General features: G+C 32.8%; 8 protein-coding genes across 10 annotated transcripts; 2 read left to right on the top strand and 6 right to left on the bottom strand.

The window, feature by feature from the left end:
* Positions 1-1,411: 1,411 nt before the first annotated feature.
* On the bottom strand, positions 1,412-3,407 carry LOC131617765 (ER membrane protein complex subunit 8/9 homolog). Of its 2 annotated transcripts, XM_058889018.1 has the most exons (5): positions 3,081-3,407; positions 2,723-2,869; positions 2,577-2,636; positions 1,816-1,982; positions 1,412-1,731 (listed from the first exon to the last, which is right to left on the bottom strand). In XM_058889018.1, exons 1-5 carry the CDS (start codon positions 3,288-3,290, stop codon positions 1,701-1,703), a joined length of 615 nt encoding a protein of 204 aa, XP_058745001.1. In that variant the 5' UTR covers positions 3,291-3,407; the 3' UTR covers positions 1,412-1,700. The 2 variants fall into 2 exon arrangements, with proteins under 2 accessions (XP_058745001.1, XP_058745002.1); XM_058889019.1 differs by lacking the exon at positions 1,412-1,731 and having other exon boundaries at positions 1,822-1,971; positions 3,081-3,406.
* A 4,672-nt stretch (positions 3,408-8,079) lies between these two features.
* On the top strand, positions 8,080-15,336 carry LOC131615692 (GBF-interacting protein 1-like). The gene is made up of 9 exons (XM_058886841.1): positions 8,080-8,336; positions 8,881-8,924; positions 9,542-9,641; positions 10,097-10,226; positions 10,657-11,300; positions 11,838-12,087; positions 12,766-13,063; positions 13,985-14,419; positions 14,636-15,336. Exons 1-9 carry the CDS (start codon positions 8,162-8,164, stop codon positions 14,924-14,926), a joined length of 2,367 nt encoding a protein of 788 aa, XP_058742824.1. The 5' UTR covers positions 8,080-8,161; the 3' UTR covers positions 14,927-15,336.
* Positions 15,337-15,909: 573 nt separating this feature from the next.
* LOC131615693 (nucleotide-sugar uncharacterized transporter 2) lies at positions 15,910-18,288 on the bottom strand. The gene is made up of 7 exons (XM_058886842.1): positions 17,799-18,288; positions 17,529-17,680; positions 17,222-17,430; positions 17,010-17,103; positions 16,714-16,880; positions 16,460-16,630; positions 15,910-16,376 (listed from the first exon to the last, which is right to left on the bottom strand). Exons 1-7 carry the CDS (start codon positions 17,872-17,874, stop codon positions 16,088-16,090), a joined length of 1,158 nt encoding a protein of 385 aa, XP_058742825.1. The 5' UTR covers positions 17,875-18,288; the 3' UTR covers positions 15,910-16,087.
* Positions 18,289-18,475: 187 nt separating this feature from the next.
* On the bottom strand, positions 18,476-21,835 carry LOC131615691 (receptor-like protein 7). Of its 2 annotated transcripts, XM_058886840.1 has the most exons (2): positions 20,942-21,835; positions 18,476-19,846 (listed from the first exon to the last, which is right to left on the bottom strand). In XM_058886840.1, exons 1-2 carry the CDS (start codon positions 21,762-21,764, stop codon positions 18,660-18,662), a joined length of 2,010 nt encoding a protein of 669 aa, XP_058742823.1. In that variant the 5' UTR covers positions 21,765-21,835; the 3' UTR covers positions 18,476-18,659. The 2 variants fall into 2 exon arrangements, with proteins under 2 accessions (XP_058742823.1, XP_058742822.1); XM_058886839.1 differs by having other exon boundaries at positions 18,476-21,835.
* Positions 21,836-38,103: 16,268 nt separating this feature from the next.
* On the bottom strand, positions 38,104-38,904 carry LOC131619640 (receptor-like protein 33). The gene has a single exon (XM_058890715.1). It carries the CDS (start codon positions 38,902-38,904, stop codon positions 38,104-38,106), a length of 801 nt encoding a protein of 266 aa, XP_058746698.1.
* A 6,681-nt stretch (positions 38,905-45,585) lies between these two features.
* LOC131617764 (receptor like protein 22-like) lies at positions 45,586-48,700 on the top strand. Its single transcript, XM_058889017.1, has 2 exons — positions 45,586-46,465; positions 46,610-48,700. Exons 1-2 carry the CDS (start codon positions 45,586-45,588, stop codon positions 48,697-48,699), a joined length of 2,970 nt encoding a protein of 989 aa, XP_058745000.1. The 3' UTR covers position 48,700.
* A 6,768-nt stretch (positions 48,701-55,468) lies between these two features.
* On the bottom strand, positions 55,469-58,847 carry LOC131617763 (receptor like protein 27-like). Its single transcript, XM_058889016.1, has one exon. The coding sequence runs from the start codon at positions 58,775-58,777 to the stop codon at positions 55,601-55,603; it is 3,177 nt and encodes a 1,058-aa protein (XP_058744999.1). The 5' UTR covers positions 58,778-58,847; the 3' UTR covers positions 55,469-55,600.
* Positions 58,848-66,405: 7,558 nt separating this feature from the next.
* Positions 66,406-69,977, bottom strand: LOC131619639 (receptor-like protein 54). Its single transcript, XM_058890714.1, has 2 exons — positions 69,863-69,977; positions 66,406-69,410 (listed from the first exon to the last, which is right to left on the bottom strand). The coding sequence occupies exons 1-2, from the start codon at positions 69,975-69,977 to the stop codon at positions 66,607-66,609; spliced, it is 2,919 nt and encodes a 972-aa protein (XP_058746697.1). The 3' UTR covers positions 66,406-66,606.
* Positions 69,978-71,745: the final 1,768 nt, after the last annotated feature.

Below are 71,745 nucleotides of genomic sequence, written 5' to 3'. Positions count from 1 at the left end.
TGTTCTTGCAGTTATTCTACCAGAGCTCCCAAAGTATTTGAGATTCGTTTCTGGTGCAATGGAGAGCTCCTAGAGAATCCGCTTCTATCCCTATTTTAGACAAACATCTGATCGCCACATTTTCCAACGTTATCATAATAAAGATAAGCTCGTCATGCAACACATTTTATCTCCTAAATTAATCAAAAAAAGCACCTAAGAACTCACCCTGATGATCTCTTGCAATAGCTCCACCTGCAGCTAAGTTGTCCCGAACTGAGCCATCCATGTTAATTTTTGTCCACTCTAGAATTTTCTTTTGCCAAATGACAGTAATAATTCTAGGGGCCTTTCTGTATCTCCCCTCAATCAGCAGTTTGTCCAAAATATTCAGATAAAACCAAGAGCAATAAAGATGACCCTTGGTTTTCCTTAGAAAATAGAACACCCCTACATAAGAAAATGGGATATGGCCTTGTTTAAAATCTAACCAAATTTAGATAGTACCGACTTTATGCATCGTCATTGCTCCAACATAAAACTTAATCTGCTCTCTGTTGATGACATGCCAAAAAGTTGTACCATTTTCATTGAAAAAAATTAGGATGCACTGAATACCTCTCTTATTAACCTGACATAATAACATGATGTCATCCTCGTCCAACACAATGTGTTGGGTGAACCATCCTTCAGGTGTGCCTACCAAAGATCTTTGGTTACTAATGATTTTTGAAGCAATTTTATCCAATCTCTCCACTAAGATTATGGTGATAATTTTGAATAGAAAATTAACTTAGTGCAATAGGTCTGAGTTTTTAGACTCCTATAAATTTATCTTCTTAATTTCCTCATTGAGAGACTCCTGTATCAAAATGATACTCCATATAATTGGGTATAAGTTGCAAGATGAAACACTCTCTACTAGCTTCAGAAAGAGCTTTTACCATTTCATGAGTTAGTTTTGGCTAGACACAATCTTTGATTAATTTTAAAAATGCTTTTTTAATCCCAGCAGTCATGGAAAGAAGGTCTAAGTAATTGCTTGTTTGATTAGTTAGGGAGTTCATGTTGAAAAACACCACATTTCAAAATTATCTTCTCATGCAAAAAAAAAAAAAAAATTTCATATTTTATCTTAAATTATTTGTGCTTGATCATTAATATAACAGGAAAGTAACAATCTATTAACTATTGAAATTTAATTTTTTTAATAAATTATTCATATGAATAACTCAACTTTGAAATACTCCTAGAGATAACTTGATCCCTCAGAGTAAAAATATTTATTTGCAAACAAACTGCACAATTTTATAACTAGATATTCTCATTCACTTGCATCCAACCAACCTTACTCAAACATGAAAGGACCATATTGTTCATAGACTTCTGAAAGTGACAGTATTTTGGATTATTTTTTCATATCTGCCTCCTTTTAAAATAGAAAATTGCTTCTTAAAAGAGTGCACATTACAACCATAAAGCCATTGGATTGAACTAAATTGTTTCTTCAAAATAACAATGTCTCAAGCAATGCAAGAAAACTCAAATACAATATACCTACAGAAAGGTGAGGAAAAAATTCAATAAACAAGGTTTCGGATGTCAAAATCTCTATTCCCTAATTGTTCGTCATGAATATCTGGCATATGCGCGATAATATGCCTAAACATAATCCACTTGCAAAGTAAATTGGATACAAATGGAGACAACATGGGCCGAGATCAGTTGAAGAGCCCCGGGTTTAGCCAATCCCTGAAAACAAAGTCGGTGTCAGTTATAGCCGCAGACACAAAAATATAGGAGAAGGCAGAATGGTGGTTGGGCAAAAGAACCTACTTGCTTATGTCATCAAGGTGATCGTCAAAATCTACAATGTCACGCCATTTCTCAGATGAAATATAATCCAATAAAATTAGATTCGCGGAAGGCTCCTTGAGAGAGAATCGGTTGTTCGCATCTGATTGAACCAACTTCCAGTTCTTAGATGCGTCCCTAACATAAAGCTAAACCATAAGAAAAAAGACAAGATATGTTAATGCAACCAACAAAAAGATGGCTCTACATCATATCGTAAAAGCCATACTTATACAACATGTAGCTAACGAGATTTTCTTTAATCAACCAAAAATAAGAAAGGAAAACATGCTTTCTGGATGCACAATGAATTTCATAGCAAGAAACAAATGGCACGGACAAAACCTATAGTAGATTGCAATTGCAAGATGCTACAAAAAAAATGGCCCACACATTGTCAAATGCAAAAGGGGACTGAAAGATAAACATATTCTAATTGAAAGAAAGGATTCTTAAGTCTGCACAGGATAAATCCTCGAGGACGTCTAGATATCCGACAATTCTAGATAAAATACACCCCTAAATACGACTCTGATCCACCCTAAATTTTATATTTACCATGAAAACAAATGTTGAGAACATAGCTAGCTTTGCAACATAGTTGTTTATTGATTTTAACTGTCATATACGATAACTAAACATCATCAAGAGAACCCCAAATAAAGTTCATAAATCAGCTATAAAATGTAAACCAATTAGAGGCTTATATGAATGAGGTTTCCATTACTAATAACATCACTAACCTGCATTACAGCACCACTACTCTTGCTCTTTTTCAAAGCCTCAAGCTTCTTGTTATCTAACTGCAAAGAATAAAAAACCAACAAAAAATGAAAAACAAAAACTACATAATTCAAAACCAAGATCAACCAAAAATCACATCACATACCAATAGAATAGCAGCTTGTGGAAAGTAACGAGAGATATGATCACCAATATTCTTCGCCACACCGCCAAGTTCAAATTCATCAGACCTCTCATTGGCATGAAAGTAACCAACTATGTTTAACCCTTTAGCAGAAAAATATTCATCTATCTACATCACACAAAAAAAAGTAGTAATCAGAAAACTGTGCAGAATCTAAAATCTAAATTAACAAAAACTGAATCAACTGATAAACCCGTAAGAAATTAAGATCAACCCAGTTGATTAATTCGTATTTTAATTAAGAAAGTGTATATTTTTATGAATTATTTGACAGATTAAAAATTTGGGGAAAAAAATATAAACCCTAGGAGAGAGGTACCAGAATTAGAGAGATCTCTAATTGAGGAAGAAGAGGGATTTGAGAATGGAAGAGAGGAACGGCATCGGTGATCTCGACGGTGGCGTTGGAAGGGGAGATGCGGCCGATCAAGACGCCGTTGACGGCAGATGTGGGGTGTTTGAGGGAGTGGAGAACAAGTTTGATGTAAGCGTTTTGTGAAACCTCGTACTTCAAATCGGTGCTTCCCATGTTTTTGATGAGAGTGAGGATTCACTGGGAAAAAAACACAAAACAGTTACACGAACGTTGTTGAGTTTCTTATGTTTGGACTTGGATGTTGGTTTTGGTGTTCTTAACTTGTGAAAGGGTTGTAACGACGTCGTTTTGTTGTATTGTAAAGTCAAAGGTAAATCACGCATGAGTCGTGATTTTTTATTTATTTATTTGTGGTTTGGGTCACTACTTATGGGCTCAATAAGACAAATGTGAGAGGAATCTTTCTCCCACCCCGAAATTGAACCTGACACCCCATGACTTTTTATAATGACAAAATTTTCCTTCATATTATTTATCTTTCAAATTTTTATATTCCATCCAAAATTCTCTTTGTAAAAATTAAAAGAAGCTAAAAAACCGATTGTTATTTTAAAAATTTTGGTACAAATTTTTTTTTGAAGTTGGCATTTTACGATTTCTTATCGGACATTTAAAAATTCGATATGAGGTTTTACTGAATTTTTTTTCAAATATTCGGAAATTCCTTGAAGTTTTGCTGGATTTTTGGCGAATACTCAAAAATATTATACAATTATATCGGTTTTTTTTTAATTTAAAAAATTCCTTGAACTATTACCGGATTTTTATGAAACATTCGTAATTTTTGAAGTTTTATTGATTTTTTAAAAAGTCCATAATCTACAAAGTTTTTAACGTTGTTATTACCATAGATTTCAAAAAAATCGAAAAATATTATTGTATACCGAAATTTTTTAAAGAGTCCGGTATATCGAATTTTTGGGATACACCTAAAAATCTGATAGTTCTGTATGCTTCAATTGTGCGGTCCTGATTGTGATGGTTCCCATGTGGATTTTACTCAGCATGCTTCAAGTGTGCGGTCCTTATTTTACATAAATGATTCTTTTTTACATAATTGTGTGGTCCTAATTTATGATATCTCACACATTAATAATTTATTTTGTATATGTTGTAAATGTCAGATATTTCTCTCTCGAGTTGGCATTTTGGCATGGTCATTGTCCGTTGGTAAACAACATGGTATTGTTGTTGTTACTATTCGTTCTGATACCACAAATGAGATGAGATAGAGGAAGGATAAATTGATTATGGATTGTGAGAGAGGATGAAATTACAAGAACAATGTTGTGTATGCAGTGAATTATACTATGAAAGCGAAATGTCCATTTATACTGAGATTTGATCCAAGTGGAAGCCATTGGAAGATAACAGTCAGGTGTGGGTTTCACAATCATATGCCAGCTAAGAACTTAAATGGGAATGACGTATTAGGTCATTTTAAAGACCATGAAAAAAGTTTGTAAATGACATGATCAAATACAATATGGCTTCCAAATACATAGTTACTACTTTGAAAGATAGAGAACAAAAAAATCTAGCGTTACTCGGGTTTACAAGGTTAGGTTACATACAATGCGAGCAAGAGAGGTATGTTAACTAAAATGCAACATTTGTTGAGTCTTATTCATTAAGATAAATACATGTATTGGACAAGAAACAGAGACTCTTCCAAGTTTATTGCACATATCTTTTGGACGCACCTTGATTCAGTGAAGTTGTTGAAGATGTTTCATCTTGTGTTAATTTTTTTGTGCACATATAAAACAAATAGGTACTTTTTATGCCAAATGCTTTTATTTTAATTTAATTATTTTGGAAGTTGTCAGGGGTTGTTGATTATTTAATATACATACATAACAAATGGTATCAATTACCACTATTTGAGATTATTGGTGTTAAATCTATGAAGTTGACATTTTCAGTTGGTTTTGCATATTTGGAACACGAAAGGGAGAAAAACATCATGTGGGCACTAGAAAAGCTAAAAGAGTTGTTCGCTTATGAGAAGTTGCTACCAAATGATTTAGTTACTGACCGTATAACTGGCGTTGGTGAATGTTGTGGAGGTTGTGTTTGCAAACTCAACTCATTTGCTGTGTTTGTTCCATATTTTAAACAATGTTAGAATGAAGTATAAGGAGTGTGTTGAATCATGGATATATGTAACACCATTATATATTAAAAAACGGGGACTAATTTTGTGGTACACCTAAAGAATTTTGAGGTTGTATGTACTTATATTCCAATATTTGTTAAGTATGTGCACGAAACTTGGTTAAAACCCTATAATGAAAGATATGTTACTGCTTGAACTAATAGAGTCACTCATAAAGGGAACACAAGAACCAATAGGTACATTGATGTGATTATGAATATAGTTATAGTACTAATTATCAAATAATGACATTTTGTTCCATTTATGATTTTAGGGTTGAGTCTGCACACTGGAGACTAAAAAATATGCTGACAAGTAGTATGAGAGATTTATGTAGAAGTTGGATGTTGTTAACACCATGTTGAAGCTGCAATTAGGTTCAATTAGAGTGTCATTTTAGAAAAAATGTATGCAACATTGAGCATCAATGTAACACTTTATTTTACTCCAGATGGCACAACATTGTTTCAAGATAATGTATACAACACATTTGAAAGGATTTTAAAAGGATAAAATCGATTGGTTGCGGAAAAACAACATGTGGTTGCTTCATTAAAATAACACGTGGATTGCCTTGTGTGTGTGAACTTGCAGGTTATCAAATACAATGAGAGCATATTGTGTTAAAATTGATACATATGTTTTGGAATAAATTATTCATTGAAGAGCATGAGGTCACTTAAGAAGAAAGTGAAAAATATTTTGATACACCAGATATTATAGGCCAGAGGGCGATGAAGAAAAAAAATCTGGGAATTAACTTGATCATCTTGATCATAACTTCAAATGAAGACATTACATCACAGTATTGTCATCATAAAAACCATCAAAATCATGTAATTAATATAGAAATTTGCACCTACAAGCACATAAATTCACATAAGCAACTACGAGGCTGAGAAAGATAGAGACCAACAAAATGACACAAAGTACGAAGAGGAATAATGACAATTGTCTTAAGGTTAATAAACATTTTTTTTAGTTTTTCTATTAAACAAAAAGAAATATGTGGTTAAGGAGATTTTTTATTTTCTATCAATTTATATATTTTAACTTCTAGTATCTATCCTAAAATTTATTCAGCTTTTAATTGATAATCATGAACCATCCTCGTTTTAACCCTTATAAAAAATAAGTACAACCTCTTCGATTTTTAGGAACTTCTATCTTAAATTCAAATCGATTCGTCAATTTTTCACAAATTTTGTTATATGAATAGTATAATCAGTTCGAATCAATGTTTTAAAATTCTGACCGGTCATCGACCCGATTAAACTATGGGGTCATTAGATTACTGGTCAGACCGCATGATTTCTAATCCAGTTTATATAAATTAAAATAATATTCATGAAATAAATTCTTGACATAAATTTCATAACTATAAAACTTACAAAAAAAATTCTATAAATTTATTCATGCAAAAAAGTTGAATAATAATCTTAAATAAAATTTAAAATTTCAAACATAATAATTTATTGATGCTCATAAATTAACAAAAGTGAGAAAAATAATTTTATAATATGATAAAATATCATAAACTAATGCAGAACATAAACAAATATTATGTTTTATATAAATAATTTAAAATAAAATATAGATTAGAAAAATAAAAATTTATAAATAAAAAAAATATTATAATTAAAGTGACTTTTACTTAAAAATACTACTAAGTTCATAGTGAAAATAATGTGAAAATTTAATTCCATCTTTATTTAATAACATTTTTTTTCTTAATACAGAAAATAATGTAAAAATATAATTTATTTTTTATTAGTAACATGCTTTTTTTCAAAACTTTTTGACTTATTATTTTGTAGAATTAATTTTTTAATTTGTTAAATTTAGAGTGAAGATCCATTTTAGTTCCTCACAAAAATTACACGACTTAAATTAGTCTCTCACAAATTAGTGAAAATGTATTAGAGTGAAGTGCTGTAATTATATCATTATATGATATATAAATCTCCTCTCTTTTACAAAATTAACCATAAAAAAAAATCACGTGTTCTAATTAGTTTTTGAAAGATTACATGTTCCACAAAGTTTTATTTTTGTAATTCTAACATTATTTAGTTATGATAAATAAATAACTAAAATAATTATAAATAGGGAAATGCTAACGAGTGCCCTCAAGACAATGGTTAAGACTTTAAAAATAGTAAATTTATCTCGGTAATCTGCATATTTAATGCCTCGAAAATTGAAATGTTAAATTTTTTATAAAATATTTTCTTTTTTTAGAATGCTTAACCATTGCCCTGAGGGCACTGGTTAACCAGACCCTTATAAATATTAACAAAATCAGATTTAAATTCCGGACTCCAATTAAGAAAAAGAATTAAGAGATCAAAATTATAATTAAATTAAAAAATAAACATGAAAAGCAATCTGTCGGATCAAGAAAATCACCGATTCACTAGGCTAATAAGTGAACCGACCTGGTTATATTGGTTTTCACCGGATCAATTATAATTATCGTCAGATGACCTTAACAAACCGCTCTACCCTTCCGTTCATGGTCTAATCGATCCGACCGAACGAAACAATACAAATTTTAAAACACTGAATCAAATCCATTAGTCTATTTAATTCACGGTTCAACCGGTTCAATAATTGAGATTAAGCCGATTTTAAAACATTGATTTCGGCAAGAACAAAAATTGTAACCCTAATTTCAATTAAAAAAGAAAAAAATTAAAACATAAAAAAAAAAACATAATTTAGTTGTATATTTGAGATTTATGATATGATATGGTATATAGTATATACCGAACGTGAATGTTTTCTCTCTCTTGTAAAAACACAGAGGCAGCAGTAGTGTCCCTCCCTCTCTCTCTCTCTCTCTCTCTCGTGTTTCATAGAAAGAATGAGCGGCGGCGGTGGTGGCGGGTCTAGGGTTCCGATCCCCAACAATGTACGGAGTACCATCATTGACATCAGAGAGATCACCGGAAAACAGCACACCGACGATGAAATCTATGCCGTCCTTAAAGAATGTTCCATGGATCCCAATGAGACCGCTCAGAAGCTTCTCTATTTAGGTTTCTCTTCCCCTTCCAATACTCTTCGATTTCTCACTATCTGCTTTTGCTTTTCAATTATTCAGCATGTATTTGTTGCAAGTTTGAAACTTTACTTCACTATCCTTTGTAGGGTTTAGTTGTTATTGTTGCTCATGTTTCTCAAATAATGTCTGAATTGAAGCATTATGCGCCACATACTCACAGGGTTTTAAAAAACGGCCGCGGGCACGAAAGCCTTATAATTTCGGTCAGGTCAGTACAGTCGTCGCAACATTGATTGCGGTTGTCGCGACATTGATTGTGGTTGTCGCGATACTCTTTGCGGTCGTCGTGATACTGATTGCGGCCGTTGTTGTGTGAAATAACTATAATTTGTTCTTTAGCATAAAAACGGTGATAACAGTATTGCTGATACCGTTTTGTCGCAGCGGTTTTCGTGGTCGCGGATCCTCTTTTAAAGCCCTGTGTACTCATTTATAATTTGTGTTTATGGCATCGGAGATATTTTGAGTTTGTTTTTTATTTTTATGGGTTTGTTGAATTATTGATTTTTTGGTTGCAGATACTTTTCATGAGGTAAGAAGGAGGCGCGACCGGAAGAAAGAAGTAAGATTTTGTTTCTTTGCCTTTGTATATAGTTTACTTCTGTTTTACTGTTGTTTTCTGTGCGATATAATGTAGTTGGTGTGTAGGTTTGTAATTGCATTAGAAAGTTAGGTTACTGAATCGGATTGATTTCTTACCTAAATAATAGTCAGGTGGCCTCTTTTTTGTGTTAATGAGTAGATCAGTTGGAGTGATGGAATCTTTTAGTTGTTTAATCCTTAATTGAAGTTTAGCGATTTTGTTCATTGTTGTAACCTGCTGGGTAACCTCTTGTTGTATCATTAGCTCACTTGAGCTGCCATTGTGTCATATTTATGAACAGAGTGATTTGGAGACTATGTTTAAGTTATATAAAAATTCTCATTTTCCTTGACTGTTTGAGTGTGTGTGGTTGCAATAGGTTTTTTATTTCTGCCATTTAGGGTGGACTGTCTAATCGTACTGTATCACTTGCAAACTGTAAAAGACCTGTTTTGTGTTTTGCAGTGGGTTTTATACGGGTTATTTAACATACATTTCGTGTGTGTTTTTGTGATTGCACAAGTTTAGTTGTTACCATAGTTTTCTCTAATATATTTATTAGGTTGATTGATTTGATTATAACTTGACCACTGTAGGTATTGAGCAGCAGGGTTTCTGAGGAGTCTAGATCAAGGCAACGTGGACAGGGGAGGGGGGCACGGGGAGCTTCAGGAGGCTATTCCTCAAACTTTTTTGGTACAATTTTCATCCTTTTCTTAAAGGCTTGGTAGTTGGATTTTTTTGTTTTGTTTTCCTCTGCTTCGTTTATGACGATTCCTTCCCACTTAAGGTCATCTAGAAACCATCTGTCCGTAAAATACTTTTGGAATGCAATACTAGTTAGTTGTGTTATTTTTTAATTATTTTGTACACTAGGTGGTTCTTTCCTTCTAATTTCTAAAACAATTTATGAGATATTTTACCTAAGCCCTGCAAATTATGCCTCTGTTTTGTTTTGCATGAACTCTATTATACCCTTTTTTTTAATTAACCAGGATGAAATAGAGTAGCACTCTGCCCCCCCTTTTATATTATGGCGCTACTGCAGTTATCTTTTGCATAACACAGATATCTGTCCTATGCATCATGAAATTTCCTGCTACTTTATTTGCTCATTATCTGTTACATTTCCTTGCAAAATCTCTTGTTAGATGGTGGTGGCGGGAGGAACTTTGCTAATCGAAGGGAAAATGGTGTCCATCATATTGCAGAGAGAACTAATGCTTCCTCTACACAGTCAGATTTACAGAAGATAACTAATACACCACCTCAAGCCTCAAGGTTGTAATTTATATATATATATATATATATATATATATATATATATATATATATATATATATAAACTTGTTTTTCTTACTATTTTATAGTGGAAAGAAAAGGTTTATTTTCTTGTAAAGAAAGGCAATACACAGAAAGAAGTGAACGAATTAAAGAAAAAAAGTATGGTGATAATTGATGTCCCTATTGTATTTTGTTTGTTTGCATCTAAAATTATAACCAAATGTTATTTTGATTTTGGTAAAAATCATTGTATTGGGTGAGCCTTTTACAAAACTTGTCATTAGCACTCTTTATTGTATCATATCCTAATGTTTAATAACTGCAATATTGAAGTAATTTCCTACTTGATTTCTGATTTACTGATAGTTTATTTGAAAAGCGGCTTGCATGAGCAAATTGATAATATCTCATGATTCTTCAATTGCAGGGGTTCAGCTGTTGCACCCCATAATGCTGCAAATCCATCCAATGGGAAGTCTGGTCATGGTTCTTCTAACCAATCTCTCACAGGTAGTGTAGTGAGTGTCCCTAAAACCAGTTCAGCTGCTAATGACACTGTCAATCAAGAAAATGTCCAACCTCAAGCTGTTGTTGCAACCATTTCCCTTAACGAAACCGTCGGCTCAATTACAAGAACTGACCAAAGTAAATCTTCAAGTTCCGACCAAGGAAAATCTTCAAGTTCTGACCAAGGAAAATCTCTATCAAGTTCTGACCAAGGAAAATCTCTATCAAGTTCTGATCAACATCCAATTTCTATATCTGGGGTTTATTCCTCTTCAGATTCCATGCTTGCACCATCTATCGCCCAGAATCCTGGCGTTGGTGGTGCCATCAGTAGGGAAGTAGGGTGTGACTTGATATCTGCTGGGCCAAATCATGTTAAAGGAAACAAACTCGAAGAAGCTGGTGATTTATCAGCATCTGAGAAAGAAAAGTCCCGGTCAATGATTTCAACAAGCAACCCAAATGCCTTACAGAAGTCAAAAGAAGTTGAAAGTAACCAGTTATCTGAGCCCTTGCAACTCTCATCCTCTTTATCATTGAATAGCTCTTTGAGACCACCTCAAGGTAAAGTTCTTATTCTATATTTGTTAATCTTATAACAGAATTGTTTGACAAATCCTGTTTCCATCTACGCCCTTTCCGGTATAGGTGGTAACCCTGAATTTTTTAATCCAATCCAAACAATTTTACTAGATGGATACTGTCATGGTTTTCACAATTATTGGAGGGAAGTATTAACCCTCAAGCGATTAACTGAACTGAAGTAAAGCCCACGTGGTCTAGAAAAAAGGTGGGGGGGAAACCTTTGAAACCTTTTATGAAGAATGAAGATATTTTAACTTTTAAGGGAAAATCAGCCTGATTGTGCCTATATTATAATTTAAACATTAACTGTCACCCGTGTTTTGGTTGTTTCTCCAATTAGTTAACTCTCAGATTTAATGGGCTGAAATAATCCCGCATTTTAAGAAATCATACAGTTAAAGTCCTGAGTCACCAAAAATTCTGTTATTTATAAGTTATTTTCTGCTCACTTATTTTTGTTGTATCTCTAATAGTATACTTTTATAATATAATAATGCCCTTTCGGCGTGTTTGCAGATGTTTCTGAAACAGCCAATGTCACAGAAGTCTCAGCTTCAGAAGCTCATGTGCAATCAACTGAGTTGAGGCCACATGTTACTTTTCCAAACCATTTCCAAGTGCCCGAGGCTTTGAAAAGCGGTCTGACATTTGGAAGCTTTGATAATTTTGGTACAAGTGAAAGATCTTATAATGTAACTGGTTGTGAGAATAGTACCTCTTCCACTCCTGAAACTTCTCCAGGGAATGATGAAGCTGCTACTTCTAGGTTTGTATTTTATAGGATTTCTTTATGTTTTTTTCTTTTCATAGCAAATTAAAGATCTATCATATTTTTTTCTTTCCGTAATGCCTTTTAATTTGTATAAAAATGATAGTTGGGTTTACTTAGATTTGTTATCTTACATTAAGCCTCTTCATTGAGGGTTGTTTGAGACGGGAGTAGAGAGGAGAGGGGTTTGATGGGAAGGGAAGGGGGGAAGGGAGGTCAGTGTTTGTACTAGCGAGCATTTGGGAAGAGAGTGATGTGGAAGACTTGAGGCGAATGATTTTTCTTTGTTTGTTTGAGAGTATTGTAAAAAATGGAAATGATTTGTTTCTTAATGCTCTCCATAACCCTCCAAATTTAACCCCCCTGCAAGGAGTAACTATTCTCCCTACCCTGCCATTTTCATCATCTCTTTCCCCTCAAACCATACCCTCCCCTTCTGATCCCAAACAAACCCCAAGAATAACTATAATAAACCTTAAAGTTGGTGCTATAAAGGTGTATAAGTTCTCTTTTTAGGTTGTAGTATTTTACCTCTTTCAAGACCGAGTCGAGGTTGTTGTTCCTTAAATGAATTGTTTCATTGCATTAATTTATTGATCTTATTACCAAAAAGGTATTTCTTGTTGGCGAGCTACTGTAATCTATGTTTTGATGGTATTTCTTGTTTTGATGTAGCAACCAAAGTGTGCCATTGATTGAGCATGGAGGTCATGTTGATTATGCACATTCTTCATCTTATCTAGTTAAAACGACACTGGCTTCAGATGGCATTTCTATAACTGATAATGATTCAAAGATTGAGCAGCCAAAGCAGGAGGTATTGTTAACTCCCGAGGGCCATCCGATTCTGACTGTTCAAAGTGCTCAAAACTATGGTTTGAATTTAATGTCTACCATGTTAGGGACTCAGCAAGTTCAATTTGACGGTAGTGAGCTTCAGGCCCAAGAAACATCACACTTACCTTCATTTGTTGTAAGTTCCTCTATGCTGCATTATTTTTTAAGATTTTCATTGACTTTATATTTACCTATGTTTTTTAATACCATCTTTTTGGTTTGGTGTTCTGGTATTGGCTTGTATCTTAAGGTTGGAAATGTTGTAAACTTTTCGCTCAAATTAATTTGTTTAATATTTGTAATTTTTTAAATATTATATTTATATCTATGTTTTTCTTTATGCTAATAGCTAATTGCTCTGAGTTGATTTCCCGAAATTCTATGATTGAATACTCAGCAACAAAATGAAAGTATCTTGAAAAGAAATGGTGTCATTCTATCTGGTCATTCTTGCGCTTATATATTATGAAATTAAGTATATATAATGCCATTGGTACTGTTTGCAGGTTCAATTCTAATTCTATTATTCAGTATTTTTTTTTTTGACAGGCATTGGATGTGTCATGTCTAAACTACACATCTTTGACCATGTCTAGCTAACTCCATGCTTAGATTTCAAACACTAAGTTTATTCGCACTTTGTTTTCTTATGTAGAAATTTAGACATAAAGTTAGCTTCTGGTCAATGAAAAGGCATGTAATAGTGCCAATTGGTCCATGAAAAAGATTGCAAGGAAAACAAATTTCTTATGAAGAATAAAATTAAATTTATCTTTGCATTTGTTTTGTTTATCAATGAAAAGGAATGTCAATTTGTTACAAAGTATGGAAGTTGTAAGAAAATTGAATTGCAAATAATAAACTTAAGATTAGAAACCAATTGGTTCTATTATGTTTGTAACACAAACTTAAGCTTATCTTTGCGTTTTGTTTTCTTCAGAAGAAATTCTTACGTTTTTTATTTATCTGATTTCCGTATTGGTAATTATGAATGCATTTATTTATTTTATACACATTTATATCCCCTAATATCTCTGCCATTCTTTCAACATCGTAGACTGCAAGTTCTCAGGCGGTGTCCCCCAGCCCAACCCCACCTCTACAGAGCAATATACCTCCACAGCCGGTTTCTTATTTTAGGCCACCATACCCAGCTAACTTCTTCCCATATGGCCCCTATTACCCCCCAATTTACTTGTCTCCGATGCATCAATTTCTAAGCCACAATGGTTTCCCTCAGCAGCCATCAGCTGGCAACATGTATCTACCAGCCGCCACTGCAGCTTCTGGAGTCAAATTCCCTCTACCACAATTTAAGACTGGAGCAAACACAGGAAATATGGCTCATATTGGAATTCCTTCTGGATCATTAATGTCTCCACCTGTTGGGTATGCTCCTACTCCAACAGTGAATACTGGAAGCTCCGCCGGAAATGAAAATCCTGCAGTGTCTCAGTTGAAAGAAAACCAGATCTATACAACTGCACAACTGGTTGGTTTTACTCATTGCTGCTTTTTATTTTCTTTCCCATCCATGCCTATTTGTTTATAAAATAAATTAAAGAATGTTGCATAATTACAGTGCTATGGGGGCTCTTTGGCTTCAACAGTATCAAATATTATTGAAATACTTGGATTTTTTGTAGCTACTAATCTAGATTGTTTTCTCTCTCTCTCTCTCTCTCTCTCTCTTTTTTTTTTGCTGCAGAGTGAAGGTTCTGCTGTGTGGATACATGCACCAGGCCAAGATATATCCGGTTTGCAACTTAATTCTCTATATAACCTTGCCCACCAGGGACAGCATCTCACCTTCCCCCAGACACAGGCTGCTCCCGGAGCATTTCCTGGTATCTATCAACCAGGGCAGACTGTAGCTTCACCTTCTACCCTCTTGCAGCAGTCTCAAGCCATTGCTGGGCCTGTTGAAAATGTAGGCCCTCCTCCCGGATCTTATCAGCAGCCTTCACCCGCACAGATCAGTTGGAATTCTAATTTTTAGGATGGAAAACATTTTCTTGATACCATAATTTTCAAATGCAAAATGTTCTCAAATCCACGAAGAATGAATATTGGCCTGATCTGAAGTGTAAATAACAAATGCGGCCAAAAAATGAGAAAAGAAAGTTAGTAAATGTTGTTGATGCTGATGGTTTTAGTTGCAGGTTTTTGGTTTTATTTATATTTTTAGAGGCTTCAGGTTATTCATGCCTCACATGTTCTTTTGCCCCTTAGAAACATGTAGTTGTTGCTATAAGGACCTTAGTAATAGTTCAATAGAGTTGGTGAGATTTTTCAATTTTTCCGTTCTCAATTCTCACCTGTATACTACATTTTGATAGCTTAAGACATTGGATTATACTGTCATAATATATGGTTATTGATTATGCAGCATCTATTTTTATTCAGCAACACCTTTCCTTTGTATGTGGGAGCTCTCATTATCTAATTGAGGAGTCCCTGTGGATATGTTTATTTGTCTGGTTTCTTTTCATTGCAAGTTCCAAGTTTCTAATGTCTTTGAAGCATTGATATGAAAATGTGGTTTTAGAAAACCCTGCAATATACCAGTAACTATGAATGACATTTTTTTATTGTATTTACTCTGTTTCAACTCCATGAATTACATCTAATGTTGGGAGTTGGGACAGTCATATCGACAGCATTTTGGAAGCTTGTATAATTTAGTGCTCCACGGACTTCAGATTTTAAAGTGTAAAAGCACAATGAGATGCTTATAATCAACAATGAGAACATAATTAGAAAACAATTTTGTTTTGAAAACAAGTCTTCAATATTCCTTTTGTATTAAATGTAATTAAAGTCTTTGGTGAATAATTTTTGGAGTCAGGTTGCCAACTCTTGAATATGCGCATTGAGCTCTCAATTGCTTCATAATTATTTAACGATGAAGTAGTTCATGATTTTTCAAATTTAGGGCGCGTAATATAGCTCTTGAACATTCATATACCAGAGTCTAATATAGGAGTCCACAATGAAACTTTGAGAAAATGTCACTTCAAATGATCTTACTGTTTGATTTGTCTATACAAAAACATTGCTGCAAAATGGAATTGGACCTGAATTGCCTAACTAAAGAATGTAAAACAAATGTATGAATAATTTGGTTGTGGTATTCACTCACTGTCATAGATTATATGACTCACACAACAATGTTATTGTTGGTAATATTTACACTCAAATCTTTGTTTTCTTCATTAGCTGGTTTCTGTTTTGGTGTAGGCGCATTATGCTTTGGAAGCTGCTTGGTTGCATTTTCCTGCGACTCATGCAAATTATATGTCGTGTAAACCGACATTCCAGTGAGAGCAATAACCGCTCCGCCAATGCTAATAATCCCGGGATCAGAATCGAATAACAGATAACCTCCCAACAAAATGACACAAGTCTTAAACTGTCCTAAAACAACATGAGTTGTAGCAGAAGTCGCCCTACATCAGAAATAAAACTATCTGTCAAAAACAGCGCATCGCTATTTCTTTCTATTAAAATTTGAAAGCGGAAAAACTCTCACCCCAATGCCAATGCACCCGACCACTGTAAGAGAAAACCAAGAAGAGCGGATATCATAATTGCAGACGAGCTGTTTACATCCCACTTGAACGATAACACTCCTGGTGGATCAATCCAAGGCATCAAAGCTCCTAGGAAGAAGACTGTGATAGGTGTAGTCTTCCACATCAATCTACAACAAAAAATTCTCCAGTCTAGTTATTGAAAACTTAATTCTTAGAGACGCGAAATTGGATAGTGTCTGCTAGTACTTACGCCAAAGCCGTCCAGTTTCCTTGCTGCTGTAAAGTAGACCATAAAATTTTATTTATTGCACTTGGGATTATCCATATAACTGCAACTATAGCACCAAATAAATTGAACTCTAAATCGGATACAGTTGCAACTGCTACACCTGCTGATACAGCAGCCAAAGCCAAAACCTGTATCATTGCATTCCAATGCATGATTAGTACATAAACAAATAAAGGGTTGAATGGAGTAGTTGTTTTTTCAGATATATGAAATAATTTATAAAAGAAAGAAAAAAAAGGCGAAAAACTTATTATGACCTTTTTAAAAGAAATGGTTTTCTTAAAAAATATGAACTCTGCTAGAACAATTGTTGGAGTAACAGCAATCTTGGCCATTTGGTAGAAACCAACACTGCATGAACCGAACTGTCAGAAAACAGAAAAGGAAATTCCGAATCTTTTACACAGAAGAAACTAAAGAACTCTGATGCAGTTTCGGCTAATAAGCATGTTAGAGCAAGATCATGAACCTGTTATACTTGAGGCTTGTGTTTGCAAGACCGGATGCAAAAGCCATAACAGCACCAAGTGCAAATATAGAAGAGAATGGAGTTGATTTAGATGGAGGAGACACTGGAAGCACCGATATCGTTTTGAATATTGCAAGCAGAACCCATGCGGTGACGTAGTGAACAAATGTGAGAAAAATTGGGAAGTTAAAACCAATTCTTCCCATCACCTATCAACAACAAAGTTATAAAATGCAGCATAAGAAATATTTCATAATGATGATAAGTTACACGCGACGTAAGAGGAAGAATGGTTCTGATTTCTGACCAATTTGTTAGCCATGATGATGCCAACAGCAACCATGAAGTTGAACGATAATGCGACCACCGGTCCACAGTATCTTTGTTGTTGTCGCTTGGCTCCTTCCGATGTCCGGAGCTCATTGTACAGAGAAGATCTTAGTTCTTCCAGTGCTTTACCTGACCATTTTTAACCATCATAACAACAACGCAATATGTGATTCAATCATGATGAAACTCAACGAATTTCAAAAGCAAATAACAGAAAATCAAGAATTCATGAATATGAAAAAAGAACCTGTTTCGCCCGCATCACTGTCTTTTCTTTTGATGAATTTGCGTCCATTTCCAAACAGTGAATCCAACCACCCCATAACAATCAAGTTTATTCATGGACACGGATCACATATTAAATCTAAATGCTTTATTTGTTAGACACCTTTTTGTAAAACACAATTCTGTAACAATTACTCACAAAAACAGAATTGAAAAAGTAAAAGTCTCATATAAATATGAATTAAAAGAGCATGTAGCTTACGATACAATCAATATTTTGATATACTTAAAAAAAGCAGAAAAAAAGAAAAGGAAAAAGAGATGTTAAGTGGATTTAATTTGATTTGTGTCCCCTACAAGAGAATATTACATTTGATCTGAACAAAGTAGTAAGATTCTTAGTAACATTTGTTTGTTGTATGATAGAAAATTGATTTACGGAGAAGTTAAGGCAACAACATCATCATCCATGGAATATTGTTATAAGAAACAGTCAAAAGAGACATGTGTAACAACCACCTTCATTTCCTCTTTTACTTGAAATTATATCAATTGGTCATCACTATATTTGAAACAAAAGTTTCATATTATTTTATTATTATAAAAAAACATAAAAGTTTCATCATCACACCAACTTGTTGGTAGCATTGTAAATTAAATTACACTTTTTCTTTTAATTCAAATTCCAATTTATTTGGTAAACTCAAATTAAATAAATACAAAACACATAACAACTTTAACAAGAACACCTCAACAACAACAACAACAAGAATGGAAAGTTTACAACACAAAATTAAACTAGCTGATCAAACAAGAATGATCAAGCTTATTTTAAACTGAATTAAAAACTGACACAGTAGAAAAAATAAACACAAGAATAAAACTATGACATTTGTATCATCTGATTCATGGTTGAACCATTGGTCCTCCTCACTCTTGTTCTTCTTCTTCTCACTCTTCTCTTTGGCTGGCCACCAAATATCATCACAAGCCATCTTGGCCTTCCAATTAAAAACATGCAATATCCAAGGCCTATTCCAAACACAAATCCACATCCATATCCAATTGCCACTGGTTTCCATCCAAATCTAAATTTCTCTTCATTCCAAAGCTTGTTGGGTGAAGCTGGTGGAGATTGTTGTTCGGGTCCACATTTCTTTGACAAGGGTAATCCACATAACTCAGAGTTTCCTTCATACGAATCATTTGAAAATGTGTTGAACTGTTTTCCTTGAGGTATTTCTCCTACAAGATGGTTATTGGAAAGATTCAAAACTTCAAGGCTGTTTAGATTTGTGAATTTGGCAGGAATCATACCGATCAACATATTTGAGGAGAGATCCAACCATTCCAAGTTTGTCAAGTTTCCCATGGATTGTGGAATGTGACCTACGAGTCTGTTATGAGAAAGATTTAGTCCCATGAGAGAATGAAGCTCTCCAATATCATTTGGAATCTCTCCTTCAAACATGTTTCTTGACAAATCAATACTTACAAGCATTTTTGGAATTTTTACCATTGGCATATTGATTCCTTTCAATGTCACTGACATGGAATAATAGTAATTCGAACGTACATCTATTTCCGCACTTTCATGGGTATCATATATTGCTGATTCTATATATTCGAAAGTGCCATCCTCAATAATTCGATCAACATTTTTCATGGTTTCAAACTGTTCAATATAGGCTTTTGGTAGAGGACCGCTAAAAGTATTTCCTGAGATATCAAAAATAATTAAACTTGGAAAAGAATTGTTGATCTTTAGATTAGAAATGGGACCATGCAACTTATTGTCTCGCAAAACCAACACTTTTAAATCTTGAAGACTTTGAAGCCAGTCAGGAAATTTATCTTCTAGTTTGTTGTTGCCGATATTTAAAACTTCCAGATTTTGGCATTGGGACAAAGTTTCAGGCAAACGGCCTTCTAAACGGTTGCCAAAGAGATTCAGAGTAAAAAGTTTACCGTCCTTTGAAAATTTATTTGCCAAAGTGCCATGAAATTTGTTCATTTGTAGATCCAAAACTTGAAGACGCGATGAACTAACAAGACATTGTGGAATGGTACCTGTCAATTTGTTGTGTGCAAGATTGAGAAATTTTAGTGAACTCATGTTGCAAATTGAGGCAGAAAGTTCACCTTGTAGTAAGTTTAAACTAAGATCAAGGGAACCGAGCTGGTAACTACTTGTTGAGATATGATCTATTGATGTGAACATGTTTTGAGAGAGGATCAAAATTCCATCTTCAGCAATTGTTGCAAGTAACCAATTGGGCACTCTTCCAGTAAATCTGTTGTTGGACATATCAAGAGAAGACAAAGTTGGGTCTTTTCCTATGAATTTGGGAAGTTTATTCAAATTCAAAGAAGACAATTCTAATTTGATTAGTTGAGGAAAGTGGTAACTAATGTTGGTTTCAATGTTCAGTGATAATTGGGTATTATATGAAAGAGACAAAGAAAGCAAATGTTGAAGTTTAGAAAAGTGTTGAAAATCAACAACACCACTCAAGTTGTTTGATGATAGACATAATATGGTTAGGTTTGAAAGGTTGAAGATTGATTTTGGAATATTGCCTTCAAGTTTATTGTCGCATAGATAAAGTTTTTCTAACGAATACGATGAGATTGCACTGATATACCCTGTAAATCGATTGTTTGTTAGAGAAAACTTTTTCAAACAAGGCAAAGAAAACAAGGAGGAAGGAATTGTTCCATTTAACAAGTTGTTATCTAAAACCAAATGAGTTAGTTTTTGAAACCCTGAAATTTTTTTTATTAGGGGACCCACTAATTTATTATCTGAACAATCCAATGTGAGAAGTTGATTCAAGTTAAATAATGAAGAAGGAATTGTTCCTTCTAAATTGTTTGAACTTAAATCCAGATGTTGCAGTTTGGTCATCCCACCAAACACATCTGGAATCTGACCCTTAAATGAATTGGATGAAAGGTCTAAGCTAATGAGATGTTGAAGGTTTGAAAGTGATATTGGAAGCTCACCAGTGAATTCATTTTCAGAGAGATGGAGAGAAATTAGAGATGGAAGAGTCAAAAGTAAGGAGGAGATTGAACCGTTAAGGGAGTTAAAGTTGAGATGTAGAGAAGTTAGTTGCGTGAGGTTAGAAAATGATGGAGGAATGGGTCCTTCGAAATCATTACCTGAAAAATCCAAAATTCTAAGGAAGTTACTACTGCAACTCAATTCTGGAACTTGATGGCCTTCAAGTTGGTTATTTTCTGACATGTATAGTTGTTGAATACTTGGTAAGCACAAATTACATTTTTTGAAGGATCCTCTTAATCCTGTGTTTCTAAGATTAAGAGTAACCAAAGAGGAAGAAAGGTTGAAGAGCAAATCAATGGAGTTTAATTTTATTGAAGACATGTCAGTTTCATCTAGAAATAATTCCTTTAAATTTGTTGCATTTTGCACAAGTCTCTTCAAAGTGCTCTCTTTCCAAACTAACTCAAAATTTTGAGATAGATGAAGTGATATTAATTTAGAAAGGTGTGAGATTTGAGGAGGAACTTTACCTTGAAAGGAAGAATAAGAATTAGAAGAAGACAAATCAAGATGTGTAAGACTCGTAAACCCCCCAAATTTAGAATGAAAATGGGTGTCATAGAACTGATTGTGAGAAAGGTTGAGTGTTTGGAGATGAGGAAGATGGAAAAGAGTACTGTTGGGTTGTAATGTGCCTGTAAGGCCTTCACAACCAAGGTTGAGGCCAATCACGTGACCAGAGACAGTGTCACAAGTCACCCCATGCCATGAACAACAATCACTTCCATTTTTCCATGTGTTTGTTTTCATAAGAGTTTCATCACACCAAGGGAGAGTAGATATTGTAAATGAGGACTTGAACTGAAGCAAGGCAGAATTCTCATGATGATGACATAAGAAATTGAAAGAAGGAGAAGAAGAAGAGAAGGATGGAAAATGGAAGAGAAAAACATGTAAACACAAAAGCAACCACCCCATTGTATGATTAATTCAGCTTTGTGGAAACTTTTGTGGTTTTTTTGAAAGAAAGGAAACTGAGAGAAAATAAAGTGTGGATGAAAATGGAAAGGAAGGTAACATAAATATTTATAGCCAAAATTAAAATACAATATATCTCAAATTTAATTTTGGTTCTATGGCTGGAAAATGTCTATCCACATAAATTATATTTGGACTAGTCAAATAAAATTAAATAAATAACATACTTAAATTTAACTCTTTATTTAATTAATGACCCGTTGCTGATCATAATAAAATGTTAAGGGACGTATATTATATAGTTCTACTCCCAATATGTTGATGGAAATGTGATAATTATTACAAAAAATATTATAAAATAACGTAAAATTATATAGGCTTAATTGTAACTTTGGTCCTCCATTTTAAAAACCACTATTTTAGTCCCTTTTTAAGTTTTCATGTGAATTTTGGTCCCCCATCAAATCTGATGCCTATTTTCAGCGACATGTTGCTTTTTTTGTTGAGTTGGCATGTAATATTTATTCCACTTAATTTTAATCCATTAAACATTATGACTATATTTACCATTTAATTTAAATAGAATAGAATTAAATATTTTATCAATTAAAAAATTCCGTCATGTTTTACCAACATTATTGTGAAAACAAGAGGAACAAAAGTATTACAAGATCCACGAAGAACCCAATACCCAATATGAACCCTAACGGATAAAACCCATCACCCACAAAGAACAATCCATCACCCACGAAGAACACAAGCACAAGCACACGATAAACCCAGCTTTCAGCGATTTAGTTTCTGAGTTGATTGGTATGGCAAACCCAAGCTACGTTTCGAGGTAAGTAAATCGATCATTTGTTCTGTGCGATTTGTAATGTTAGATCGTTTTTTGTGCGATTTGTTGTGGTTGTTGTGCTCCCAAGTTTGTATTTCCAATTTATTGCGTTTCTGCGATTTGTTTGTGGTCCCTGAAATTTCTTTCTGAAATTGTTGTGGTCCTTAATTTCTGCGAAACTGTAATGTGGTCCCTAATTTCTTTCTGAAATTGTTGTGGTCATAATTTCTGCAAAACTGTAATGTAATGTGGTCCCTAAATTGTTGTGAATATGTAATGTGTTCATTGTTTATTCTGAAATCTATTTCTGGACATGTTTTCACTATGTTTGGCATTGGAAAGCAACACTTCAGAAGGTTGTTGCTCTATCAACCACTGAAGCAGAGTATATTGCCCTAACTGAAGCTGTGAAAGAAGCATTGTGGCTTGAAGGTTTTGCGAAGGAGCTGAAACTTCAAGGTTGAGGTATCACTATTAAATGTGATAGTTAAAGTGCAATACACCTGTCGAAGAACTCATCATATCATGAGCGAACTAAGCACATTGATGTGAGGCTGCATTTCATCAGAGAAGTAATCGAGTGTGGAGAAGTCCAAGTGCTGAAGATTTCGACTGAGGATAATGTTGCTGATATGATCACCATGTCATTGCCGAGTTGCAAGTTTTTCCACTGTATGCAGTTGATAAAGCTGCATGAAGAAAGCTAGTTTGTTCTCTTGATGTTGTAGAGTTAGGTCCAAGGTGGAGAGATTTGTGAGATATTGGATCAAACTCTAGTATGGTCAAAGGGTAGCTTCTTGATTTCAAGAGGATTAAGCATGAAGTCGAAGGTTGTTCACATGTTGGTGTCGAAGATGCTAGGGTTGTTAGCATGTTAAATTAGGTTTTAGTGTTTAAACCCTAATTTGTTAAGTTAGCTTGTTTATTAAGTTAGCTTGTGTAATGGGTCTTGTGGAAAAAGCCAATTAGTTAGTATGTTAGGTTTTATTATAAATAACATACTAGTCTCTCATCATTGCACGCTGCAAATCCTAATTTAGGGTGAGAGATGTTATTTGTTATTCTTGTAAACTTGTAATCTTGTTTTCTAAGAGAAAGTGAAAGAATAGCAGTTATAACCAATTCATGTGTTCTTCTTCTTCCTTATTCTTTATTCTTTCCTTGTTTTATACTTTGTTCTTGGCATTTAATTCACAACATATTCTATATATAAAAGAGCATAAAATGATAGATAAGACGCAAGCATTTCATAAAACATATATTGATATAAGCTGGTTTTAAAAAATAACTTAATTTGCAGATTCTAAGTATCTATGTCAATTTAAATGAATGTATTTTAAGTGAGGGTTAGTGAAACAAATAATCTACATAGAATATAATAAACTCATCATAATATTCTTGCTCTTAGAACATTGATAAAAAATTACAACAACATACAAAAGCAGTTATCAACTCCAAAATTGAAGAAAAAACTACGCCCGTTTTCAAATAACAACCAGAGAATAACACTATATGAAAATTGTTACAACACATAATATACCCTAAACTAACTCAGGCCCCAGTACAACCATAAAATTTACTCAAGAGAGAAAGACACCACATCTCAACCCAAAACCTTGAGGTGTTATCTAAATGAGCCATCTCTCTTATAAATCCAACATTATACCCATTCATAGACAATGTGAGACTTTAATTACTCACACTTGCACCTAACATTGTGACTGAGTGGAAATGTTAGGAGATTCACACTTGTGGGGGAGATGTGGGAGACTCCCCAACATCATATTTAATAATAATAATAATAATATATCTTTTATTTTGATAATGGTGGAGAGATAAAAAAAGATTCACACATAATCTCCACTATTTATTTTAAAATCTAATGGTTTAGATTCATTCTCATATTCTCATATAAAGAAGACATTTATAAAAATAGCATTCTCACTTCATATGTCTTTTATATATATGACATATGAAGTGAGAATGCTATTTTTATGTGAGAATCGTAGAAATAATTATTAACCATTGAATTAAACATAAATGGTTGAGATTAAAAATTTTAAATGTTATTCGCTTTCATCATTTATGAAAAAGTCAAATGAAAAATAAATGATAAAAAGAAATTAAAAATCATAGTTTTTCCCTTTTAATTCATACTCCCTCCGTTCCTTTATAATTGTCACTTTTGTGGAAAAAATTTGTTTCTTTTTAAGTGTCACATTTCAAAATTCAAGAAAGTATTTTTGTTGTTTTGTCAAAATTACCCCTAATCATTATGATAGAGAGAGAAAAAGTTAAATAAAGTGTTAAAAAGTTTAGGGTATTATTGAAAAAAGAATAATCATTACTTAAAAAGTAGCAATAATCATTGGTTGTCTTGGTATGTGAAAAAACTTAAAAAGTGACAATTATAAAGAAACGGAGGGAGTATATTTTTTAATTGCTTAATTAAATAGAAACAAAAGCTTACTTATTTTCTTCCCCGTCAACAACGTTATAAAGGTGGTCCACCAAAGTGCTATTTCTATTTTGAAATTGAAGTCATTGTCTTGATTGGAACTACGCAGACAAAGTAACAGTTATGGACCATGTACTTTTTGTCGTTATCTAAATTAGAAACTTACTCATAATTTAAAGAACACGGCTATAACTGAAATATAAATAGATTTTAGTGTTGACTATAAAATTGTTGTCAGAATTGACTTAAAAGTCATCATTCTTGTCTTAAATAAAAAAAAATTGTTGATTATTTTAAAATAATTTTTTTAAATTGTAAGTATTAATCACAAAAATTCTTTAAAAAAATTAATTTCTTTTTAACATAACATAAAATTAATTATAAGGAATAATACAATTTTATTTAATCTTAAAAGTATTTTTTAGAAGGGTTATAAACAAACTCACAATTCAGCATATTAAATTTGTATAACCTTCAATTTAATCGGTCAGTAAATTAAATTTGTATAACCTTCAATTTAATCGGTCAAACTTATACGGACCCAAATTTAACAAAGTTAAAAAATGTAGTTCAAAATCTGTGCGGTAGGGGTGTGCATCGGTTCGGGCCCAAACCTCCCAACGGAAGCAATCCTCGGATTAGACTTAGAGGCCCAATTTCGACCGGGTTATTATTCAGATGTCTCGGATTTGGGTTAGGTCGGGTTCCTGGGTCGGTTAGCTGCGGGTGCAATTTTTTAAACGGGCTTATTGAATTTTCAAGACCAAATCCAAAATAATCACTTTAACTGTTTTATTTCTTAAATTTTATGGATTGCACAATTGCACTAGTTCAGAATACAAGACTCAAGCCCAATTAAAAATCATTTCAATCTCGTAATAAAAACTAATTGCTTGCAATAGCATAAAATTCATTACAACTTTATAATTATAATTAATTGCAATAGCATCATGTTCAGTGACATAAAATTCTGTAGCAACAAAGTTCAAAATACAATTTTTATAAATAAACTTGACAAGCTACATAATAACATAACTGTTAGGGGCAATTCGGAGGATCAATGAGGGATTATTTGGGACATATTTTGTGAGAGACACACCACATCTCCACCTAAAACCTTAAAGTGATATGTGTGTGGGTTCTCTCACTTATAAAGTCTTCATTCTTCCCTTTTTTAATTCACTTGTATTTGTTGACTTTCTTCAACTACAAGTTAGCCGGTCCCTTTCTCGAAGCATTTTTACTTCGGGACACACTTTGTGAGAGACACACCACATCTCCACCTAAAACCTTAAGGTGATTGGTGTGTGGGTTCTCTCACTTATAAAGTGTTCATTCTTCCCTTTTCTAACCAATGTGGGACTTCTTCCTCACACTTGATTCTCAACAACAACCAACATCACTTCCAATTCTTATCCATCATCACAACTTCCATTTCTAGCACCCAATCAGCACAACTTCAGTTGAAACAAAAGTTTATTTGCATAAAATTGAAACATGGAACTAATTCAGTAACAATTTTAAACACTAAGTTTGTTTATTCGGAACAAAAGTTTAAAACATAATTTTTCATAGTCAAGTATCTCAAATTGCTTTCATACTTAAATTTACTTTCTAACATCAGTTTAAAACCACTTGCATTCAGTTCTGTAATCAATTTTTTTGCGGCGAGAAATTCTTATAACCACTTGCTTTGGTGTAAACTTCCACATAAGCATCTGTTGCTGGGTACTAGGATGAGTGAAAGCCAAAGAAAATTCAGTGGCTATTCAAAAACAATTATATTATCATTAAATTTAAGAAAATTTCTTTAGCCACCTCCCTATGGGGGTCACCCCCAGCGAAAATCCCAAAATACCCCTGCTTCAGAAATGAACTTTCGAAGCGCTTTTTTTTTTTAAAAATTTCCATAATTCGGAAGTGCATCTCCGAAAACACCTCCTGGGGGGTGTCTTCGGAGATGAACTTCCGAAAAGCATATTCAAACAGAAAAACCAGTAAGCAGCGGCAATAGAGTTAGCCAGAAGAGAAGGCAGAGTTGAGGAACATCTCATCTTCATGCTCAATATGTAGATTCTTGGATTCCATTAGAAAATCAATTTCTTCGCTTTTAAATTTCAGAAAGAAACCGAATGTGATTAGTTCAGCGAGTGCAGGAACATGATCATGATTCTCGCGTAAAACGCCTTCAGATATTGCTTCAGAGAAATTTGAAGCATGTTTCATTTCATCGCCGCGAACACTATCCATCTTCTGGATTATAAACATAGAACTTTGACTTTCCCAGCGCACCCCTTTGTTTGATTTTTTTGTAATGACGTCCCCTGATGATAATGATAAACTATAGCTTACATTGATTGGCTCCTTTGTCTCGCGGAAACTCAAGTTGACAAGACTTTGAACAGATTCATGTCTCTTACTTTGTTCCATTTTCAGGCTACAACATGCAAGAAAACCAAGAATAAGCTTAACCAACCCCCTTAAGTTGAGAATATTATTTGGATCAACATGCTCGAGTTCAACATCATCATTCACAACAGATGATTCTTCTTTGGATAGTGACTCAGAGATATTTCTAGCACCAACTTTTCTGTAAATATCAGATAGTTTACTCTTGAACAATGGTGTCATGTTATGCTTAGGATACCATACAAAAACTTTCTCGCTCTCAAAAAGCTTCTTCATATGAAGGTTATCTGGAATAAAAACATCTTCCTTATCGGCCAGAAGTATATCATTATTTCCTGATGTCGTAGGTAGTTTCTTCAAACTGTCAGCTCGAGTACCGCTCGCCATCGCTTAACGACGAAGGAGGGTTGATGATCACACCTTTTGAGATCAAGAACGACGAAGATTTAGCGGTTATGTGGACAACGTTCGACTGATTTTCTTCGAAAGGCCCGATCGAGTTGGACGCCAAACTTCAAAGATCGGCGGACGACGTTATCAAAATGTTGACTCATCCCCACCTACCCGTGTTCAACAATATGTAACTTTAATTTTCAGTAATATTATCGTTGTAATCTTCACTCGATTAAATAAAGCGAATCGTTGTTGTTTTTCATTTTTCTTCTGTCCAGACATAAATTCGGAGGTTCATTTCCGAATTCCATCATGGGGGGTGAGTTCGGAGATGAACTTCCGAAACACCACATTTTCTGAAAATGTAACTTTATTTCGGAGATGCATCTCCGAAATCAATATTTTATATTAAAAAAAACACGTTTTCGGAAGTTCATTTTCGAAAACACTTTTTTTTCAAAAAAAAGTACCGTTTCGGAAATGAACTTCCGAAACAAGGGGTAATGTTGTAAATTCACCAGGGGTGGGAAAGAAGGTTAGGAGGCGGGTGAAGAAATTCTCTAAATTTAAACTAGTACAACAACAAAAATATCATTAATTTTATCCAAAATACCATTTCCCATTTTAATAGACTCTGCAAGATCCAAAATACCATTTTTCATAGGCTTTGCAAGATCCAAAATTAATAAGTATGTGACTATTCAAAAACTAGAATTCCTGTAATCCAAAATTCAAAACTAATAATTTAAAACCATAAAACTAATAATCAAAACCAGCCTTGGAATATATTTTAAACCAATAACCATCACTTTTAAAACCTAATATTGTCAAAACTAATGACTAGCAGATAGTTTCAAAACCAAAAACTTACCCATGATATTATTTCCCAGACAGCTTCAGCAGATTACCCATGCAAGACTGTCCTTGAGTTAAATAGGGTGGTCTACAGACTTCAGCTTATACATCAAATTCTAACCCTTATATCTTCTCCTCCACCCTTAAAATCCAAAAATGTTTTCGAAAATTTTCGGAGATGTATCTTCGGATGCACCTTAAATCACCTCATCCTTCTTAAATCAAGGAGCCACCCTGTTTTTGTTAAAAATTAATTCGGAGATGCATATCCAAAAATTTTTAGGGTGAATTCGGAGATGCATCTTTGGAAACACCCATGACCCCATTTGCTGCACGTATTTCATTGAAATTGACGCCGTTTTCAATGACTCTCTGTCGATTTTAACCTATATTAGAATCATATGAATTGTATTCCTGTGTTCTTACCCTTGCATTCTTGCATTTCTGGCCTTTACGTGACCTAACATAAAAAAACTCGTTTTTTTTGGAAAAATCGACTCCGAATCAAAATTTTACAATTCCAAATGCCATGTTTTTCTATTTTTTTAATTTATTTTTTCAAAAAAATCTGAAATTTTCTTGTAGAGACTTAATTTAATTTTTCGTGATAATATCAAATATTTATAATTTTAATTTAATTATTTTTCAATTTTCTAATTGTTTGTTTTAATATGGACGTTGTTGATATTTACATTTGTTGATGTATGAATACTAGGTCTACTTATCTGAATACCCCAAATATTAAGTTAAAAAAAATACAACAGAAAACTTTTCGAATATGTATTTCCAAAAATACTTTTTTCATAAAAAAATAAGATTTATTTGATTATGCATTTCCGAAATTAAATAAATTAAGGGTGATTCGCTCGTTTACGTTCAATTTTACAAAAAAAAAAAAATTGATACGTTCAAAGAAAACTAGAATGGAACTTCTTCTGGGATTATAAAACCAATTTGTAACCTCAATTCCATTTTAAATTGGTTTAAACGAATATATTTGTTTAAAAAATTAATTAATTTTTATAAAAGTGACTCTTAAAAACTTAATCAAACTATTTATTAAAAAAATTTCAAGTAGTATATTAATTACAATTTAAAAAAAGTTTATATATCAAATAATAGTTTTCTAAAAATGAGTTAATCTAAACTTTATTTCTAATATTATTAAGAGAAGAACTATATTGACACTATATTTGACCTTACACCGAATTAGTATCCATCAAATGTACTAGTTTTATTTTTTTTTAAATAATTTAACCAACTTTGATTTTTGTGCAGTACATTTTATTTGGAGTGTATTTGTTTGATGGATTAAATTTACAATTCTAAAAATGTTATTGTTAAAAAAGAAATTCCAATCAATTTGTTTGGCTGAATATTTTAAATTTTAAATTTATTTATAGTTTTAAAATTTTAAAAATAAATACAAAAACGTTAAAAGTAATATATAAGTGGGTAGTTATTTATTGGTGGTTATTTTTTATTTTCTATGGAATGTAGGATTCCCACTCATTAACATGAGAATAAATCTTTCAAATTCCATGAGTGAATTTTATTTCAAGGAATAAAAAATATCTAAGAATAATTTCTTAAACCTTTGGACAAACATGGAAATATCAGATTCTCAACCTCATACTCCCGAGAATCCTATTTGAATTCATCAAACAAACACCTCCTTAATTATTATGTATTGGTGTAGAATAGGTGTAAGAGAAGTGGTGTAAAAATATCACACCTCTATTATTAATAAGAATTTTTCTTCACCCACCTCCTAACTTTCTTGCCCACCCCTGGTGAATTTACAACATTACCCCTTTTTTCGGAAGTTCATTTCCGAAACGGTACTTTTTTTTGAAAAAAAGGTGTTTTCGGAAATGAACTTCCGAAAACGTGTTTTTTTTAATATAAAATATTGGTTTCGGAGATGCATCTCCGAAATAAAGTTACATTTTCAGAAAATGTGGTGTTTCGGAAGTTCATCTCCGAATGCACCCCCCTTGGAGAATTCGGAAATGAACCTCCGAAAATATGTCTGGACAGAATAAAATGAAAAACAACAACAATTCGCTTTATTTAATCGGGTGAAGATTACAACGATAATAATACATAAAATTAAAGTTACATATTGTTGAACACGGGTAGGTGGGGATGAGAGAGTGGTGGGGAGAAAAAAAGGCTTCCAAATTTCAAAAGGTGTACTACTGTAAGTAACAAATGACGGAGGAGGTGTAACCGGGGCCGGAACATATGACGGAGGAGGTGGATGTCCGGAGGAAGAAGAACCGGAGGTACGTCCACCGCGAGACAAAGGAGCCAATCAATGTAAGCTATAATTTATCATTATCATCAGGGGACGTCATTACAAAAAAATGGGAAAAAAATCTTATTATTTTTAATCTTGATTTTTTAGAAATGACGTCCCCAGATGATAATGATAAACTATAGCTTACAATGATTGGCTCCTTTGTCTCGCGGTGGACGTACCTCCGGTTCTTCTTCCTCCGGACATCCACCTCCTCCGTCATATGTTCCGGCCCCGGTTACACCTCCTCCGTCATTTGTTACTTACAGTAGTACGTATTTTTATTAACATGATAAATCCAATACAAAAACACTGTGCGATACAATCCGAAATCCGAACAAAACAAAACAAAACACGTCAAACAAAAACATGTTATTCTGCCCGACGAGCGTTACAAAATACACATCAAACAAAATAAAAACACGTTATTCTTCTCGACGAGCGAACTCCTCCGAATGAAGATAATTATACCAATCTTCATCCCACTCAGTATCAGAACCATCAGCGTTGATCACGCCTGAAGGCTGAGCCTGCGCGTCCGAGCCATGGACTCCCAGGGGACGAGAAGCAGAACCAGTCAAAAGCTTCTTCTTCTCCTTCACCACCTTCACCTCATTCACCTCCTTCACCTCCTTCTTTGAAGAACCCTTTCTTCCCTTAGCGCCCTCTTTAGAAGACGCAGTCCTGCGTGCTTGTTGGTTGCCTGACATGCTCCTGTAAACAGTTGAAATCGATTAATATGCGAGACAAAATAAAAAACAAAAAAATTTGAACTTCTGATACAATTCGGAAGTTCATTTCCGAAAACTAGGAGGGAGGTGTTTTCGGAAATGAACTTCCGAAACACCCATGCGATGGACTTTTCTGCAACTTCCATGGCAGACCCCTAAACCAAACTTCAAACCAAATCAAAATGCTTCTAAACAACCTAAATACTACTAACAACCTAACCATATATCATTTATGCAATTAAAACCCTAAATAACATGCATTTGAATAATAGATCTAAAAATTTCAAAACTTACAAAGTGTTAGGATTGAGGGCTTTTGAATGTTGTTTAGCAGTGTGATTGGAGCCTTGATGCAGCTTTGGAATTCTGTTTGCACAAATTTTCGCCTTTGCCACTTTTTGTTTTGATTTAGGGTAAATGATTGGGGGAGGGGGAGTGTTTTGATAAATCTGCAGAAATCGCAGTATTTCGGAAGTTCACTTCCGAAACCCCTGCTTCGGAAATGAACTTCCGAAATAAGTCAATTTTTTCAAAAAAAAAAGCGCTTCGGAAGTTCATTTCCGAAGTAGGGGTATTTTGGTATTTTCGCTGGGGGTGACCCCCATAGGGAGGTGGCCAAAGAAATTTTCTGTTAATAATGTTCAATTTAATTGTAGAATAATAATAATAATAATAATAATAATAATAATAAATAGTTTTATTTTAATTTTTATCAAAAATAACTTGTTGAAAATTTTATTTAAATATTAAATAATTTTACACAAAAAATTAAAATATAACTATTTTTTATTAGCAGATTCCTTTCCATTGTTGACGACGACGACGACAAATGTAGAAACAAACTTTTACTTATTTTGTTGCTAGTCCAATACGTTATCAAGGTGGTCCTCAAAAACACCAATATTTCCATATTTGTCTTTATATAGTCATTGTCGTCCACGAGCCAGTTGAGTTGAGTCATTGACAAGCTTTAGTATATTGACCATTAAGTTCTTTTCTGCATTGACTTGGAAGTCATTGTTACCGTTTGGCTGGTCCCATTGTTTTGATTTTGATTTTAACATTTCTTACTAAAAAATTATAATTCTTTTTATACATTTGTAGAAAAAGATTGGTAACTGATGGAATATCAATGTTAGTTAAAGATAGACTATCCCATTGTTTTGATTTTGATTTTCACATTTTTTACTAAAAAATTATAATTCTTTTTATACATTTGTAGAAAAAGATTGATAACTGATGGAATATCAATGTTAGTTAAAGATAGACTAATAAAATCTTTCAACCGTAATTTCGTTTCTTCCAGTGATTAGGCTGAGGAAATATTTTTCATTTCTTTGATTAATGGTTCTTTAGCAATAAATGCATAAATATAAAGCAAAATCCGAAGTCGTTTATTTTGAATTTTTATACCAATAAATACATAATTATGCAGATGTTACTTGTTTTGGCCGCTAATAGGAGAGTATGATGGCTCACCTTCAACTTATGGCAGATGACAGTAGCAAGAATTTATGGAGTATTAAAGCTATATTAACGGGTTTTGAAATGATGTCCGGTTTAAAAGTTAATTTTCATGTGGGTGATTGGTTTATTAATGCTGCTTCGACTTTCCTTTCGTGCAACATCATCGAATTCCTAGGAATTAAGGTTGGGGACAGCCGAAGATTGTCTATGTGGAATGATTTAATTAAAAATATGAAGAGTATGTTGGCTGTTTGAAAAAGGAGACACCTATCTATAGCGAGTCGTGTCGTGTTAATCAATTTGGTGTTGAATGCCATCCCTATTTATTCTTTATCTTTTTATAAAGTGCTTTCAAAAGTGTTACTTGAGATTCGTGGTATCCAAAATAACTTTTTATGGCGTGGTTGTGAGAATAAAAGGACGATACATTGGGTGTGAGTTGAAAAGCTGTGTGCAAGCCTCATAATCAAGGTGGTCTTGGTATAAAAAATGTAGAAGTTTTGAATTTGGCGCTAATTAATAAGTGGAAATGGAGGATTTTGAAGAAGCAAGATGCGGTGTGGAGCAATCTTCTTAGAAGCAGATATGAGAATCTTGAGATCAAAGTGTTGATCGGTGACAATAGCGTGCTGCATAATGGTGACTCACTTTGGTGGCGGAATTCGGTTCAGAACTGATTTGTAGATTCAGTCTTTTGTGTAAGTGATTTCCAAAATATTATTGGAAAGTTGAATCAAAATGGACTTACACTTGATACGAACACACGACCTTTGGGTGAATGGATACCTCCTTAGCCAACTAAAACAACACGTTAATTTTTGAATATTTTGAACGTTAAACAATAAAATGGTTCATTGTTCAGATGCAAAATTTAATTCAAAGAGTGTTTCTCTTCACCAAATGACACAAACTTATCTATAAATATGTGATACTTGGGAAGCATAAAGGACACACGAAAATAGAAATATACACACCCATTTTCACCATTTCAATTATTCTAAATCATTGTTTCACTTTATTAATGCATGAGTAAAGTGTAGAAAATATTTTTAAGTAAATTATTATCAAAAGATATGTTTAGTGTGTTTGTGCAATTCACATTAAGGAATTTAAAGTATGCTGAAGAGAATTTGCCATTAATCTCAATTGCATGCGATATACAATAATTGGTGGGGGCGAATTGTTCCTAAAGGTTAGTGTGAAATTCACACGCTTTGAATTTTCAAGTACGATCTTCATCGACGCTTTCTTTGTCCAAGGGCTGCCACATTTCCACCAACAACCACAAATATCCAACAATCTTTAGGAACAATTTTTTACTTAATTAATGGCGACATCACTCAAAGAAATGACATCTAATTTTGTAAAATTGGAAAAGTTTGATGGAGGCAATTTTATTCGTTGGCAGAAAAAGATGAAATTTTTGCTTACAACTTTGAAAGTCGTATATGTTATGAATACAATAAGACCAGAAGAAAGGGAAGAAGAATAGATCGCTTAAACAAGAGAAAGGCAAAAATGGGACAATGATGATTACATTTGCATGGGCCACATTCTCAACGGTATATGTCAGATTCCTTGTTCGATATCTATCAAAATAGTCAATCTGCAAAAGATCTTTGGGATAAATTAGAGTCAAGGTACATGCAAGAAGATGCTACAAGTAAGAAATTTCTTGTTTCCCATTTCAATAATTATAAAATGGTAGATAATAGACCTGTTATTGAACAATTACATGGAATTGATCGTAATCTTAATATATATTTACAAACATCACAAAATGCACATGGATGAAATCATCATTGTGTCTTCCATAATAGACAAACTCCCACCTTCTTGGAAGAATATAAAAATGGCCCTCAAACATAAAAAGGAGGATATATCTCTTGAGCAATTGGGTAATCACATTCGATTAGAAGAAGAGTATCGTAAAGAAGATGATACCAAAGACCAATTTACTAATGAGAAAATACATGTTGCGGAAGATGGAAAATCTAAAAGGTCTCATGATAATATGGAAATAGATGGTGAAGATGTTCATGACAACAATGGAAATGTACAAAGGAAAAGAAAGAAAGGAAGCTGCTTCCATTGTGGCAAACCGAGATATTTCAAAAGTGAATGTAGGTTCTTGAAAAAGTTAAACCAAGAGAAGAACTCAAATGCACGAAATGATGATCTTGTTGCATAGAAGTAACTTCTAGAAATTATTCACTTTTAAGAATTGTTTATCCAATGTCGGATAAAGTTATAATTAAGGTTGTGTTGTATGTAATAAAGTGTGGATTTATTTGGTTAGTATAATTTTATTGTGTGATATATTTATATGAAAGTGAATTTATTTTTATTTACAAGGGAATTGAATATGAAATTTGGTTGTTAATATTTTGATTAATATTGATCATAAATTATTGAACTTGCCTTTAATTGATCGGAGGAGGAAGGCTTCCATCAATGAAATCAAGCGTCAATTTTCCACCAAGGGCTCTCTTCATAGAACGCGCCTAAGAATGATAATTGGAGCCGATGAGTTTCGGAGAAACGGTGACTGAGTTGGGGCCGTCGCTGGGATGAACAAAGAACGGTGAACTTGGATCAGAAACGGGATCTGATGGTTGAACACGCGGCAGTGCCATGGGAAACGGAAGATAAAAGGATCAGAGAGACGATTGCGGAAGATAGATCAAATGGCGAATGATATCATATTGAAATAATTTCAATTATAGGCATACAAGTTAAAATCAAGAAGTAAGGAGTAGAGGAAGGAGATAATATTCATATTAGAAGGTGAATATCAGCTCAACCATACAAAATGAGTGAAAGTTATCTCTTATACAAGTTTGAAAATGGGAAAGTAAAAGGAGAGAGGATTAACTAATTAATTACAAAATTAACGAACTAATCAACTATCTTAACACACATCTAACTCACTGGCTGCAGTTGAAGTGATACATACAGTGTTCATTAATCACTCTCAAATATCAATAAAGATGTCTAAAAGCTCTGTTTCAACCTTATACTCCTTAATTCGTTTCGCATTTACATCACTTCTCTTTGACTCTTCCTTTTACTATATGAAAGACATAATCCTCTAAGCACCAATCACATTCTTATAATCAAACGAAAGTAAAAACCAAACATGCTTATGAAAGTATATGTGCTACAAAGTAAATGGAAAGTCATAACATCAACATATAATATGCAAAAGATAACATACAAAGTATATTTTCAATATGTATTCACAGATTAAGATTTTTCTTAAATTTTGACAAAATTGATGTTAGTGCAAAGGAAGCACATAAGAAGCAAATCAAATTAAATTAAAAATTACATTAGATTATCTATTTTTCTTATCTGTTAATCTATTTTTCAAATAAGTAATTAATGTCTCTTTGCCATGTGTATTAATTCATATGACTTATCTTTTAGAATACATTTAATTTATTACTTTCCAAATTTCTGAATGTTGAGACGGAAATTTATTACTTTCCAATATTGTTACAGGAAACAGTCAACTTCATTTACTCTTTTACAATAGTTTTCATCAATTCATCACTAACTTGATGTAAAAGTTTCATATTATTTTATTATTATAAAAACTAGTAAGATACCCGTGCTTCCGCACGGGTAAATTTATTTAATATTGTATGAATTTAGTTAGATACGTATAAATTTAAAATAAATGATTTAATCATAAATGAAAAATATCATATAAATTTAATTGTATTAAATAATTATATAAAAATTATCTCTCAACTCATAGTAATTGTTGATTAAAATAAAATAGATATTTGGTTGATATTGACCCGTGAAATAAAAAATTTATTTGATACAATATGAAATATATTTAAATACAAATGCAAAATGAACAATAATCATATGAATTTAATTGTATTAAATAATCATTAAAAAAAGAATCGTGAAGTTGAGAAAGAAAAAAATTAAAAAATAAGGATATTATCTCTCTAATAAAAATAATGATTGATTAAAATAAAATAGGTATTGTGCTGATAGTGACCCGTGAGATTACAATATTTTTAATTTTATTAAAATTAAAAAATACATTATTTTTTAGAGTTCATACATAAATAGAGAAAAAAAATTAAAGTGAAATTAAGAAAGTGTGGGAAGAAAATTAGAGAGAAATTTGAAACTTTAATTAAGATAGATAAAGTGTGTAAATGATTGATTAAAATAAATTAAATATTGTATTGATAGTGACCCGTGAGATAAATAAATATTTAATTTTATTAAAATAAAAAAATAGATTATTAATAATTTTTGTGATTAAATGAAAAATAATTAAAAGAAAGTAAGAAAGTGTTGGAAAATGGAATGTGAAAGAAATTTGAAATTTAAGTAAGAGAGAGAAGAAGTGTGTTGGGGAGAAAAAGTTGGTTATTGAAAGGTTAAAAAGTTGGACCAATGAGAGACCAACAATTGGCGCTTGGTTATAGAAAAGTTGAAAAAGTGGAATATGATTTTGTTAGTTACAAAATTGCCCTTTTTTATGTGTAAAGAATTTTTTAGCAAATGGCATATTAGTCAGATTGGTCAATCTCTTATTAATTGTTTGTATAGTAGATAGTAGATAGTAGAAAAGTTTCATCGTCACACCAACTAGTTGGTAGCATTGGCTATTATAGTATTTCTTAGATCTTTAAGTAAATTAAGATACACTTTTTCATTTAATTCCAACACCAATCTATTTATTAAACTCAAACAAAATAAATACAACTTTAACATAACACCAGCAACATGTTAACAACAACATTGAAAAACTTACAATACAAAATCAAAGTAGCTGATCAAACAAGAATCATCAAGCTTATTTTAAATAGAAAATTAAAACTAACACAGTCAGAACAATAACAACAACGACTAAGCTATGACATTTGTATCATCTGATTCATGGTTGGACCATTGGTTCTTCTCACTCTTGTTCTTCTTCTCACTTTTCTCTTTGGTTGGCCACCAAATATCATCACAAGCCATCTTGGCTTTCCAATTAAAAACATGCAATATCCAAGGCCTATTCCAAACACAAATCCACATCCATATCCAATTGCCACTGGCTTCCATCCAAATCCAAATCCAAATTTCTCTTCGCTCCAAAGCTTGTCGGGTGAAGGTGGAGAATGTTGTTCAGGTCCACAGTTCTTTGACAAAGGAAATCCACACAACCCTAAGTTTCCTTCATATGAATCTTTTGAAAAAGTGTTGAACTGTTTTCCTTGAGGTATTTCTCCTACAAGATGGTTATTGGAAAGATTCAAAACTTCAAGGCTGTTGAGATTTGTGAATTCGGCAGGAATCATACCAATCAACATATTTGAGGAGAGATCCAACCATTCCAAGTTTGTCAAGTTTCCCAGGGACGGGGGAATGTGACCAATGAGTTTGTTATGGGAAAGGTTAAGTCCTATGAGTTCATGAAGCTCACCAATAATATTTGGAATCTCTCCTTCAAATTTGTTTCTTGACAGATCAATAATTACAAAGATTCTTGGAATTTTTACCATTGGCATATTGATTCCTTTCATTATCACAACAATAGAATCAGAGTAATTCTTATATTGCTCTGATCCATTTCTTGATTTAAATCTAAATGTTTGAATGGTAACACCAGGAATAAAAGCCTTTTCCATATATGACCTACCTTCTGGATCTTGAATAACATTTTTCATGGCTTCAAACTTTTTAAAATAGATTTTTGGTAACGGACCGTGATAGAATATGAAATTGAGCTTTAAGTTATTTAAAATAGTTTATGTTAGTTGGGCCTGTCTTAGATATTATTTAGTTGGTCTTTTAGTTATTGGGCCTTTATTTTACTACCCACTATTGTTATCACTATATATGTACTCTTATTGAGAAAGTGGAAATCAATCAAAGAAATCAAAGTTTATGTTTATCTTTTATTTTAAGTCCTTTAATTTTAGTGTTCTTCCCCTTTTCTATTACAAACCCTAGATTATAGTTTTGATAGGATTAACTTCCTATCAATTGGTGCTTTCATCCATGTACTCAAATCCTCCTATGGATTATGCTTATCATACACCTTCATCTCATCAATGGAGCATTCCTCCAACCTATTCCACTCCCACACCAACACCTTCATTTCCATCATTCCCATGGGAACTCTTCACACCTTACTACACTCATGGATCTTCATCACCAAAATTTTATCTAAATCATGGATATTCACCTCATACACCTACCTCATATCCACCACCACCTTACTCATATTCATCATCTCATTATCCATTCTACTACAATAATCATCATCAACCACTGCAAGCAACAAAAACCTATCACACATTTAAAAAAGATTTTGAGAAGCATTTACAAGTGTCTAACCCTTGTTTTAAGAAAAGATCCAAAAGAACCTCTCAAAAAACCCAGTTTCGCAATTCCAACAGTGATGTTGAAAGATCCCAATTCCATAACATTTTGGAACATGAAGTTGGGAATAGGGGTTCGGGTGAACCCGAGAGGCATTCAACTCTTACAACTGAACAAAAAATGGAACCTTCACCGCAGAAGAACAAGAAGAAGAAAACCTCGAAGCAATGTGTCGCCAAACTCAAAACCCTGGGTAACGAATTTCTATCACCAGCCTCAAACATCAACAACCTCCACTCTTCTTCTACCTGTTTCGTTTCTACGGAACCAGAGAATCTCCAGATTCCCGAAGCCATTCTCTACACCACTCTCACTCCACTTGCTCTCGCCGCTGAGGAATCCCTAAATTCCGACAACCACGGACAATACTCCGTTTTTCGTAACGAAATCTCTGTCAACACGCCTCAATTCGAATTCGTTCATTCTACTACCCAAGACGAATTCTCCCTCGATGCCGCCGGAGAAGCCGAAGACAAAGACACCCTCCGTGAGCCTACGACGCTAGCGCTTGGGAAATCGATTCAACCACGACCTTCTCCACTTCCTGAGCCACCTGATTCACTCACGGTAAACCTTTCTTGTGATTCTAAAAGTCCTTTGCTTGAGATTTTGCTTAAGACTGCATCGTTAATTGACGCCGCTGCTACGTCGGCACCTCCACCACCTTTGGAGAACCTGCGTCAACTGTTTGAGTCACAAAAATTATGTTGTAGTTTATTTTACTTGTTGAATTTTCAAGACCTCCCTGAGTTGTTTGAGAATCATATGAGGGAATGGACCACGTTTCGAAAGAAGCAATTGTGTTACATACTTGCATGCCATGGAATCACTTTTGAGCTTGATGAGGAAATGGTTAATGATGACGCAGACCGAGAAGTGTTGCAGGATATCATAAACAATTCTAAGCTAAGTGAAGAATATCTGACTCTGGCTCGTGATATTGAAGTCATGGAGCCCAAGTCCCATGAAGATATATACAAGGCACATTTGCTTGGTGCAGAGGTTTTATCAGCATGGTTCATGTCATTTGCTATGATAGGAAATGAAAATGGCGATGAGGCAGATCATCATGGGAAGTCTATTCTTATGAACTCAGTATTGAAACTTGGGCATAATTCTGTTCAATTACTGGTTCTAAATTTTAAGGGGAACAATCTGATTTTGTGTGCCAAAATTTCGCTTATCAAATATGCTCAGCAGGTTCCTTCAGAGACAACTCAGAGGCATTCTAACTCAGTTTTACACGGTTATATATGTAATTTAATGGAGACAAGATGCTGTGTTTGTTTCCTCGGTCAATTAACCGAAGGTTTAAGGAGAAGGCCATACAATGTGGTACTTTTTGATGAAGTTGAGAAAGTGCATACATCTATATTCAACACTCTTCTCCAAGTCTTGGATGATGGAAGGCTAACTAATGGACAGGGCAGAACTGTCGATAATAGAAACACAATCATTCTCAGGACTTCAAACCTTGGTGCTGAGCATCCCCTAAGTGGACATGGATTCCTTTGCAGCAGTGGATATGAAATACCCCAGCCAACCATTCCCTTATGTTATTTGAACACTATTATCTTCCAAGGGATTCCGGTTTATTTCACTGATGTTCAGAGAAGGACTGTTTCGGATGCTGCGACTATTGCTGGTCTTGAAGCTCTTAGAATTATCAATGACCTGACTGCTGCATCCATGAACCAATTGCTGATTTTTGATGTAGAGGGACATCCAGAACGGGAGAATATTGCTAGGAAAGCAGTAAGAACAGTACCTGGCAGAATGAATGGGGGAAATTGTGACATAAAGAATTTAAGCAGAGGTTCAAAGGTATACCTTCTTGTTTTTATAGAAGGAGCAAATCTCAGCACCGGTGACATGCACTTTTCACAAGGTGATGGTGAAGTCTCACTATGTGGTGCAATAGAAATGAGTGGTTTCTTAGAACTCAAATGTGATATTGTAAAGGGGGGGCATGAAAGAGTACCTTACACCAATGGGTCCTACTTCCCTTCATGTGAACCCAATAATTGAGATAGGCCCTGTTGAACCAAGTTTCTCAGAGTGGTTAGTGTTTGAGGGCATTAGTGTGGATGAACATGGGAAGCAACACTACCTAGATGCAAATGTTGTATACAAAAGAGTAGTATTCAATGCTATTGACTACATGTTGGCCTGTGCAAATCCTAGTGGATCACGATATAATCCTCGATTGTCTGTCGTTGACAACGTACACCTTCCTCCCACACTTTTATCCAGGTTTGATTTGATTTACTTATTACTTGACAAGGCTGATGAACAGACTGACAGACGACTTGCCAAACATATTGTATTGGAGGCATTTCGGCTTCTGGAAGTTGCAATGTTGTTGTCTGCAATGGATATAAAAGCTGGAACTATTGACATTGATTTTATTACTACTGGTGTGGCTGTTTCTGAAGCTCGGAAGACTTTGACATTCTATGAGCTTGCTTTAGGTCTTAACCGTGTTTCTAGAAAGTGGTATGATCAGGTTGATAATGGGGCTAAATTGCTTGTTACTGTTCCTGGTGGTGCTGGTGGTCCAAGTGGGGTTCTTGTTAGTGCTGAGAATTTTGTTATTATTAGGAATCAGGGTCATCCAAATGTTAGGACTGTGAAGAAGCATGCTGTGATTGTTCAGTCTAAACAATGGGATCCAGGAGAGGAAAAAGAAAACTTGATTCAGCAATTTGGTTGTACAACCTTGAGGACAAGGTTGTTTTTGAAGGGGTTGGTAATGATAGAATATGAAATTGAGCTTTAAGTTATTTAAAATAGTTTATGTTAGTTGGGCCTGTCTTAGATATTATTTAGTTGGTCTTTTAGTTATTGGGCCTTTATTTTACTACCCACTATTGTTATCACTATATATGTACTCTTATTGAGAAAGTGGAAATCAATCAAAGAAATCAAAGTTTATGTTTATCTTTTATTTTAAGTCCTTTAATTTTAGTGTTCTTCCCCTTTTCTATTACAAACCCTAGATTATAGTTTTGATAGGATTAACTTCCTATCAGACCGCTAAAGTTATTCCCTGAGATATCAAAAATAATTAAACTGGGAAATGGATAATTGATCTTTTGATTATCAATGGAACCATGCAACTTATTGTCTCGCAAAACCAATATTTTCAAATTTTGCAGAGTTTGAAGCCAGCAAGGAAATTTGCCTTCTATTCTGTTACTGCCAATATTTAAAACTTCCAGCTTTTTGCATTGGGACAAAGTTTTCGGTAAACACTTTTCTAATTGGTTGTCATAGAGATTTAGAGTAGAAAGTTGGCTGTCATTTGAAAACTTGGCAAAGTGCCAGAAAATTTGTTCATTTGTAAATCCAAAACTTCAAGATGCCATAAACTAACAAGACATTGTGGAATGGTACCTGTCAATTTGTTGTGTGCAAGATTGAGAAATTTTAGTGAACTCATGTGGCAAATTGAGGCAGAAAGTTCACCTTGTAGTAAGTTATAACTAAGATCAAGGAAACCGAGCTGATAACTACTTCTTGAGGACTGATCTATCGAAGTGAACAAGTTTTGAGAAAGGTTCAAAAATCCAAATGAGTTAATTGTTTCAAGTAACCAATTGGGAACGCTTCCAGTAAATTTGTTATCGGACATATCAAGAGAATCCAAACTTGGGAGTTTTCCTAGGAATCTAGGAAGTTCATTCAAACTCAAAGAAGACAACTCCAATTCAATTAGTTTAGGAAAACTGTAATTGACACTGGATTCAATGCTTATTGCTAATTGGCTATTATGTGAAAGAGACAGGGAAAGCAAATTTTGAAGTTTGGAAAATTTTTGAAAATCAACAACACCACTGAAGTTGTTTGATGATAGACATAGTCTAGTTATATTTGAAAGGTTGAAAATTGATTTTGGAATAATGCCTTGTAGCTTATTGTCGCATATAAAAAGCTCTTCTAAGGAATATGATGAGATTGCACTAATATGCCCCGTAAATTGATTGTTTGATAGATATTAATATTTCAAACAAGGCAAAGTTAAGAGGGAGGAAGGAATTGTTCCATTTAACAAGTTGTTATCTAAAAGCAATACAATTATCTAAGAAAGTTACTGCAACTCAATTCTGGAAGCTGACTTCTAAAGTCATTACCTGACATATATAGTTCACAAGTTCTTGGTAAACAGAGGATGCTTTGTTTGAAATTTCCGCTTAATCCTGTGTTTTCAAGATTTAGAGTAACCAATGAGGAAGAATGATTGAAGAGAAAACTAATGGAGTTTGGTCTTATTGAAGATTGTAAAAAATTGAAGCTCTGTTGTATGTGCAAAAAGCCTAACTAGAACTTAAGGGGGAGTATTAATGTACATTGTATCATATTCTGACTGTTGACTTTGTCAACATTTCACTATTGGGCTTATGATTGTTATGGGCCTTTAGCTACCTGAGTTGTGTAGATAAATACACTGATATAGTTTTGTAGATTTTTTCACATATATGACACCTTTTGAAATACAAAACACCAATGTGCCATCATATGAAAAATAATTTTCAAATTGCCACACTTTTCATTTGGAGTTCGGCCACCACTTGGCCGATCATATGAAACAAATTTTGGGACACTGGGGTTCGGCCATATCTTGGATGATCTTGTGAAGAAGTTTTTTATTTTTTTATCTATTATAATAAATAATGTTTTGATATATAAATATTATAATTAATTGTTTTAGCGGGTTTGAGTTTGGGTTTGGGAGAAAAAATTCGAACCAAACGAGTGTGGACGTGAGTGTTATTTTGTCATCCGAATAGCCTTTGAATTCGGACTCAAGTTCGAATGTGGGTTTGAATAGTGTTATCTTTCTAATTTTAATTATTATTTTTTAATTTTGTTAACGATTTAATATTTTATTGATTTATTATATAATAGATTACTGTTTTATGATAAAGTAATTAATAATAAATTTTACGTATTTTGTTGCGAGTTCGGGTTTGAGTGAAAAACTCGAACACAACTGGTGTGGACGTGGGTATATTGCCACCGAACATAGGCAAAATAAAACTAACCTGAGTCTCCCTTTTTCTCTGTTTATTTCCATTATCTATTTTTTTAATTTAAAAAGAATTATTTCTTATTTCTTTTATATTTTATTTAATTATTTATTTATCCCAGTAACTTGCCATTTTTTATTTAATATTTATTTTACTTCTTTTTTAAATAATAAAATTTAACATATAGTAATAAGCAATTATTATTATTTAATTTTATTTTACTAGAAACAATCAGCCGAACAGTCTTTGGGTTTGAATTCGAGTTTGGGTGCCGATTTCAGGTGTGGATTTGGGTAATGTGAAATCCGCACCCGACTCGGTCCGTTGTCATTCCTTGACTACCGGAGTAATATTTTGTTAATATTTATATTTATATTTATATAAATAGAATTGTCCATGATCTTACCCAAACCCGCGGGGCCCATCCGAACCCGAATCAACGGGTAAAAACTAAACTAAACTATATATATATATATATATATATATATATATATATATATATATATATATATATTAAAAATCGGAGTAATATTTTATTATATTTATGTTTATATAAATAGTAGGGATGACAACGGATAAGGAGGTAACCTTATCCAACTTTTTGAGTTGGGTAGATAAGAATTCACCTATAAGAACTATCTCATTCACTGATTGGGAGAAGAACTTGCATATCATATACGTCCTTTACCATGTTGATCATCGAGGAGTCAATAAAAACATGCATGAAATAATGATAAACTATTATCATTAGTCACTTTTATTGAATAAAATGTTGATTTGAAAATTAAGTTCGAGCTACTTTCTATTTGAATATTTTGACTATAAATATTTGATACCTTTCTTACCATTTCCATGCACACTTTATTTTCTTTCGGTTTTCTTTCTTTCTGATAAACTAGTAAGTTTCCACAAACTCCTTCATACATGTCATCCATGAAGTGGTTGCTTCTGTGTTTACATCTTTTTTTCTTTCATTTTCCATTTTCCTCGTCATGTCATCCTTATGAGAATTATGCTTTGCTTCATTTCAAGTCCTCATTCACTCTAAGTACCGCTTATTATCCTTGTAATGAATCTCCTATGAAAACAACAACATGGCAAAATGGGAGTGATTGTTGCTCATGGCATGGTGTCACATGTGACACCATCTCTAGTCATGTGATTGGCCTCAATCTTGGCTGTGAAGGCCTTACAGGTATATTATATTCTAACAGTTCCATTTTTCATCTTTCTCATCTCCAAACACTCAATCTTTCTTCCAATTATTTCTCCAATGTTTCTTTTGGCTCCCAATTTCATTCTAAGTTTGGTGGATTTCAGAGTCTCACTCATCTTGACCTGTCTAACTGTGATTTTCAAGGTGAAGTTCCTCCTCAAATATCACATCTTTCTAAATTAACATTACTTCGTCTCTCTGACAATAGTGAGTTAATTTGGAAAGAAACCACTTTGAAGAGACTTGTGCAAAATGCAACAAATTTAAGGGAGATGTTTTTGGATGGCACAAATATGTCTTCAATAAGACCAAACTTCCTTAGTTTTCTCTTCGATCATTCTTCCTTTTTGGTTACTCTTAATCTCAAAAATTCAAGATTAAGGGGTGACTTCAAACAAAGCATTCTCTGCTTACCAGCTATTCATGAGTTATATATGTCAAAAAATAACCTTACCGGCCAGCTTCCAGAATTCGGTTGCAGTAACTTTGTTAGACTTTTGGATTTTTCATTTAATGGTTTTCAAGGACACATTCCTCTGTCATTTTCTAATCTCACATCTCTTACTTATCTAAGTTTAACGGGAAACTCTCTTAACGGTTCAATTCCATCTTCACTTTTAACTTTTCCATATCTAACCTATCTAGATCTCTCGTCAAATTATCTTAGTGGTCAAATCCCAAATGTATTTCACCAATCAAATAGATTTCAAAAGTTAGATTTGAGTTATAACAAACTTATAGGTGAACTTCCGTTATCAATTTCAAACCTTCAACATCTCATTTTCTTAGACCTTTCATCCAATTCATTTATCGGTCAGATCCCAGATGTGTTTGGTGGGATGACCAAAATACGAGAACTCTATCTATATTTAAACAATTTAGAAGGACAAATTCCTTCTTCGTTATTTAATTTGAATCAACTTGTGACATTAGATTGTTCTGATAATAACTTGGTGGGGCCCCTAATCAACAGAATTTCAGGTTTTAGAAAACTAACTTATTTGATTTTACATAACAACTTATTAAATGGAACAATTCCTTCCTCCTTGTTATCCTTGCCTCGTTTAGAAGTATTACATCTAGCAAACAATCGACTGACGGGACCTATCAGGGCAATCTCATTGTATTCCTTAGAAGAGCTTTATCTATGCCAAAATAAGCTACAAGACAATATTCCAAAATCACTTTTTAGCCTTCCAAACATTACTATACTTTGTCTATCATCAAACAACTTAACCGGAGTTGTTGATTTTCACCACTTTTCTAAACTTCAAAATTTGCATTCTTTGTCCCTTTCACATAATAGCCAATTATCACTAAAAAATGAATCCAAAGTCAATTACAATTTTTCTGAACTAATTTTATTGGAATTGTCTTCTTTGAGTTTGAATGAAATTCCCATATTTTTAAAAAATTGTCCAAGATTGTATTCTCTTGACATGTCCAATAACAAATTGAATGGAAGAGTGCCTGATTGGTTACTTGAAACAATGAATTCAATTGGATTTTTGAATCTCTCTCAAAACATGTTCACATCAATAGATCAAATCTCAACAAGTAGCTACCGGCTTGGTTCCCTTGATCTTAGTTTAAACTTACTACATGGTGAACTTTCTTCTTCAATTTGCAACATGAGTTCCCTACAATATCTCAATCTTGCACAGAATAAATTGACAGGTACCATTCCACCATGCCTTGTTAGTTTATCGTCTCTTCGAGTTTTGGATCTACAAATGAACAATTTTTATGGAATTTTGTCAAATAAATTTTCAAAGGACAGTCAACTTCTTAATTTGAACCTTTATGGCAACCAATTAGAAGACCAGTTGCCAAAGACTTTGTCCCATTGCAAAAATCTGGAAGTTTTAAATCTTGGTAGCAATAGAATTGAGGACAATTTTCCTTATTGGCTTCAAACTCTGGAAAATTTGAAAGTGTTGGTTTTGCGAGACAATAAGTTGCATGGCCCCATTTCTAATCTAAGGACCAACTATTCATTTCCCAATTTAATGATTTTTTATATCTCAAGCAATAACTTCAGTGGCCTACTTCCAAGAGAATTATTTAAAAAGTTTGAAGCCATGAAGGATGAGGATGCAAGATTTTCATATATGGAAGAGTCGTTGAATTTTTACAGTCAGCTTAGTATTATATGGTACTACGATTCTGTGACCTTGAGGATTAAGGGGATCAATTCCATATTGGTGAAAATTTCAACGAACTTTGCAACTATTGATATGTCAAGAAATAAATTTGAAGGAGATATTCCAAATGCTGTTGGAGAGCTTCATGCACTTATAGGACTTAACCTTTCCCATAACAGACTCAGTGGTAGTATTCCTCGATCCATGGCAAATTTGATAAATTTAGAATCTTTGGATCTCTCATCAAATATGATCACCGGTGTTATTCCTGCAGAATTATCCGATTTGAATTTTCTTGAATTCCTGGATGTTTCTAATAACCATCTTGTGGGGGACATACCTCAAGGAAAACAGTTCAATACATTTTCAAATGATTCATTTGAAGGAAACTTGGGATTATGTGGAGTACCCTTGTCAAAGAAATGTAGACCTGAACAACATTCCCCATTTTCACCCAACAAGTTTTGGAGTGAAGAGAAATTTGGATTTGGATGGAAACCAGTGGCAATTGGATATGGATGTGGATTTGTGTTTGGGATAGGCCTTGGATATTGCATGTTTCTAATTGGAAAACCAAGATGGCTTGTGATGATATTTGGTGGCCAACCAAAGAGAAAAGTGAGAAGAAGAACAAGAGTGAGGAGAACTAATCATTCAAACATGAATCAAATGATACAAATGTCATAGTTTTATTTTCTATTTAAAATAAGCTTGATCATTCTTGTTTGATCAGCAAGTTTGATTTTGTATCGTAAATTAACGTTGGTGTTGCAAAGATGTTTCAAATGTGTTTCTTTATATTCTAATTCTTGTAAATATTCAAATGATACTAATAGATTGGAATTGCAAGTTAATAAAAAAAAACATTACTTATTTTAGAGCATCCACATCCTTCATCCTCGCTTGAGGTTTTCAAATGAAACACATGTAATTTTTTATATTGTATCACACTCTCACATTTTTTAAATATTCATTCATATAACTTACTAAAAATTCTACTAAATCCCATCAAATCTCACAATATATCTCACATTCATATTATAATTTTTTTTAATTAAAATAATATAATTCAAATATATGAAAATACATTAAAAATTATATATTTAAAGTAAAATAAGTTTTATATATATATATATATATATATATATATATATATATATATATATATATATATATATATATATATATATATATATATATATATATATATATATATATTCCTTCGGATTGACCCAATTCACTCATAAGTACAAAACAGCCCAATAAACATTGGCCCACACGCTGGGACAAGCAGAGGACGTTATTCTCTTCTGCCCACTAGCCGGGCACATGTGAACGATGGCTCCTCTACAAAACCACATCATCCGTGCATGACAGTGCTCATGTCCTCGCCAACGACTAGTTCTCCTTGCCTGGCTGGATGAGAACGGATAACCGTCACACACATTTTAGACCTAGGAATCTGGCCCAACCAAAAATATTGTGGCCAATAACCACGCACTAAGGAGAACCTTATAAATAACCCTCATCTCTAAGAGGACGAGGTATTGAATATCCTTTTCTCTTACTTATACTTTCCATTGTACCTTTGTTCTTGTTCTTACTTGAACATTTGAATGCTTTGCAAGTACAACCCTTTTTTTCCTGAACCATCACCGAAGATCACGTTGTTACTGCTGGCCCACCTGTTCTGACTTGTAAAGATCATATATATATATATATATATATATATATATATATATATATATATATATATATATATATATATATATATATATATATATATATATATATATATATATATATATATATATATATATATATATATATATATAACAATCCAAATAATTTACTAAAAATATGTTAAAAAAACATTGATGTTTAAATAAATTAGTAGCAAAAAACAATATCTTTAAAACATTTTTCAATTCTTGTTATTCTCCCGTCCATAACATTGTCATAGATGTTTAATGAAGTCTTGTTGAAGGTGTTGATGAATTTGTTTATCACGAACATTTAATCTTCTATTAAAAAACTCTTGAAAATCAATATTAGTATCATCTGACAATATTATCACGTCATAGCTCAAATGATCATTAGAAAAATCAATTTTTTTTATCAAATGTGACATGTTCATCTTCAACAATCATATTATATTTATATAATATGATGCGTGTATTCGTTATGCATGTCATTAAGCTCATTGACGCTCTTGAACTCTCCGAATACTTGTTAGACATTAAATATGAACATATCTCATAATCAATATTCGAATTTTGATCAATCAAATTGGGGAGTCAGTCATATTGGCTAGAGTCAACCCCATTGATCACAACTTCAATATTTTAATAGTTAATACATAAATAATAACTAAAAACTTTTTACTAAAGATGAATACCGAATTATTATTAATTTCCTAGTTCATTCAAACGATTATTAAGATGGTTCCATATATCATTTTCAGTGTTTACAAAGTCATCGATTCCATTAAGTCTTCTTCAAAGATAGAAAACGGTCTCATGTGTTTTTCTTTTTTGCATACGTATAATTTTCAGTAGTCCTCTCTTTAGAGCATGCTGGAGACTAATCAAATGGGAAAAAATTTCAACAAGTCATTGCGACCGTTATTATCCTTCCACACATAGATGCATCGAATTGCATGACCTATTTCATTTGAATTTTCATCTCTAGATTAATGTCTTGCTTTGACAAATAAAAAACTGATTGGGTTGAAATATCTACATTTATAATATGACATGTTTAAAATATAATTATTTCTACTATGAAATATCTACATTTATAATATGGCATCTAAATAAATTAAATCAAATGAAATAATACATGATGTTTACTAAGCATTTAATTGCTTTTAATGCAAATCAATCACATGATAACCAAAATAGCTTTAAACAAAGCTATTTCAAACGCTTAACATATATGTTCTATCAAGACATAATTGAATTCATGATACTACAATAAAATTGATACACCACAAACCTAAGCTTATACATTAAGTCTCTATAGCAAAGTCTAACTTATATGACATATAATCAATGCAATAATGCACTAATGCAATAACAAAATTAATGAATACTAGAAAACTAAAAAAGATAAGGGAAGAAGAAAAAATACACAAAGATATACAATGGTTCAACGTTCGTCCGCGCTTTGCCTACTCCATTTTTCATTGGTATTGAAAACCATTGGAAAATAATCACAGTCTTTCACTATTTTGATAATTTTGATGACAAATATTTTGATTACAACGAACTATCAAACAATAATTTTCACTACTGATGCAGATACTCAACTACTAACAAAAATCAGATCTCTAATAATTCTTGATCCACTAACCATGATTTCCACAATAACCTGCTCCAATTATTCGTATGTGGAAACCACATGATCTCACTGATCTCTTGTATGAGCGATTGCCATCAACTAAGCATTGATTGGACAACTCCCAACTTTGTCTACGAGCAATATTTCTACAACTCCACCAAAGATGGACAACATCCTTCCCCACCTTACGGTCAATTAATACTTGGTCACACCAAAGTCTTCTTTGGAGTATACTGAAATTCTCTTCTTGGTGGATAACAACAAATGCCAAACTCCATTCAAGAAATGATATATCCACTTGTAACAAACATCAAACTTCAACACAATAATATTAGATATCCTAATGTCCACTAATTTCCCTCAACACTCAATCTTTAGAGATGAAGGTCCTAAAAAATGGAAAAGACTAATGATGAAGATGATGAACTGTGTAAAAATATCTCACAATCACTCTAGAAATGCAATGTTTTTGTCAAGGGTTTAGATGAATGTAAATGAAGAACACACATAAGGTTATCTCAAATTTTTGGGTAAATGGATTTTGGATATGATTGTTATCAAGAGATTGCACAATACAATAACAAATTGCACAAGAACAAGATGCAACAAAAAAGAGATTGAATCGGACATGAATTTAGAATCAATAAATTGTTCTAGAGAAGAAGAGAAAGATTCATGGTAATGGGTATAGACACATTAAGAAGAGAAAATAAATTTTAGTATTTATGGGTTTCACCCCTATGTTTCACTGAGTTGTTATTTCATCAAAGAAATAACTATTTAAATCAAAGATGGAAAATGGGTTTTGTGAAGCTTTAATTCAGATCAAGTGAAAACTATGATTCAAATCAATTTGAGCAGAGCCTAAATATAGCTTCATGGAATCACTTGATTCAAATAAATTTTACACTTGATTCGAATCACATGAGATTGCGATTCGAGTCATATTTATTTTGTGATTCTAATCAAATGGTCTCGAGGCAATTCCCATTTTTCACACAACTTCTGATTTGAATCATGTTTTACACTAGATTCGAATCAAATAACTAAAAATTCAGATTTAAGAGTTCTAACTTGTGATTCAAGCTACGCCTAATGAAACAACAAAATAGCAACTAGCTAGGCTAAGAAAGAAACAATAACAAGGATGAAGCACTCTTATTAAATGAGTATGGAGGGTCCTTACTGATACAACAACATAATAGTTGAAGCGGTTACAATACAAATAAAAAACGAATAGAGTACATGCACCCGATTATAGAATCAAATTACAAATACGCAAGTGCTAACACAACGATATCAAATTGCCAACAACATCAAAACATATGAGCGGTACCATACGATACTGTGACTTCACTTTCATCCAGCTCCTCTAATATCTTGTGAAAAGAACTCAGTTCCTCGTTTGGCAATTGTGTCAGGATACCTAAAAGTTTTTTACTTTGGGCCCTATCCCCAAAAGCATGATAGACACCACTCCAAGATCTTCCACGTACTGGTCTGCTCGAGTATGAAAGCACTCACGCGTTCTTGAAGTAATTCCTTTTATTTCAAAGGTATTCAATCGAGAATATTGCTCCCCTCTCTGGGCGCCAAAGGCCAACCAAGACAAATGATACCAAATATGTATGATAAGCCAAATCTACTAACTTCTTTTGGTGAGTAGCCTCAACCTTGCTAAGAAATAGGTATAATCCTCTTCAGAGACAGAAATTAGAAACTGCTATAGTGTTTGCGGACCTGGACAAGCAAATAGCAAAGGGGTAATGAAATAGATATCGAAAGAAAGCCTCATATAGAATAAGACCCCCTTTAAATTTTGATCAAGTATCCATGATCAGATAACAGGGGACCCTTCATTGTGAAACACCTCAAGCTCAAGTCGAACAGTCGGACTTTTCCCAGCCATGCGTGACGATCGACACAGACCATCTTCCTCTACGACCCAGTCAGAAAAAAGCTCAGAAGTACAAGCACTTCTAGGGACTTGCACGTTAGAACTCCCTACAAGCAATGAGACGACCCTAGGGGTCCTTTTTATTTATTCCATGATGTTGTAACATTTCATCTTCTTTGCACATCAAGAGTATAAAGGTTAGAAAGTAAACAACCAAAGAAATGTTCAAGAAAAAGGGGATTCCTCATGATATTCACCAACAAAACATGTTTTTGTCCTCTTTTATGTTGAAGTGCACCAGAAACACGTCTCTATATACTATTTCTTATGTTTCTTCAACGTAGCATCATAAGGGGTAACACCGTCGACAGTTGAAAACTTCAAAGAAGGGTATTAATTTAATCTTCATATATATTTCCCTTTGAGACAAATTATCTATGTTATAAACGTAAAATTAAGGACTCTCCTAAGAAATGGCTTTGACGCCATAACTTGGAGACTTTGTCCGAACATTGATAAGGCGGCCTGGGGTCTATGGTACAAAGGTTAGCATGAGCTGTTTCATAAAAAAAGACTAAGCAAGTAGTATAGGTCCTTGAAATGCTTCACAATATCCAAGTAAAAAACATTAAACATTTTGATACATCTTCTGAGAGATATCACGGTCGGGGCCCCCTTCTTGTACTCACATAGTTAAAGACATTAATGCCCAGCTTACGAGATGCAATTGTGAAGGAGAAATTATAAATGATTAAGAACGCCAACCTCAAAGTCATTAAAATGTAGGTAGAGACCTATTAAATTAAATAGGCATTCATGATGAGGAGTCACACACTCATCATATTTGTTGCATATCCTCTTAACTTACTCAATGGGAAACACCCCATTATGAAAAAGATCTCACCTCCACAAAGGCATGGTTCAAGCCGCCATCACCCACAAAGTAAGAGGAGGTATCCAACGTCTCTTCATCCTCTCACACTGTTGATTTGTCACCATTTCCTTCCGGATTCTAATTTGACATTTCTTCATTATAAAAGGTTTTGCCAACACTTAAAAGGGATAAATACGAGTAGCTTGTCAAAGAAAATTTGAGGAAAATTTGGCATCCTTATAAAAGTACATATATGGAAATGAGGTTTATAAAAATGCAAAACAGAAAGACCAGAGATTCTTTAACACTCTTCTGCGAAAAACCCTAATGAAGGAAGCAAAAATAAAAGAACAAGGGATTAGGGGCAACTGTTTTAGATTATCCGTAAGACACATAGAAAAAGGCCCAATGACAAATTATAAGTAGAAAGGATCACATAACATGTAGACCATCAGTCGGATTAGAAGTAGAAAATTTTGTCCTTCAACACATCAATCACCATCCAATTCAACCATATGTTTGTCTGCATAGCCGTATCCAAATTGAGTTTCACGCTTATACTATTCATCATTCTTTACTGACACGACCATTAGAATGTTAACCTTACAGGTCTACTTCGATTCATCACATCGGAAGTATCACCACCTCATCTTCTGTTTCTAATTCTTAACCGAACAATAATGTGTAAAAGATTTCTCCATTTAAAATATGTATGAATTTAATTTATATTATTAATATTTTAAAAATAAAAATGCATTTGACATCGGATATGTTAGAAAGTCGGAAAGTCACCTTCGTTATTTTTCTTCCAATTTTGTGCTATAAAAATTACAGTTTTCTCAATCTTTTTGTATCGGTTACGTTACTCTCCAGATCAGTTTTATTATTATTATTATTATTATTATTATTATTATTATTATTATTATTATTATTATTATTATTATTATTATTATTATTTTGTATATCTTTTGAATGAATCATGGAGAAGCTCCAAGTCCATGTGTTTCACTAGATTAAACCCTTTGCTAGAATTTAAACAGAAGACATGTGTAGAAAGCAATACATTGAACTGAAACTACCAACAGGAACCTTGCTATGTTGTTTTGAATTAGAAATTACATTAAGAGAATGGAGCTGATCATATTTAGGCATATTTTAGACAGAGTTTAACTTCTTTTTTTACACATATCCATAACGAATAGGACATCATTTTGTAACAATTATTCACAAAAAACAGAATTGAAAATATGAATTACTAGACAGTGTTGCTTACTTATAATACAATCAAATATTTTGAGATACATAAAATTCTTAACAACAAGAATAGCAAGAAACACATTCAAAACACCTCACCAATAACAACAATGGAAAATTTACAAACAAAATTAATCTTGCTGATCAAACAAGAATGATCAAGCTTATTTTAAATACACTTAAAAACTAACACAATAGAAAAAATAAACAAAACAATAAAATTATGACATTTGTATCATTTGATTCACGGTTGAACTAGAACCATTGGTCCTCCTCACTCTTGTCCTTCTTCTCACTCTTCTCTTAGGTTGGCCACCAAATATCATCACAAGCCATCTTGGCTTTCCTATTAAAAACATGCAATACCCAAGGCCTATTCCAAACACAAACCCACAACCATATCCAATTGCCACTGGTTTCCATCCAAATCCAAATTTCTCTTCACTCCAAATCTTATCGGGTGAAGGTGGAGAATGTTGTTCAAGTCCACATTTCATTGACAAAGGAAATCCGCATAACCCCAAGTTTCCTTGATATGAATCATTTGAAAATGTATTGAACTGCTTTCCTTGAGGTATTTCTCCTATTAGATGGTTATTGGAAAGATTCAAAACTTCAAGGCTGTTTAGATTTGTGAATTCGGCAGGAATCATACCAATCAACATATTTGAGGAGAGATCCAACCATTCCAAGTTTGTCAAGTTTCCCATGGATTGTGGAATATGACCAATGAGTTTGTTATAGGAAAGGTTAAGTCCTATGAGTTCATGAAGCTCACCCATAATATTCGGAATCTCTCCTTCAAACTTGTTTCTAGACAAATCAATACTTACCAGGATTCTTGGAATTTTTTTCATTGCCATACTAGTCCCTTTCATTGTCACAATCATTGAATCGTAGTAATTCTTAATTTCATCAGCTGACAAACCAAGTCTTTGTTTAAATGAATCAATTACTACAGCAAGAGAAATATCCTTTTCCATATATGACCTACCTTCTGGATCTTGAATAACATTTTTCATGGCTTCAAACTTTTTAAAATAGGTTTTTGGTAGCGGACCGCTAAAGTTATTTCCTGAGATATCAAAAATAATTAAACTGGGAAATGGATAATTGATCTTTTGATTATCAATGGAGCCATGCAACTTATTGTCTCGCAAAACCAACACTTTCAAATTTTGCAGAGTTTGAAGCCAGTCTGGAAATTTGTCCTTTATTCTGTTGCTGCCAAGATTTAAAACATCAAGATTTTTGCATTGGGACAAAGTTTCAGGCAAACTGTCTTCTAATTGATTGCCAAAGAGATTCAGAGTAGAAAGTTGATTGTCCTTTGAAAAGTTATTTGGCAAAGTGCCATAAAATTTGTTCATTTGTAGATCCAAAACTTTAAGAGACATTGAACTAACAAGACATTGTGGAATAGTACCTGTCAATTTGTTGTTTGCAAGATTGAGAACTTGTAGGAAACTCATGTTGCAAATTGACACCGAAAGTTCACCCTGTAGTAAGTTAGAACTAAGATCAAGGGAACCGAGCCAATACCTACTTGTTGAGATTTGATCTATTGATGTGAACAAGTTTTGAGAGAGGTTAAAGAATCCTTGGTTATCCATTGTTTCAAGTAGCCAATTAGGAACTTTTCCAATAAGTTTGTTATTGGACATATCAAGATATTGCAAATTTGAGAGATTTTTTAGGAATTCGGGAATTTCTGTCAAACTGAACGAAGACAATTCTAATTCCAATAGTTTGGGAAAATTGTAATTTACATTGGATTCAGAGTTTAGTGATAAATGGCTATTATGTGAAAGAGACAAAGATTGCAAATTTTGAAGTTTGGAAAAGTGTTGAAAATCAACAACACCACTCAAGTTGTTTGATGATAGACATAGTATATATAGGTTTGAAAGGTTGAAAATTGATTTTGGAATATTGCCCTGTAGCTTATTGCGGCATAGATAAAGTTCTTCTAAAGAATACGATGAGATCGCACTGATATTCCCTGTAAACCGATTGTTTGTTACAGATAAAATTTTCAAACGAGGCAAAGATAGCAGGGAGGAAGGAATTGTTCCATTTAACAAGTTGTTGTCTAAAACCAAATCTGTTAGTTTTTGCAACCTTGAAATTTTGTTGATTAAGAGACCCACTAATTTATTATTAGAGCAATCTAATGTCAGAAGTTGATTCAAGTTAAATAATGAAGAAGGAATTGTTCCTTCTAAATTGTTTGAATATAGAGAGATATACTGCAGTTTGGTCATCCCATCAAACACATCTGGAATCTGACCCTTAAATGAATTGGATGAAAGGTTTAAGGTAGTGAGACGATGAAGGTTAGAAAGTGATATTGGAAGCTCACCTCCAATTTTGTTATAACTCAAATCTATTTGTTGAAATTGATTTAATTGGTGAAATACATTTGGGAGTTGGCCACTAAAACCATTGGAGGAGAGATCCAGAAAAGTTAGGCATGGAAGAGTTAAAAGTGAAGGTGGAATTGAGCCATTAAGAGAGTTTGCCGTTAGATGTAGAGAAGTAAGATATGTGAGGTTAGAAAATGATGGTGGAATGGGTCCTTGAAAACCATTGCTTGAAAAATCCAAAATTCTAAGAAAGTTACTACTGCAACTCAATTCTGGAAGCTGACCTCCAAGGTCTTCATTACCTGACATATATAGTTCATGAATACCGGGTAAGTAGAGAATGCTTTGTTTGAAGTTCCCCCTTAATAGCGTGTTTCCAAGATTAAGAGTAACCAAAGAGGAAGAAAGGTTGAAGAGCAAATCAAGGGAGTTTATTTTTATTGAAGACATATCTGTGGCATCTAAAAACACCTCTCTTAAATTTGTTGCATTTTGCATAAGCCTCTTCAAAGTGCTCTCATTCCAAACTAACTTATAGTTCCCAGAGAGATGAAGTGATGTTAATTTAGAAAGGTGTGAGATTTGAGGAGGAACATCTCCTTGAAAGGAAGAAGAAGAAGACAAGTCAAGATGTGTAAGACTCTTAAAGTCCCCAAACTTAGAATGAAAATGGGAGGGGAAGAAATCATTGTAAGAGAGGTCGAGTGTTTGGAGATGAGGAAGATGGAAAAGGGTACTGTTGGGATGTAATATACCTGTAAGGCCTTCACATGCAAGGTTAAGGCCAATCACATGACCAGAGATAGTATCACAAGTGACACCATGCCATGAGCAACAATCACTCCCATTTTTCCATGTTGTTGTTTTCATGAGATTAGATTCATCACAATAAGGGAAAGTAGGTATTGTAAACGAGGACTTGAATTGAAGCAAGGCAGAATTCTCATGATGATGACATAAAAAGTTGAAAGAAGAAGTGAATGATGGAAAATGGAAGAGAAAAAGATGTAAACACAAAAACAACCACCCCATTGGATTGATTAATTCAGCTTTGTGGAAACTTCAGTGGTTTTTTTGAAAGAAAGGAAACTCAGAGAAAATAAAGTGTGGATGAAAATAGAAAGGAAGGTACCATAGATATTTATAGCCAAAATTAAAATACAATATATCTCAATTTTAATTTTAGTTCTATGGCTGGAAAATGTCTATCCACATAAATTATATTTGGACTAGTAGAGTGACTATCAATAACAACTAGACAAATCAATTTCTATTGTTAGTAAAGTGACTATCATTTACAAATAGACAAATCAATTTCTATTGTATTAATTTGGCTGTCATTTAATCGAAAGAGACTTAGGTTCGAGACCATATTAATACAAGTTTTGTATTTTTTATTTTAAATTTAGAATTGTTTAAGATTAAGTAATTTATAATTGTTTAAAAATGAAAAATGATTTAGTATTTAAAAATAAAAAATAAAAAAATTTTAACTTGGCAGTCCAGTCATGGTTTAAAACTAAGAAAAAATCGGTTTGAAAAAAATATTAACAGAAGGACTTATATGATCTGGTTAAATTTTATAAGGGACTAAATTGAGTCTGTTTTATTGTGAAGGACTAGTTTGACTCGTGTAATATTTGTGAGGGACCAAAATGAGTCTTCCCTCTAAATTTAATTATTTATTTAATTAATGACCCATTGCTGATCATAATAAAATGTTAAGGGACGTATATAAACTTAGTTCTACTCCCAATCTGTTTATGGAAATGTGATAATTATTACAAAATTATCGAATTTATCAAGTAATATTATAAAATGACATACAACTATGGGTCATGCTAACGAGTGTCGCAGGGGCATTCTTTAAGGTTTCCATATAAAGAAAACATTCTCTAAATAAATTAATCAATTCAATTTTCAATGCACTGAATACAAGTTTTTTTTAATGAAACATGCATTTTTGCTCATTAAAAGAAGTCAATTATTTCTATTTTTAATGTATTAAATACAAGTATATTTAACAAAACATTCTTTTTAGACTCTTAACCAGTGCCCCTGGGGCACCCGTTAGCATTTCCCTTAATTTTACTTGTATATTTAGTGTCACTCTCTTCTAGCAATTTCTTACGTTTAAATTTAATAAATTATATAAGTCATTTATTTTTCGTAATTTACATTTTTAATTAAATTATATAAATCATTTATTTTTCATAATTTACATTTTTAATTAAATTTTATAAATCATTTATTTTTCATAATTTACATTTTTAATTGATTAAATTATAATGAATGATATATATTTGATAAATATTATTAAATACTGAAATTTAAGATAACTCTATACAAATAAATAAATAAATAAAATTAGACGAAAATTTCACAACAAATCCACCATTTAAGAAACATGATACCTCTGGAAAACCCCACCATACCTATGCCTTGCTAACCTACGCGAATGGCTTTTGGTATCACTTCATGTCTTTTGTTACCCTTCGCATAACTTTCTAACCGTGACATCCTGATCCAACCATTCCATCTTCCTTTGCTGCAACGTTTTTCAACCTTTTTGCCAACTATATTGTTCCATACAACTAATTCTTCTTCCAAAAGCAATTACATTTACATCTGCTTTGCACGATTTCCCATATGTCACTTTAACACATCTTTCTTCTTCTATCATACTGTCCTACTCTCTCACTTCCTTTCATATTTGAAACTCTGGAAATCTACCATATCTCCTTTCTACACGCTTATCTTTGTGAGCATTCAACAAATTAGAAATAATCACTGTTTGCAAGCGCGACGAAAATGGCGAAATCGTTCGAGGAGATAATCTACATCACCATTCTACACCCTTTCTCATTTCTCTAAAACTCACTTCTCTCTGCCACTCTTATCTCTCTTCTCGTCCCTTTTCTCTTTCTCTGTTTCCTAATTTCTCAGATCTGAAGTTCTGCCTCTCCTTCATTTAACATTTCTTTTGGTGAAATAACAAATCATGAAGAGATGGCTCCTAAGAGTAATTTTTTGGATGATTTGCGTTTTCGTTGGGTGATGATGAACGAAGCTGGAAAAAAATACGACAATAATTATGATTTTTTGTGATGGAGATTCAGTTTTCTATCGCTTTAAGACTACTATTTGTGGTAGAGATTCGGTTCGTATGTTTATTGTTTAACGATGTTTAGTGGTGTATGTGTATAATGGAATTTTTGGTAGAGATTTGTGTTCATCTTTGAGAATTTAGAATAGTTGTTGTCGATAAAAATGTGAGTTAGACATGGTCTTAACTACATCCGTTTATGTTTACTGTTTCTTTGTATCAAAATAGTCAATCTGCAAAAGATCTTTGGGATAAACTAGAGTCAAGGTACATGCAAGAAGATGCGACAAGTAAGAAATTTCTTGTTTCCCATTTCAATAATTATAAAATGGTAGATAATAGACCTGTTATGAAACAATTACATGAAATTGAACGTATTCTTAATAATTACTTACAAACGTCACAAATTGCACATGGATGAAACCATCATTGTGTCTTCCATAATAGACAAACTCCCACCTTCATGGAAGAATATAAAAAGGACCCTCAAACATAAAAAGAAGAGTATCATAAAGAAGATGATACTAAAGACCAATTTACTCATGAGAAAATACATGTTGTGGAAGATGGAAAATCTAAAAGGTCTCATGATAATATGAAAATAGATGGTGAAGATGTTCATGACAACAATGGAAATGTACAAAGGAAAATAAAGAAAGGAAGTTGCTTCTATTGTGGCAAACCGGGACATTTCAAAAGTGAATGTAGGTTCTTGAAAAAGTTGAACCAAGAGAAGAACTCAAATGCACGAAAGGATGATCTTGTTGCGTAGAAGTAACTTCTAGAAATTATTCACTTTTAAGACTTGTTTATCCAATTTTGGATAAAGTTAAAATTAAGGTTGTGTTGTATGTAATAGAGTGTGGATTTATTTGGTTTGTATAATTTTATTGTGTGATATATTTATATGTAAGTGAATTTGTTTTTATTTACAAAGAAATTGAATATAAAATTTGGTTGTTAATATTTTGATAAGTATTGATAATAAATTATTGAACTTGCCTTTAATAAAAGTTATGATATAAATGAATCTACATATAATGAGTTTAATATGTTTTCAACTAATCTCATTTGATTTATCTATAAAATGAATGTTGTTTTCTTTAGTTTATTAAATCCACTTAAAATTCAATCTTATTTAAAATATAATGAAGAATAGTTGTATAAATTTTTTTAAATAATGCATGTATGTTTTCTATAAATGATAAAAGTTTATTTAAGAGAATTAAATTAATCTAACTATTTGGATTTAATTTTGGCACGTGTTTATAATTTACATGGTTGAATATATGATATAATATATGACCATTATTGTTGTCTTAAGGGTTAAATATATAAAACCCCCTGTAATGTTAACGAGTTTTGTTTTTAGCCCCTGTAATTTTTTTTTTTTTGCAATCAGCCCCTTGTAATTTTTAAATTCCTTCAAGGACCCCCTGACTGCCACATAGCAGAAAAGATTCTCTCTTGCTGCTTACGTCGCAGTCCACGTGGATTTTTCATTTTAATTTTAAATTCTATGTGGAATAAATAAAATTTAATTTTTTTTTTAAACTTTTTTTTAAAATTTATTTTTTAATAATTTTATTACTGTTTTTATTATGAACACCCCCCTGTAATATTAGCGAATTTTTATTTACCCCCTTATAATAAAAGCAGTAACAAAATTATTAAAAAAAAATTAATTTTCTTTAAAAAAAAATTAAAAAAAATTTTATTCCACGTGGTATTATAAAATAATTAAAAAGAAGAAAAATTCAAGTGGACTGCCACGTAGGCAGCAAGAAAGAATCTTTGCTGCAATGTGGCAGTCAGGGGTCCCTTGAGGGAATCTAGAAATTATAAGGGATTGCAAAAAAAACTTTATCAGGGGTTAAAAACAAAACTCGCTAACATTACAGGGTTTTTATATATTTAACCATTGTCTTAAATAGAGAAATTTGATAACCATGTTAATTGTGGTTGATTTACATGTTTATTGTATTAACTATAATATGTAGTATGCTTATTAAAATAAAAATGAAACTTTAAATCTTATTTCTTGTTATTAAATGGTTTAATAACAAACGTTGAATGATTTAAAATGATACTACGGGATACAAAGTAATTCAATAACTTCATTGTCATGATTGTGTGATAGTTGGTTAAACTATTAAAAATAAATAAAAGATATATCTATGTATGTGTTTGAATATTCAAAATCAATAAACTGAAAATATCTTGCAATTATTTGATGAAATAATTGACAAGAATACGATGTTGAAGACATCATGTAGGGATGTGAAACAAGCCCATATATTATTAATCACCAATGATGGAAACTCAACTCACACTCGTTTAACATCAAGTCTTTAGTTTAATGATTAAAGTACATTATTAGAGTGATTGAAGTACTTGAAAAAAGATACATCCCAAGGGTTAAAAGTACTTGGACCATAAGAATAAATGTGATAGGATGAAGTTTTCTTCTTAATAGACATATAGAAATATACACATCCATTTTTTCTCATTTCAATTATTCCAAATCATTCTTTCACTTTATTAATGCATGAGGAAAGTGTAGAAAACATTTTTCCGTAAACTATTATCAAAAGATACACTTAGTGTGTGCAATTCACATTAAGGAATTCAAAGTATCTTGAAGGGAATTCTCCGTTAATCTCAATTGCATCCAATATACAATATATGGTGGGAGCGAATTGTTTATAAAGGTTAGTGTAAAATTCACACGCTTTGAATTTTCAAGTACGATCTTCATCGATACTTTCTTTGTTCAAGGGCTGCCACATTTCCACCAACAACCACAAATATTCAACATTTTGCAGGGTTAACAATAGTTGGGGGATATCATTTTGGCACTCAAATTGGTTGGGTAATAAAGCTTTGAAGATTGTGTATCCGAAAATTTACGATCTGGCTGTCAACAAGGAATGCAGTGTGGCGGATTTTGTGAGCTGGGCTGGAAACGCGTGGTCTTGGAATTTCATGAAAATCGTGGATAATATTGATGAAGTCGAGCCCAGTCTCTGGGGGGAATTTTCGGAGCTGCTGCAGGAGGTTAATTTGGAGAGGAATGCTTGTGACAATTATGAGTGGTTGAAAGAGGTTGGTGGTAATTTCACGGTAAAGTCTTGTTTCGATCTTTTCAGTGCGGGTACTTACAAATCCGTTCATTCTGCTGCTGTTTTGAATGCTCTAAATCATTTGTGGGAGATTAAGGTTCTGTCTAATTTATTAATTTTCGGGTGGAGATACATTCTCAATAGGATCCCTACAATGAATCATTTGTTTAGACGGGGAATTTTGAAGGATAGTAGAGACTTAAGTTACGCTTTTTGCTTTAGGGAAAATGAACCCAAATTGCATATTTTCGGGTTATGCGTATTCCCGGCCAAAATTTAAAGTAAGATTTATGATTGGATTGATACCCATGCGGATCTTTCCTTGGGTTAGCTTGCAGATTTCTTATTCCATTGCGAGAAGGTGAAAAATAAGGTTAAGAGGATAACCATTGTCGTGATTTGGTTAGCAACCGTTTGGAGTATTTGGTTGATGCATAATGACGTCCTCTTCAAAGGAGCCATTTTTAATTTTGACGAGTGTATGTCGGCGATTGTTCATAGGTTGTGGATTTGGTTGTGTTCAGTTTGTAAAACCGTTGATTGTTGTAATTTTTACGTTTGGAATACTATGCTCTTTAGGATATAGAGGTTTTCCGAGTTGTTGCTTCGGGCGGAGTATCCCGTATACTCTCTTTTATTGAATCATTGTCTATTAAAAAAAGTGTAAATAATTCTTTTTTGTTGGGGTTAGGTGTAGTCATCTTTTACTCATGTATTAAGTACGGTCAATGCGTTTTATGTAATTCTACTTAAGCTTGATTTCGATTAGCTACCTAAAACATGTTTCTCGACTTGACATTTGAGATGTGTCTATCATGACTAGATTCAAGTTTCCATCTATTGGATACTAATGCTTAAAGATAGGGTTAGTCACAACAAAATCTACTCATTCAACACAACAGATTCGATTCTTTGTTGATCTTCATCAGATAAATATCACTTACATTGTACAACTTTTCTAAATCCAATACATATAAAAGTGTCCATAAAAAGTCAAAAAAGAACTCCTATTAGGAGAGGAGGCACAAACTTATCATGTTGGGCCGAATTAAAAATGAAGAGAAAAATAAACATTTTATATCAATTTCTAATAGTAACAAACATGACATGTTTTCAACAAACCCCGGAAAATATTCCACCTACAATAGAACTAGGTGCAGAAATCATACAAAGTAAATGGAAAATCATAACATCAATATATAATAAGCAAAAGATAACATACAAAGAATATTTTCAATATGTATTCACAGATTAAGATTTTTCTTAAATTTAAATTTATGTCCGTTTCAAAGGAAGCACATAAAGAAGCAAATCAAACTAAAAATTACATTAAATGTAGTGATCTCAAGAATCTGATTATCTAATTTTCTTATCTGTTTAAATTTTCAATTAAGTAATTAATGTCTCCTTGCCATGTGTATTAATTCATATGACTTATCTTTAGAATACATTTAATTTACTATTTTCCAAATTTCTGAATGTTGAGACTGAAAATTTAAATTACTGTATACAAATATATACAATAATGACTTAAGAAGTCCAAAATAACAAACATGTTAGAGAGGAAGAGAGCCTGTTGTAGGCTTGTGTATGCAAGGCCAGATGCATAAACCATCATAACACCAGGCGCAAATATAGAAGAGAACAGAGTTGTTTTAGATAGAAGAACCGATATTGTTTTGAAAACTGCAAGCAAAACCCAATTCACTGGAAAATGAAGAATGCATGAATGTAGGAAAAATACAGTTTGCTATAAATCATACAAAAAAATAAACTCAATTACAATGATATTAAGAAATTAAGGGAAAAAAACCTGTTTCGCTTGCATCACTGTCTTTTCTTTTGCTGAATTTGCGTCCATTTCCAAACAGTGAATCCAACCACCCCATAACAACCAAGTTTATTCATGGATACGAATCACATATTAAACCTAAATGCTTTATTTGTTAGACACCTTTTTGTAAAACACAATTCTGTAACAATTACTCACAAAAACAGAATTGAAAAAGTGAAAGTCTCATATAAATATGAATCATGTTGCTTATAATACAATCAATCTGGGTATATTTTGATATACATAAAAAAGAGAAAGAAAAAAGAAGGTAAGTAGATTTAATTTGATATCTAAACTAATAATTCTTAGTAACAATTGTTTGATGTATGATAGAAAATTGATTTACGGAGAAGTTAAGTTAAGATAACATCATGATCATCATCCATGAAATATTGTTACAGGAAACAGTCAACTTCATTTACTCTTTTAGTAGAGTTTTCATCAATTCATCACTAAACTTGATGTAAAAGTTTCATATTATTTTTTTATAATAAAAAAAGTTTTATCATCACACCAACTGGTTGGTAGCATTGGCTATTATAGTATTTCTTAGATCTATAAGTAAATTAAGATACACTTTTTCATTTAATTCCAACACCAATATATTTATTAAGCACAAACAAAATAAATACAACTTTAACATAACACCAGCAACATGTTAACAACAACATTGAAAAACTTACAAGTTACAATACACAATCAAAGTAGCTGATCAAACAAGAATCATCAAGCTTATTTTAAATAGAAAATTAAAACTAACACAGTCAGAAAGATAACAACAACAACAAAACTATGACATTTATATCATCTGATTCATGGTTGAACCATTGGTCCTCCTCACTCTTGTTCTTCTTCTTCTCACTCTTCTCTTTGGTTGGCCACCAAATATGATCACAAGCCATCTAGGCTTTCCAATTAAAAACATGCAATATCCAAGACCTATTCCAAACACAAATCCACATCCATATCCAATTGCCACTGGCTTCCATCCAAATCCAAATCCAAATTTCTCTTCACTCCAAAGCTTGTTGGGTGAAGGAGGAGAATGTTGTTCAGGTCCACAGTTCTTTGACAAAGGAAATCCGCATAACCCCAAGTTTCCTTCATATGAATCATTTGAAAATGTATTGAACTGACTTCCTTGAGGTATTTCTCCCACAAGATGGTTATTGGAAAGATTCAAAACTTCAAGGCTGTTTAGATTTGTGAAATCGGCAGGAATCATACCAATCAACATATTTGAGGAGAGATCCAACCATTCCAAGTTTGTCAAGTTTCCCATGGATTGGGGAATATGACCAACGAGTTTGTTATGGGAAAGGTTAAGTCCTATGAGCTCATGAAGCTCACCAATAACATTTGGAATCTCTCCTTCAAATTTGTTTCTTGACAGATCAATAATTACAAAGATTCTTGGAATTTTTACCATTGGCATATTGATTCCTTTCATCATCACAACAATAGAATCAGAGTAATTCTTATATTGCTCTGATCCATTTCTTGATTTATATCTAAATGTTTGAATTGCTACACCAGGAATAAAAGCCTTTTCCATATATGACCTACCTTCTGGATCTTGAATAACATTTTTCATGGCTTCAAACTTTTTAAAATAGATTTTTGGTAGCGGACCGCTAAAGTTATTTCCTGAGATATCAAAAATAATTAAATTGGGAAATGGATAATTGATCTTTTGATTATCAATGGAACCATGGAACTTATTGTCTCGCAAAACCAATATTTTCAAATTTTGCAGAGTTTGAAGCCAGTAAGGAAATTTGTCTTCTATTCTGTTACTGCCAATATTTAAAACTTCCAGCTTTTTGCATTGGGACAAAGTTTTCGGTAAACACTTTTCTAATTGGTTGTCATAGAGATTTAGAGTAGAAAGTTGGCTGTCATTTGAAAACTTACTTGGCAAAGTGCCAGAAAATTTGTTCATTTGTAAATCCAAAACTTCAAGATGCCATAAACTAACAAGACATTGTGGAATGGTACCTGTCAATTTGTTGTGTGCAAGATTGAGAAATTTTAGTGAACTCATGTGGCAAATTGAGGCAGAAAGTTCACCTTGTAGTAAGTTAAGATCAAGGAAACCGAGCTGATAACTACTTCTTGAGGACTGATCTATCGAAGTGAACAAGTTTTGAGAAAGGTTCAAAAATCCAAATGAGTTAATTGTTTCAAGTAACCAATTGGGAACACTTCCAGTAAATTTGTTATTGGACATATCAAGAGAATCCAAACTTGGCAGTTTTCCTAGGAATTTGGGAAGTTCATTCAAACTCAAAGAAGACAACTCCAATTCAATTAGTCTAGGAAAACTGTAATTGACATTGGATTCAATGCTTATTGCTAATTGGCTATTATGTGAAAGAGACAGGGAAAGCAAATTTTGAAGTTTGGAAATTTTTTGAAAATCAACAACACCACTGAAGTTGTTTGATGATAGACATAGTCTAGTTATATTTGAAAGGTTGAAAATCGATTTTGGAATAATGCTTTGTAGCTTATTGTCGCATATAAAAAGCTCTTCTAAGGAATATGATGAGATTGCACTAATATGACCCGTAAATTGATTGTTTGATAGATATAAATATTTCAAACAAGGCAAAGTTAGCAGGGAGGAAGGAATTGTTCCATTTAACAAGTTGTTATCTAAAAGCAATACAATTAGCTTTTGCAAACCTGGAATTTTGTTGATTAGGGGACCCACTAGTTTATTATTAGAGCAATCTAATGTCACAAGTTGATTCAAGTTAAATAATGAAGAAGGAATTACTCCTTCTAAATTGTTTGAAGAAAGAGAGAGATCTTGTAGTTTGGTCATTCCCCCAAACACATCTGGGATCTGACCAATAAATGAATTCTTAGCAAGGTGCAAGCTAATGAGATGACTAAGGTTAGAAAGTGATATTGGAAGCTCACCTTCAATTTTGTTATAACTCAACTCTAATTCTTGAAGTGTATTTGATTGGTGAAATACATTTGGGAGTTGGCCACTAAGATCATTTAAAGAGAGATCTAGAGAAGTTAAAGATGACAGAGCCAAAAGGGAGGATGGAATTGAACCGTTAAGAGAGTTTTCCCCTAAATCTAGAGAAGTAAAATATGTGAGGTTAGAAAATGATGGAGGAATGGGTCCATGAAAATTATTAAATGAAAAATCCAAAATTCTAAGATTGTCACTGCAACTCAATTCTGGAAGCTGACTTCTAAAGTCATTACCTGGCATATATAGTTCACGAATTCCTGGTAAACAGAGGATGCTTTGTTTGAAGTTTCCGCTTAATCCTGTGTATTTAAGACTTAGAGTAACCAAAGAGGAGGAATGATTGAAGAGAAAATCAATGGAGTTTAATTTAATTGAAGACATATTTGTGTCATCCAAAAACATGTCCCTTAAATTTGTTGCATTTTGCACAAGCCTCTTCAAAGTGCTCTCTTTCCAAACTAACTCATTATTTCCAGAGAGATGAAGTGATATTAATTTAGAAAGGTGTGAGATTTGAGGAGGAACATCTCCTTGAAAGGCAGAAGAAGAAGACAAGTCAAGATGTGTAAGACTCTTGAAGCCCCCAAACTTAGAATGAAATTGGGAGCCTTGGTTTTAAATTGCGGTTGCGGTTGCGGATGTTGCGATTGCGGTCATTGCGCTTGCTGCGATGCGCGTTGCGGCCGTTGCGGCGTGAATTTTTTAAAGGAAGTGTTTGAAATATTATATTAAAAAACACTTTTAATTTTATGTTTTTTCATTATATAAAAAGTAAATTGAGTTTTAGAAATCTAATATATTGATTTTTGATGAAAATACTAAAAAAAACATGATCAAAATTATCCGATGGGGTTCCGAATACATCCGGAAGCGAGATTTTAAAATCACACCGCAATTGCGGTCCGATGCGGTTGCGGAGGCAACCGCATCCGCAATATTGCGGGTGCAATTGCGGTTGCGGACCGCAATTTAAAACCATATCCATAGAAATAATTGCCAGAAAGGTTGAGTGTTTGGAGATGAGAAAGATGGAAAAGGGTACTCTTGAAATGTAATATACCTATAAGGCCTTCACAGCCAAGGTCAAGGTCAATCACATGACTAGAGACAGTATCACAAATGACCCCATGCCATGAACAACAATCACTCCCATTTTTCCATGTTTTTGTTTTCATGGGAGATTCATAACAAGGATAATAATCATTAAATATAGTGAATGAGGACTTGAAGTGAAGCAAAGCAGAATTCTCATAAGGATGACATGACAAGTTGAAAGAAGAGAAAGATGGAAAATGAAAGAAAAGAACATGTAAAAACAGAAGCAACCACTTCATTGCTGTTGGATTTTGTGGAAACAGAATGGTTTATGTGAAAGAAAACAAAGCTTGGATGAATATGGAAAAGAAGGTAACATAAGTATTTATAGCCAAAATTGAAATACAATATAGCTCAAATTTAACTTTTAAAACAAATTTTAGTTCTATAAATGCGACTAAAGATAATGTGTTATTTTCACTCAAAATAATTCTTGATATTTCTGTGGAAACTTAAGGCTGGAAAATGTATATCCATATAAAGTATGTTCAATAAATAAATAACATTCTTAACTCTAACTCTTTATCAAATAATAATGTAAAATTATATATTTAAATTCATTTCATTGAATGATTTTATTTCTAGTGACAATTGCAGTTTTGTATTTAATTATCATTTAACATATCAATTGTAAAATTATTATTAGAGTGTTCTTTTTCAATGCACGACTCGACTCATGAATTACTCAATTTTTTTGAAGCGGCTAAATAAAAATTTCCCAAAACAAAATTGTGTTTGAATTCTTTATTTAAAAAAAAAAAGTTGAGACAAGGTGGTTCATATATCTTGTTCTTTGTTTACATTGATATACAAGTTCTTTTCAAAGATGGAACCTGTCTGCCGTGTATTCATGGTTGGTTTGCTTTTTCTTCTCAAAATTAATAACACTCCAGACTAGTCAAAATGAGGACTTTTCCATAAGTCACAATTATCTACTTCTACTATTCTACTATTTCAAACAATTAATAAAATATTAACCAATCTGACTATTATACCCTTAGTTAAAAATTTCTTTACAAATAAAAAAGGGTAATTTGGTAACTAACAAAATCACATATCACTTTTTCAACCTTTCAATAAACAAGCGCCAATTGTCGGCCTCTCATTGGTCCAACTTTTTCTCCCCAAAACACTTCTTCTCTCTCTTACTTAAATTTTCAAATTTCTTTCGCATTTCATTTTCCCACACTTTCTTACTTTCATTTTAATTTTTTTCATTTAATCACAAAAATTATTAATAATCTATTTTTTTAACTTTAATAAAATTAAATATTTATTTATCTCACGGGTCACTATTAATACAATATTTAATTTATTTTAATCGATCATTACACACTTTCTCTTTTTTAATTAAAATTTCAAATTTCTCTAAAATTTTCTTCTCACACTTTTTTTCTTTCATTTTAATTTTTTTTCTCTATTTATGTATCAACTCTAAAAAATAATTTATTTTTTAATTTTAATAAAATTAAAAATATTGTAATATCACGGATCACTATCAACATAATACTTATTTTATTTTAATCAATCATTGTTTTTATTAGAGAGATAATATCCTTATTTTTAATTTTTTTTCTTTTCTTCATTTCAAGATTTTTTTTTAAAGATTATTTAATACAATTAAATTCATATGATTATTGTTCATTTTACATTTGTATTTTAAATATATTTTATATAGGATCAAATAATTTTTTTATTTTACGGGTCATTATCAACAAAGTATCTATTTTATTTTAATCAACAATTACTATAACTTGAGAGATAATTTTTATTTTTAAATGTTAAAATTTCATTTTTTTTATCTTCATCTTCTAGATTCTTTTTTTATATAATTATTTAATATAATTA

The sequence above is a fragment of the Vicia villosa genome, linkage group LG7, assembly GCF_029867415.1.
Source record: "Vicia villosa cultivar HV-30 ecotype Madison, WI linkage group LG7, Vvil1.0, whole genome shotgun sequence".
NCBI lineage: Eukaryota > Viridiplantae > Streptophyta > Magnoliopsida > Fabales > Fabaceae > Vicia > Vicia villosa.
The sequence above is the reverse complement of the archived record's forward strand: the minus strand, read 5'-3'. Positions and strand labels throughout refer to the sequence as shown.

Excerpts from the sequence above, each read along its gene's own strand:
- LOC131617765 (XM_058889018.1), bottom strand. The coding sequence starts at position 3,290 with ATGGGAAGCACCGATTTGAAGTACGAGGTTTCACAAAACGCTTACATC. Across the intron at positions 2,637-2,722 it reads CACAAGCTGCTATTCTATTG|TTAGATAACAAGAAGCTTGA; the intron begins GTATGTGATGTG and ends TATTCTTTGCAG. Across the intron at positions 1,732-1,815 it reads CACCTTGATGACATAAGCAA|GGATTGGCTAAACCCGGGGC; the intron begins GTAGGTTCTTTT and ends CTTTGTTTTCAG.
- LOC131615692 (XM_058886841.1), top strand. The coding sequence starts at position 8,162 with ATGAGCGGCGGCGGTGGTGGCGGGTCTAGGGTTCCGATCCCCAACAAT. Across the intron at positions 8,337-8,880 it reads TCAGAAGCTTCTCTATTTAG|ATACTTTTCATGAGGTAAGA; the intron begins GTTTCTCTTCCC and ends TTTTGGTTGCAG. Across the intron at positions 13,064-13,984 it reads CACACTTACCTTCATTTGTT|ACTGCAAGTTCTCAGGCGGT; the intron begins GTAAGTTCCTCT and ends TCAACATCGTAG.
- LOC131615693 (XM_058886842.1), bottom strand. The coding sequence starts at position 17,874 with ATGGGGTGGTTGGATTCACTGTTTGGAAATGGACGCAAATTCATCAAA. Across the intron at positions 17,431-17,528 it reads TCATCATGGCTAACAAATTG|GTGATGGGAAGAATTGGTTT; the intron begins GTCAGAAATCAG and ends TGTTGTTGATAG. Across the intron at positions 17,104-17,221 it reads ACAAGCCTCAAGTATAACAG|TGTTGGTTTCTACCAAATGG; the intron begins GTTCATGATCTT and ends CGGTTCATGCAG.
- LOC131615691 (XM_058886839.1), bottom strand. The coding sequence starts at position 21,764 with ATGGGGTGGTTGCTTTTGTGTTTACATGTTTTTCTCTTCCATTTTCCA.
- LOC131619640 (XM_058890715.1), bottom strand. The coding sequence starts at position 38,904 with ATGAAAAATGTTATTCAAGATCCAGAAGGTAGGTCATATATGGAAAAG.
- LOC131617764 (XM_058889017.1), top strand. The coding sequence starts at position 45,586 with ATGAAGTGGTTGCTTCTGTGTTTACATCTTTTTTTCTTTCATTTTCCA. Across the intron at positions 46,466-46,609 it reads AACGGGAAACTCTCTTAACG|GTGAACTTCCGTTATCAATT; the intron begins GTTCAATTCCAT and ends ACAAACTTATAG.
- LOC131617763 (XM_058889016.1), bottom strand. The coding sequence starts at position 58,777 with ATGGGGTGGTTGTTTTTGTGTTTACATCTTTTTCTCTTCCATTTTCCA.
- LOC131619639 (XM_058890714.1), bottom strand. The coding sequence starts at position 69,977 with ATGAAAACAAAAACATGGAAAAATGGGAGTGATTGTTGTTCATGGCAT. Across the intron at positions 69,411-69,862 it reads TGGCTGTGAAGGCCTTATAG|GCTCCCAATTTCATTCTAAG; the intron begins GTATATTACATT and ends TTTAAAACCAAG.